This window comes from Lytechinus variegatus, chromosome 12 (genome assembly GCF_018143015.1).
Source record: "Lytechinus variegatus isolate NC3 chromosome 12, Lvar_3.0, whole genome shotgun sequence".
Lineage (NCBI taxonomy): Eukaryota > Metazoa > Echinodermata > Echinoidea > Temnopleuroida > Toxopneustidae > Lytechinus > Lytechinus variegatus.
In genome coordinates this window covers 27,998,087-28,070,175 of record NC_054751.1, presented here as the reverse complement: position 1 = coordinate 28,070,175, position 72,089 = coordinate 27,998,087, and the positions used below count along the sequence as shown (strand labels likewise).

Sequence of the window (72,089 nt, the reverse complement as noted above, 5' to 3'; positions counted from 1 at the left end):
TCATCCTTTTAAATCTTTATATTTCGTCCTTTTTTAGTTTACCTGTAAGTTTATTTCATTTCTTTTCTTTCTTTATTTTTCCTTCATTTTTTTCTTCCTCACTTTATCATTGATAATCGTTCTATTTCTTTCTGCTTTTTCTTTCTTTTATTGATTCTTTTTTTTCCTTCTTTTAATTTTTCTATTTTCTTTTAATTTGTTTTTGCTTGCTTTCTTTCATTATTTTCATTTCTGCTTCATTCTGACCCTTTTCTGTCTTTTTACTTAGATCTTTCTTCCTGCTTTATTCTAATTATTCATACCTGCTTATATACTTTTTGTCTTTACTCTCTTTCTTTATTTTGTGCACGTGTCTCGAAATTTCAATCAGTCATTGCGTATAAAATGCCTATTTCGCGCAATGGGCCAGAAACAGTATACGCGCAGCGCCCTTGATTCTCTTGACATAAGGAACGCTTCTATTGGTTAAACTGACAATATAAAGCGCATTCTGATTGGTAATATCCTAAAAATGGGCGTGTTGAAGATAAGGAGGCAGTCCTTACAGAGATAAGAACGCGTTAAGAAGATTTTCAGAATACCGATTTGCAATGATTTTAGCATCTTCTTATCTCAGTGAGATAAGATAAAAGATAAGAACAAAGATAAGAACGTTTTCAGAATACCATCCCTGGCTTCGTATGAGAGTAACCTTACGTTAGTAAATGATTTTTACTCTCTAGAACGGTAGAAGCCTCCTGCCTCCTGGCTAGTCTAACTTAGTTAGGACTTTGACATAGCTAACCTCGCATACATGCTACCCCCCACACACACACAATCCAACTCTTGCCAATGAATGTTCCGCCGCAAAAACAAAGCTGAAAGTCCGCTGTTGCGACAGAACAGAAGGCTTTAACTCCTGAGCCTCTAGCTGGCCTAGACTAGTAGTACTACTAGAATACGGTAGACAGCCAGCTGTTTGTCGCCATCGCCGCTGTGACGCGATCCGGCCCGGCATGCCCGGAGCGCTGGCCGAGCGGCTAGCGGAAGCATTGACATTAACAGGCGCGGCGCTCCCGAGAAAGGAAAACGAAGCTAAGTCGTGATGTGATTCAGAAGAATCCTCCGAAAATAGGGTCAAATACCAGAATACAGAAGTGTGCCAACTTACAATTTATCCATTTTGCTGCTGGAGTGGTCAACTAAAACTTCAAACAGCGTAATAACTTCACACTTTTCGTACTTCAACTTCAAGAGACACACCGAAGTGACCGAAGCCTGATGTAACTTGTGTTTATCGGTCACCTGACCGATCGCCTAGGTTGCACGTGATGCGGTATCCCAGGACGGACTTACCAGGGGCGTGATTTAATCAGGGAAACTCCCACTTCCCCTATTTAATCACGCCTAATACAAAAGCCTACCAGGATTTACTTTTTTTATTCTGAAATAAAAACGGTTGATTTCCAAGACAAAATAAAAAGAAATAATTTACCACTGGCATACAGGTGGGGGAGGGCTATGGACCACCCTCCCTCAAAAAAAAATTAAAAAGGAAAGTGAAAACGATAGAATATGATATCATAATCTGAAATATTTCAAAACTATTTCTTTTAAATGGATTTTATTGAGAAAAATATTTAAAAATTGCTCACATGCAGCTCGATCACTTCCAGCTTTTTAGAAATTTTGGCCCACGGCATATATATCTGGCCCCCTCAAAATTTTGTGATCATTCCATCACTGACTATAACTACTTGTTCCTGATTTATAAAGCAGAAATATGCACCTATATATATATATATATATAGGCCTATATACATCTTAAAGTTTTCATGTATTGGCTTCTGTGAGGTAAAAAAAATAATGCTGACGATAATGATTTGATTGCCAATAAAGTTTTTATTGTTCACTCCAATTTTTGCTGCTCCTCTGTCTTCTTCAGGAGTTTACAATGTTATATATCAGAATTGTAAGAGCAATAACATTAGTTAGTTCCTCTTTAAGGTTATTCATAGCATATAATGATTTAGAATATATTCCAGAATGTCTCAGTAAAGCTTTGTTAGGCATGCTATTAATGAGAAAGAATAATCTTTGTTATTTCTGGAATGTACTAAGATAGACAATAGACTGCCAGCGCATACATTCGTAATTCCGAAGCTTCGTAATTCCGAAGGTTCGGTTATTCCGAAGGTTCGTATTTCCGAAGGTTCGTAATTCCGAAGGTTCGTAATTCCGAAGGTTCGTCAATCCGAAAACGAAATAAGGTTCGTAATTCCGAAGGTTCGTTAATCCGAAAACGAAATAAGGTTCGTAATTCCGAAGGTTCGTTAATCCGAAAACAAAATAAGGTTCGTAATTCCGAAGGTTCGTTAATCCGAAAACGAAATAAGGTTCGTAATTCCGAAGGTTCGTTAATCCGAAAACGAAATAAGGTTCGTTAACCCGAAAACGAAATAAGGTTCGTTAATCCGAAAACGAAATAAGGTTCGTTAATCCGAAAACGAAATAAGGTTCGTTAATCCGAAAACGAAATAAGGTTCGTTAATCCGAAAACGAAATAAGGTTCGTATTTCCGAAAATGAAAATAATTCATTTTGGTAACAAAAACGATGTTGTCATTACAAGATTACACGATATTATGCAATGATAGTAATAACGATCGATGATGTGTGTTGGGGCCAAAGCATACATGTATTTCATTAAGAATGGCGCCCTGATCAAGCATAGGCTAATTTCGATTTTATCTGAGCAATTGCTGCCTATAAGCAAATGGTTTAATTAAAGATGCAGGGGATCAAGTATGTTGGAAGCGTGCGAGCAACCTCTAGATAATAGGATTTGTATTGGAGGGGATGTCATTTTTAATAACAGCTTCTGCTGGTAATAAAAATAAAAATAATACTAATAATGATACTTGTGAGATGTTGAAAGCGCGAATCGCAAGCTGAAACTAGTAGACATTTCATGTAACAAGACGTGAAGTGAGCATTCGGAGCATTTTTTGTAATCGTGAGAAAGATGTGTATCTTTCTAAAGAATTAATGCGAGGGCGAGTTGTAATTTGTTTATATACTGACCTGGGGCCCGTTGCATGAAACTTTTTACCTGAGAAAACTCAGGTTGTTTTTACAGGAGTTTTTGCCCTGTGCTAAAGTAATTGGCGGAAATCAGACTAACCTTAGTTTTCAGTTTTTACCGGAGTTTTCTCAGGTAAAAAGTTTTATGCAACAGGCTTCAGAAAGTAATCTTTTAAGGACTGCATTTAGTGACTCATGAATAGAATATATATCTCACGAACTAAATAATGAGAGCGCGAACCGCAAGCTTAAAATTTGTGATATTCCAACCTGAAAACTGGACATTTCATACTTCTTTTTTGTAACCAGGAATAGAATGAGTTCCTCAATAAACAATACTTGATGCGAGCGAGAAACGTGAGCCAAATTTTTCCGATTTTCCAACCTGAAAACTGGACATTCTATAGCATTCTTGTAAAAAAAATAATAATAGCTGGGAGAATAGTTTTCAGAACTGAAGTGACTTCCCTGGGTAAATGATATCTTTATCAATATCATCATTCTAGGCCCACATGAAATTTCCAAAAGATTGAGCACGTGATTCGCTCGCAACATCTCACAAGGATGCCCTTTTCACAGTATTGACCAAAAAGGTGAATTTTACATCTTCAGATTTGACTGTTTCCCCCAAACCGCTTGCTCTCTACGCTCGCAGAAATGAAACGTAAATATATAACTTTAGCAGGTTTAGTGATCACTTAAAAAATTGTGCTCAATTTAGTTACTACAAAAACACACAACCTCTTTACACAGATGATAATCTAATGGTGAAAATATCCGTTTGCACCAAATTGCCCCTATTGGCCCCTTTTTTTTTACTTTGCCCCTCCCCCCCAAAAATACGTTCCGCCGCCATTGGCTAAAACACGATCGTCTTCATGGCTAACTGCAAAAAGTTCTTAAAATGTCCCCTTTAGATCAGATCAGAGCTTATATATTTAAAAATTCTGTTCGCGCTTCTTGCTAGCAGTTATTATCTAAATTTAGTTACATAGGCATCTCGCTTTGAAGATCACAAACATATTGCCCATCATATTAACAAAAATATAGCTCGCGCTCGCATTATTTAAAAAGGGTTTATCATGTTATTACATATTTACTTTATTTTATAAGGATAAAGCTAATTATTGACTGTTAGGACTACCCTTTCAAAGAAACAAACCAAAATCAACTTTAAACTGCCGATCAAGGAAAATATGGCTAAAAAAAATCCCCCCCCCCCCCTCTATTTGACGAAAGTTGGATCCGCCGGGAGGGAGGCAGGGGGCATCAAAAATGGAATAAAAAACAGGGGAATTAATATTTTCCAAAATGGGAAAGTTCCTTTTTCAAAAACAAATATGCCGTTTTTCATGTTTTTTCGAAATAAAATACTCTTTTTAAAGTATACAAGTTAAGTTAAGTTTTCAGGCTGGAATATTGAAAAATTTCAGCTTGCGCTTCGCACTCTCATTCGATTGGTGAAATATGCATCCTAAAGAGGTCACTAAATGCTTTCTTTAACACGTTCCTTTTCTGGTCAGTATGTTTAAGCTCGCGTTTTGCGCTCGTGTTAATTCTTTAGTTAGATGCACATCTTTTTAATGACAGCAGAAATCTGCTCGGATTTTTAAAAACTAATTTTCATTTTTTATTGAAATAACCTAAAGTTTAGCTTGTGATTCACGCTCGCAACACCTCGCAATAATGCCATTTTAAGAATAACTGACCACAAAAAACGTTATACAACTTCACCTTTGAATTTGTTTTACCAAGCCGCTCGCTCATTATACTCTCTCCCGAAAAATAAAGCCTAAATATACATTTTGCCATAATAAGAAGTCACTTCAAAAAAGCTATTCTCTACTTAATCACTATCAAACAGACAATGACTTCAAGCAGATGATAATCTTAAGGTGAAAATATCACCACAGTCCCAATTTTGACGTATGAGTTTCATTTTTTGGCTTTACCCCCAACGAAAATTCGTTCGGCCGCCCTTGCCTTCCCATCCTCATATGATAATTGAACGGCAACAGTGTCCCCCGCCCCCCTCCCCTTGCCTCTGCTTTCCCGGTTTTCATTTTTCGGATTAACGAACCTTATTTTGTTTTCGGATTAACGAACCTTATTTTGTTTTCGGATTAACGAACCTTATTTCGTTTTCGGATTAACGAACCTTCGGAAAAACGAACCTTATTTTGTTTTCGGATTAACGAACCTTATTTCGTTTTCGGATTAACGAACCTTCGGAAAAACGAACCTTATTTCGTTTTCGGATCAACGAACCTTCGGAATAACGAACCTTTTTTCGTTTTCGGATTAACGAACCTTCGGAATAACGAACCTTTTTTCGTTTTCGGATTAACGAACCTTCGGAACAACGAACCTTATTTCGTTTTCGGATTAACGAACCTTCGGAACAACGAACCTTATTTCGTTTTCGGATTATCGAACCTTCGGAATAACGAATCGTCGGAATTACGCCACAAATGTTCGGATTAACGAACCCTTTTTCGTTTTCGGATTAACGAACATCGAGGTATAGGCAATTTACGTGTTTCGGAATTACGAACCTTCGGAATAAAGAACCTTCGGAATTACGAAGCTTCGGAAATACGAAGTGTAACCGACTGCCAGTGGCAGTGAAAATGACAATAGGATTAGCTATGTTGTTTACATTGTTAATTTCACTGAGTTTATTCAAGAATGTTCTGATTAGACTGCTCTAAAAATTGGCAGAATGTTCTTTTTGTAGACAATAAGAAGCTTCCAGAATAGTGAAAATTCCACACCAGACTTCAAGTTAGAGCATAGTTTATTGCCAACCGGAATACATTTGTCATCAAGCTGTCTTAATGAATGCTTTCCAACCCATGGATTGCTGAAATTGACTGTTAATCATCATCATCATCAACATCGTCTTCACAGACATTTCAACTCGTTACAGTGACTCTTGTTATTCATCACCTTCATCGCCAACTTAAATTAAAGGAATCTTCGCCAACTACTTAGATTTTATTTGGATTTATATCATAACCTTGGATTGCACATCTAACTCTTCAAGGCAATTAGATCATGTTTCTCTTTTGTTTTGTTGAATTATCTATTTCCTGTCATTAACGAAAAGGAAGTCAAATTAAAAACTAAATTTTCATTGTTATGCAGTATCGCAACAACAATGTGTGGTCAGCGCATCCTCAGACAGATGTTGCTTTGATGACTGGCTGAGGATACGCGCCCTTCACAGAAACAAATATAGTCAGAGTATCGCTTGTTTGTGATGACCAAATTGTTATGTAACAGTAAAGAAAATATTGCGCAATAACATTACTTGTTACTTAACAATAAGAGAATTAAGCGATGAGATGATAAAACGAAGATCAAATTGCTTTAGAGAAAACGATTTCCCCTGAAAACTATCAAGTACAAATAGGTATTTATGAGCAATAAAAGAAATTCCTTTTATCACTCAAAAGTACCTATTCAAAAATTCCTATTTAAGAAATTCCTTTTATTGCTCAAAAATACTTATTCATATTTTTATTGATATTCGTATTTTTACCTATTCGTATTTTCATTCCTTTTATTGTCGAGCGATAAAAGGAATTTCTTTTATTACTAAAAAATACCTATTCGTACTTTATATTTTTCCGGGGAGAATCATTTTCTCTAAACCAATTTGATCTTCGTTCCATCATCTCATCACTTATTTTTCTTATTGTTACATAACGAGTAATGATATTGCGCAATATTTTCTTTACTGTTACGTAACAATTTGATCATCCCAAACAAGTGTTACTATTTGTTGCTGTGAAGGGCGCACATCCTCAGCCAGTTATCATAGCAACATCTGTCTGAGGATGTGCTCTCTGATTAATCTGATACCACACATTGTAAACTCCTGAAGAAGACGGAGAACCGTCAGAAATTTGAGTGAATAATAAGAAATTTATTGTCAATCAAAGCATTATCGTCAGCATTGTTTTGTTATATACATATATGGGTATATTTCATATCAAATGAAAGGGCATTAAGCTCTTTCACATGATTGGGATGCTGCTGGAAAGTTTGAAATGTTTTAGTCAAGTCTTTATTTTCAATTGTCAAAAATATGAATTTTTTTTAATGACACCTAAATATTTTCTGCTCCTGATTACATAGAAATGTGATGAAGGGGCATGGCATACTCATTTGTTTGATATCAAATTTTTCATGAGAGCAAACATATTTTACAAGATACAGTAAATTTTATGATGTTTGGCAAGTGTCAACTTTTCTTTGTATTTCCAGGGTGGTAAGCTTCTGGCCTCAACTGTATAAATACATATTTGGGTCCCTTTTTATTAGTTTTGTGTGAAGCAAGACATAGTTCAGCAGAACTGAAGCTTTCAGTTAAAGGAAGCTCATCCTAGCTTATTGCATGGTACCAAGACCATTTTCCATTGTCTTTTTTTCAGTACATTTTTAAAAAAAATAATCATTCCCTCGGGCAGTGGCGGACCATGACCCCGGAGGAGACAAAGCATTAGGGGGAGCACTGCATTGTTCACAGACAATGCAGTGCCCCCCAATGCTTTGTCTTGTCCGGGTCACGGTCCGTTACTGCCCCCAGGTGTATCATTATTTTAGACAAGATCAGGCATGTTATCATGCAAAATGATATCTCAATAGATTTTAAAACCATTTTTTTTTTCAGTTTAATTTTTTCTTCAAAATTTTTCATTTTGATTATCATCATTGGGAATCATTCTCATTTTATTATTCTGGAAAAGGCATGTACTGATTCATGCTCTATGCAAATCTATAGGTAGGCCGGTAGTCTATTCAAATTTGAAAAGATATCTTTAAATGAATCAGACTTTATATTAAAGAACAATTCTTGCCAAAGAGAAAATAATATTTTGAATATTGAGCTGTTTTTTTCCTTAAAGCAGATACACCAATAGCACCATCTCGAGTCCTCAACTACTCATACCTGGCCAGTTTCCTGACCCATAATGCTAGTGTAGTCTAGATATATAGAACTAATTGAATGATAAAATGCTAATTAACTACTCAATACATTTATACTGCAATAATTATTTTACCAAGTAGCAAGACAATTACTTTTCCTCTAAAAACATTTTAGTTTCTCTATACAAATACAATTATAGGTCAATTTATTCTCTGTAGTATTAGTAGATATATGAAAATATATATTTTAAGACGATGTATCTATAACACAGTGTCAATGAGAGACCACACACAGTTCACTCCCTCTTTAAATCTTGTTGGTGTGGACTTGCCCTCCAAATATACAAACACTTATGATGCCGAATAATGTAGCAGTTTCTTAACACTCGAAATACAATTCAATCCAAATTTATTCAAATTTTCCACTTACATTTTGTAAAGATTTACAGTGATGATACAGATTCTACAACATTATTATAGTGACATTACATGCAATATGTATATAGATCACTACTAGTATTGCACAGTACGTTAATGATAAAGGCTAATAAAAACAAAATGAGAGAATTGAAAGGAATAGCCCACGGTACACATGCGTGATCAAATTATTTCCAAACACTCCCTAAACAAGGTTTTTTGCGGGCTTTATTTACACATTTTGGCCCCTAAACAAGTTGTCGCCAGAATATGACCCCTGGGAAAAGGCTTGGGAAACAACATACCCTAAACACCTATGGCTAGTCTTAAAAAAAAAGCTTTGGAAAAAAAACATACCCTCAATACGTTTGACCCTGCGATTGACCATTGACCAGTTTCAAAACCACCCTTTTTCTTGAAAATCTGTGTTTTTGTTACCCTTAATGAGTGCAGGCGTGGCCCTCATCCAACACTGAAAAACACCCCTTTCATTCCTTTTTTTGGGTCACGCATGTGTACAGCAATATATTTGACTGCCCCCCCCCCCCCCTGGGGGTAATGCCTAGTAAAAAGCAGAGCTAGCAGGATAAATAATCCCTTTATATCATTAAATTACTGAATTTGAACCCTCACAAGTCCACTCCAGCAAAAGTATAATTGAATAAAAGGCGAAAAACTTACAAGCATAACACTTAAAAATTTCATCAAAATCAGATGTAAAATAAGAAAGTTATGACATTCTAAAGTTTTGCTTGACTCAAGTTATGCACATCCTGGTCAGTATGCAAATGAGGGGACTGATGACATCATACACTCACTATTTCTTTACTTTTCTCCTTTTCTTTTTTTATTTTTCTTTTATGTGAAATAAAGCTTTGTTCCTCCCTGAACATGTGAATTTTGTGTTTTTCTCAAGTTTCGTCATCATTGTCAAATCCGTAAAAAAATGAAATCTTGTATAATTTAAACAATAGAAAACAAAAGAAATAGTGAGTGATGGTCATCATCACTGAGTTGTGCATATAACTGTTATGTGAAAAATAAAAAAATCTAATAACTTTCTTATTTTACATCAGATTTTGATGACATTTTCAGTGTTATGTTTGTGTGATTTTTCTCCATTGATTTAAATCAACATTTTTTCTGGGGTGGACCTTTAAAAAAGGACCAATCAAAATATCCATTAAGTGTGTATGTGTCCAGCCCTCAAATACTAAATTAAGAAAATCACTAGATAGAATCTAGCAAATGTTGGTTGATTTTGACTTTTTTAAGAATTACACATAAGGCCATTAACCAATGGATTGATTATTTTGATGAATCCTTTTTTAGAGTGCATATGGATAATTTGAAGGAATTACAAAAATATATGAACAAGCTTATTCATATTACTTTAAACATTTACATGGATCATTGAATTTTGGACACAAGTTGCGGTTTGATGAGAAGCAACAAAATTAAAAATTATCTTACAAAACAATATTTGTAATGAAATTGAAGAGAAAAATCCAGATGAAATTAATTGAGCTCTTATTCCAAGAATATTGCTGTACCGTGTTTAATTCAAAAGTGGAATGCTTATATTTAAGAAGCATATTATTGAATTTGAAAAATATAAATTGCAGAATCTGTGAAAAAAGCACAGGATATAGAAGTGTATGGCACAAGAGGAAAGGGAATGTCAAAAAATTACATGGAAAGATATGGGTGAAAAAGTAAAGTAAATAATGTTAGTCTGAATGAGGAGGGTGCTCATGACAGAAGTGGAAGGAGAGAATGTCATCATGGCACAAGGGTCAGTAGGCCTAACCCTTCCAAAGAGGGAAAGTTACTACTAGTGCATAAATGATGATGACGATTCTAATGGCTGCACATCATATCCTAGCCTGTTTCTTTTTTAATCATTCTGCTTTATATTCAGAGAGCCTAGTTGTCTCTGACTTTCAACAAAACTTGGTGGGCATGATTGCTTTTGAGGAGAACTCATTTTTGTAGGATATTTAGGTTGACTTGTTCATTCAGTATCCCCAAGAAAAAGCTGGTGTGTCGGTAACAGATCAGGTAGTCGATCACGAAGCAAAAGAAGAGAGGAGACAGGTGGTGGTGGCCGGGGAACAGGCAAGATTGGCAGATCGAGCTAGGTGAAGCAGAAAGTTGTGGCTAAGGAGGGGCAAGTTGTGGCTGAGGTAAAACAGAAGTGGCAGCCAAGGAGCATATTGTGGCAAGGAGGGGCAAGTTGGGACCAAGGAATACTAGGTGGCAGCTGAGGTGGAGCAAGTTGTAGCTGAGCCTGGGATCGAGGAGCAAGATGTGCCAAGGAGTTAAGTTGTGGCTGAGGAGCAGATGGTCACCACTTTTGAGTAATAAACCATTCTTGTATGATATTCAGGAGAATCTGATCGACTAGTTCAATAAAAAGTTGGTGTGGCCGAAACAGATCGGGTAATCACACAACAGATAAGAGGAGACATGGTAATTGTGGCTGACGAGAACAATCTGGGCAAAGGAGAAGCAGGTGGACAAAGAAAAGCAAGTTTGGGTGGAGGGGAAGCAGGTTGTGATTAAAGAGAAAATTGTGACTGAAGACAAGCAGGTGGTGATCGAGGAAAAAGAATTCTGACTAAGGAGCAGTTGTGGCTGAGGAGAAGCAGGTTACAAGTGAGGTGGAGCAAGTGGTGACTTTTCTGTTGTTAATGATGTTTATAATACAAGTTGATCTATTTTACTATGTTCTGGATCCCTAGGCAGAACAGAGTGGTAATAATTACCACTCTGAATGGGCAATCCAGCCATTCATAATGTATTTATTTTATTTTGTAATTATATCTGATGTATTTTGTTTGTATTGTGCATGTTTTTATGAATGGAAAATAAATACAACTACAACTTGAAGAGGCTACCCATACATTCTAGACAGACAGTCAAGTAGTCCTTGGGTATATCGATAATGCATCACATAGTACTGCGGCTGGAGAAGAAGAGTACTCCAGTACCCATAGTGTTTCATTCCTCTGCTTCTTTTCAAAGCCACACACTGATAGGACCACATCTCCTTAACAGTCTCCTAGGAGTTCTACTTTGATTCAGAGAAAGGAAAGTAGCTGTGTGTGGTGATATATCTAAAATGTATTAGTTCTAGTGCCAGAGTCAGACCATTCTTGCGGCAGAACATGCAAACAAACTGGCCACCAGACACCTAAATTAAGACTGCTCTAACCTTTAGGGATAGACCTGCACCAGCCATGGCTCAGATTGCGCTGAGGAATATGGCTGAGAAAGCAAGAGTGAAGACACCCAGAAGCTGCCCAAAGCTGAACCAAAAACCTATGTCTACATGGATGACATATGTGAGTCAGTTGCTGATGAACAGGTAGCTGAGAGACTCACAAAAGAGATTGACCAGGTTCTAGTTGCAGGAGGAGTTAAAGTAGAAGGATGGTTGTCCAATCAACCATCAGGAGCAAATACCTAGAAGGATAAAGAGATGAGACTTCTTGAAGCTATAACAGAGGAGAAGGTACTGGGTGCAGTAAGGGAGAATAGTTCTGATATGTTCTCCTACAGAGTAAAGATGAATCTAGATGAGACAGACAAAATGCCAGGTCCAATACCCCTCTAGTGCCAGGGATATTCGAGGAATCCTAAATTGACCGAAACGAAAGCAAAGACTGATTTTAAAACGGTCATAACTCTTTACCCGTACATTGTATAATGAAACCTTCTATACATGAAATGATGCATGGTTCATGGACTTTATGATCATGTTATGACCTTTCAAATTTGCGTTTGGAAAAATTGAGAAAAGATAAAATATTTTACATCGTTTTTGTCAATAAGTAAAACCTAGAAAATTATGATTTCATGAACATTTCAAAGAGTAAATAACCCAAGGAATTGTAGAGATACCAAGAAATTAAGAAAATGAATTGAAAGTTCAATGTTTATCCTTTCAAATGACGTATCTATCGATGTAGCTGAATAAACAAAAATGTGAAAAATATTGCTCTTTTGAATGAAATACTATTTTGCTATTCAAGTTATTTCCTCTGAAATACGAGAGGGTTTATACACACACAATTGAAACCGTCCTTTTCCAAAAAAGAGCATTGTCGTCGATCAAGTGACCAATCACAGCACAGCTGCGATCCCCACGCAAACATACACAATAATATATTAGAGCCATGTATCTTCACAGTGCAGCCAACCGTACCCTTACATTCGTGTAGTCTTCAAAACAAGACCCTGTAATTTTTTAGAATGCGCGGTATTCCGCGACAAAATTATTAGTGCAGAGTAAATTTTATGTCATTTCAATTCTTGCCAATATTGTCGTAATGCAAAACATGCTTTAGAAAAATCGTAATCTGGATACGATTTGTGTTGTGCGATGCACTCAACTATATACTGTTTTGGATAATGTAGGCGATTTCTATCCAGTGTCGGCGACAAACATTTGTGACCCACTCAACTATCGTTCTATAGCATGAATCAGTGTAAAGTTTGGTCATATTTTGTCAGGGTCTATTCGTCGTACATAGGGGCTTTCATACTGTAACAAAGTTATTGCCAGTCACAAGGAGACAAAATATAGAAAACTAAAGATGATATATTGAAATATAGATAAAGAGGGACCGGATATATAGATTCAATACTAATACCCCTTTCATAAACCTATGCGGACAATTCAATAAAAATTGCGTTCATAAACTCCGAAAATAATCAGCATTATTTTTACAAGCGCCCGTCCTGAAAAAGGAGGATAATCGTCATGGAAACCTCACACACCCTCTCCGATGCGGTTGCATTTGAAAAGGGTGACCTTGTGACCGCTCCATGGCAATTACCCGCATTACTTTCGAAATGCGTTCATAAAGTAAAAATGAAAATAATGCAGATAACTCTGTCTCTCTTCCGATTTTACGACCAAATTATGCTGCTATTAGCCGCATAATTGGGTTTATGAAAGGGGTATAACAGGTTTGGGGTGTAAAATCCCACAAAATGATGTGGGCGTTCTTGGCAAAGTACACAGAACTAGAAAAGAAATCGTGAATCAAGAAGAGGAAATGCAGATCAGTTACAAACTAAAAATCAATACAAATTTTCCAAATGACAAAAGCCTATTTGTTCTGTATATCTGATCTACCCCACCCCCCCCCCCCCCCCCCCCCCCCCGCCTAAAAATTGTGAGGTCAGGTGGAGGTGTTTATGTTGATTTTTAGCCCTTTTTGTGATGACCCAGGTTGAATACAAAATTAAATGTATTTATTACAAAACATAATTCTAGCATAATATTCATACGTTATCATTATTACGTAACTGATCTCACATCTCTATCTATCTATCCATCCATCTCTCGTAATCTCTGGACTCTCTCTCCTTTCTTTTTCATCTCGTGTTTTTTTTTCGCTTTTAAGTTTCTCTTCCTGTGGCATCTGTCTACATAATTCATTCCTTTTATAGTTACACATCTCCCCATACTAAGATTTCTTATGTACTGCACGTAGCTCATTTTGTGTTTATACTCCATAATCCTGCATATTGCCAGTGAAGCGGACTTTGCGCCACTATTTCCGGCAAAGGACCTGGGTAAATTGTATATTTTGTTATGAAATAAAGATGATTTGTATAGAGAGGATAGGATATAAAGATCTCTGGAAAAATATTTTTAAATATGATCATATCTGATCTTTGTAGCCTCATCTATGAAATGATATTAATCTGAGCCAACTATGCATCTCGTATATGCCAAGGAATTGACAATAGATGCCGGATATTCTTTTTCTTGTGGAAAATATAATGCAATATAAATATGAAAATATAATGACAATCTTAGACAAGATGCATATTTTGCCTTTGAATAATTGATTATTTTCAAACTTTAGGCTTCACTTCATTCAGCAAGCGAGCATACATAGCAAGGGGTTTGAAAAAAAGGCAACGGTCTTCGTCGACATGCCAGGAAGCCCAATGGGATCACTATTTGTATTTGATATAAAATCGTAGCTGAACAGTGAAAGAACGATAAACATAACAGGTAAAATTCACTCTGTGGACATTTCATGATGGGGTGAAATATTCATTATATCTGTTTCGGCATTAAAAAGAATAACGTTCGACCAATAGCCACCTGTCTGATAGCGACTACATTTTATTGTTCATGCCACCAAGTCATGAACAATAGATGCCCAGACTCCCTTTCATGAGGAATGTCTAATCCGCGCTCCCTCCTGACGTATTATCGAGGAAAGGAATTTAGCACAGGATGTTCATAGAAATCGGGCCACGCGCGCGTCTTTTGATTTGACAATTGAATACTTTCAAAGGTTCCGATACGAACAATAGCTTTTCTCTCCGTTGATATCAAGATTAAAATTCCTCTGTCTCTTTCCCCAACACCTTCCATTGACTTATTGCCATTAAGATACATATGTTTTATTCAAATATTTGTTTCGACTTTAAGACATTCAGCATCAACAATATGCGTCAAAATTCGTGTAATCTAAATGATGATGATGATGATGATAGGGATGATGGTAAAGATGCCATGGATAATGTCGAGAATGATAACAAGAAATCAAGGGGGAAAACGCACACCTCAACCACCACGACCACCAGGACAGACACTGGCATCGTTACTTCCACTTATCAAAAGCATAAAGAAAAACAAATAGTTTAAAATATTAAATCAACTTGTAGCTGAAGCCTATTTTGCATATATAGAAATAAAGGATAAAGATGAAATTTAAGATTGAAGAAATGTATAGGCTATATAATTCTTGACAAATCAAACATACAGAAAATTGAAAGATAAAAGAGGAAAATGAAATAACGAAGCGATGGGGTGTGAAGGTAGAAATTACTAACAATTTGTAGAAATTTAGATCTTTATAATTTGTTGAACCTTTGTTTATTCAAATAATATGTTTGTAATGGATCATCTATCGGAAAAGTAAGATATTGCTTTCGACAATATCAGAAATTATATTTACTACACCTCTTATTTGTGATATCGATAATTACCCCGTCATTCAAACTATCAATCTAGTAAGGATGAAATTTACTTCCCCTTTCCTGAAAAAAAATGAAATAGACATCATTTGCTGTTCAAATTATATATAAGTGACACCACTAAACTTCTTTATAACGTGCATTGTCAATATTTTATTCATGCGGTAGGACTTATGCACAATCAACATACTTGATATGTTAGTACATTTAACATTTTCAATTATCAAATTTGCTTGATATATTATTTTTTTTTCATTTAGTAGTAATCCAGTTTATGCTACCAGATTTGCCATATGAGCTCAGCGTGTAGGGATATATACCCATTATCTTTTTGCTGGCAAAAAAGGCGAAACAAAAGAAAGCGTATCATCGGAAGAAATGATACATTGATTGATATAAATTTTAAATTTCTTGCTAATAAAACAAATGAGGAAGAATAAAAAAACGCATTACTGAAAATACATGACATTAACAGAATTGTGTATATAAAATATCATGAAAAGTGCATTTACTCGCTTGATTCGCTCACTCACATTTATCTTTTGTTTTTTTATCTTCCTTACACCCATCATATTTTTTTATTTTGCCCTTGCCACATTGACAACATATATTTTGTTGATGATCAAAATAATATTTAGGTTTCTTTCATAGTCTTCATAGACTTTGAAATAGTCCCGCCTACTTAAGGTTAAATTTGAGATTTGTAGACAATGATATGGGACTGCCATAGGTCTTTAGAAAATACGTATACATGTATACAAGCAGTCTGCATGTTGTATTCAAGGCATTCGAACCACTGACCACATTTCATTGTAAATTGGAGAGCTAATATGAAAGATGCTTACATCTTTGTGATTGTTAGACCATATCATGTAAAATTTAATCCACTTTTGGAAAATGAATTCTAGTTTATGGTTGCCAAAAGGTATACAGTTTAATGTTATAACTTAGAAATTACACCTAATTAAAGTGCGAGTAGCATTTTTGTAGGACACGCTGTATATCAACAAACATTTTTTGTCGGGGTGGCAACAGTACAACCATGTCGAGCAACACAATACTTTCAAAGTTTAATGCGCTCTTTGTGGGGTGGCATCCGTGAAAAGAGGGGGAAAAGAAGCCGCCACCTTTGAGCATATTGAATTGTTGTTGTGCAAAGCAATACAAAAAATCTTTACAAATGCGATGCATGCAAGATTCATAATACTAGTAATCGTAATGAGGGCGAAATGGCGCGAAAGTTGACTATCGATTTCATAAAGTGTTTAGAATACAGGCGATGTTCTGATTTGATGCACAACTTAGATTAATTGATTTTGATAAAAAAAATCTTACGGTCTCATGACTCTACAAATCGTTATTATCAATCTTCATAAGCACAACTAGCATTTTATGCAAAGATAGATGTAAAGATGGGAAGATAGACGGTATTTTTCGATTGATTAAAGTCATGTTAGTCGGAGGCGTGTGAATAGGTTTAATAATCCACTTCTTCACCTACAAACATTCAAAACTTATAACCGATACCATGTGACTGCAGAAGCAGCCGGATAATTAGTTGGTTTGGGAAATTAGGACAATTAAGGATTCACACGATTGAAGGAATAGTTCTTATGAAACACACAAAACAGTCATTTTTCAACGGTTTTTTACATTTTGTTTTTACGTTTTGAGAATGGCAGGGTGAAATTGTTTTTACAAAATGCACCCACACCAGGTGGGTTAGCAGAATCGTAGTTAGAATGGCAAGGAATTCGAACTACTGACCGTAATTACATTGTAAACTAGAGAGCTAATGTGAAAGATGCTTACATCTTTGTGATTGTTGGACCATATCACGTGAAATTTAATCTATTTTGGTAAATGAATCCTAGTTTACGGATGCAAAAAGGTATACAATTTTAATGTTATAACTTAAACATAACACCCAATTAAAGTGCGAGTTGTATTTTTGTGGGACACGCTGTATATCAAGAAACATTTTTTTTTTGTCGGGTTGGCAACAGTAGAACCGTTCAGCACATTTCATGTATTTTGAATGGTTGTCGAGCAACACAAAAATTTCAAAGTTTAATGCACTCTTCGTGGGGTGGCATCCGTGAAAAGAGCGGAAAAAGGAGCTGCCACCTTTGAACATATTGAATTGTTGTTAAGCAAAACAATAAGAAAAATATTTACAAATGCAATACATGCAAGACTCATAATACTAATAAAAATCGTAATCCTAAATAGAATCATGAGGAAGAAATGGCGGGAAAGTCGACTATTGTTTTGATAAACAGTTTATAATACAGGCGATGTTCTGATTTGATTCACAATTTAGATTAATTGATTCTGATTGAAATTCTTATCTACGAAGTTTTATTATCAACCTTCATAAGCACAACAACGGTATTTTTCGATTGGTTAAAATCATGTAAATCGGAGGCATGGGAAAATAATCAATTTTTTCACCCCAACTCATCAAAACCGATACCCGGTGACTAAAGAAGCAGGCATATAATTATTTGGTTTGGAAATTAGGACAATTAATGATTCACATGATTAAAAGGAATAGATCTTATGAAATCAAAGCAGGTTATTTTCCAACGGTTTCTTCTACGTTTTTGTACGTTTTGAGAACGACAGGTGAAATTATTTTGAAAATGCACCCGCATTAGGATGGTTAACAGAATTGTAGTAAGAATGGCAAGGCATTCGAACTACTGACCATATTTCATTGTAAATTGGAGAGCTAATATGAAAGATGCTTATATCTTTGTGATTGGTGGACCATATCACGTGAAATTATATTTTTAGAAAATAAATTCTAGTTAATAGACTCTTCGTTGGGGTGGCATCGGTAGAAAAAACAAAAGGGAAAAGGGAGCTGCCACATTTAAGCATATTGAATTGTCATTGTGCAAAACAGTAAAAAAAAGAAGCAATCTTTACACTTGCATTGCATGCAAGACTCATGATACTAGTACACGTAATCCTAAATAGAATCATGAGGAGGAAATGGCGCGAAAGTCGATTTTTGATTTGATAACAGTTTATGATATAGGCGATGTTCTGATTTGATGCAAAATTTAGATTGATTTATTTTGATTATAAATCTTACAATCGCATGACTCTACAAATTACTATTATTAATCTTCATAAGCATAACCAGCATTTTATGCAAATTTTTACTATCAACCGTTATAGGCACAACAAGCATTTTATGCAATTTTCATAAGCATAAGAAGCATTTTATGCAAATTTTTATTATCAACCTTCATATGCATAAGAAGCATTTTATGCAAAGATAGATGTACTGATGGGAGGATAAACGGTAGTTTTTGATTGATTAAAGTCATGTTAGTCGGAAGTGTTTGAATCGGTTTAATAATCCACTTCTTCACCAACAAACATTCAAAACGTATAACCGATACCCTGTGACTGAAGAAGCAGCCAGATAATTAGTTGGCTTGGGAAATTAGGACAATTAAGGATTCACACGATTGGAGGAATATTTCTTATGAAACACAAAAAAGGTAATTTTTCAACGGTTTCTTTTACGTTTTTTTACGTTTTGAGAATGGCAGGGTGAAATTGTTTTTAAAATGCACCCACACCGGGGGAGCGTTTCATGAAAGGACTTGTCGGACGTTTTATCCGACAAGTCCCATTTTATCCGACAGTTACCATAGTAACAGTGCCTCACAGCCAATCAGAGTCAGAGAAAGATGTCAGATCTGACAACTTGTCGGACAAAAATGTTGATGAAACACACCCCAGGTGGATAAGGAGAATCGTAGTTAGAATGGCAAGGAATTCAAACTACTGACCGTAATTACATTGTAAACTAGAGAGCTAATGTGAAAGATGCTTACATCTTTGTGATTGTTGGACCATATCACGTGAAATTTAATCTATTTTGGTAAATGAATCCTAGTTTACAGATGCAAAAAGGTATACAATTTTAATGTTACAACTTAAACATTACACCCAATTAAAGTGCGAGTTGTATTTTTGTGGGACACGCTGTATATCAAGAAACATTTTTTTTTGTCGGGTTGGCAACAGTAGAACCGTTCAGCACATTTCATGTATTTTGAATGGTTGTCGAGCAACACAATAATTTCAAAGTTTAATGCACTCTTCGTGGGGTGGCATCCGTGAAAAGAGCGGAAAAAGGAGCTGCCACCTTTGAACATATTGAATTGTTGTTAAGCAAAACAATAAGAAAAATATTTACAAATGCAATGCATGCAAGACTCATAATACTAATAAAAATCGTAATCCTAAATAGAATCATGAGGAAGAAATGGCGGGAAAGTCGACTATCGATTTGATAAATAGTTTATAATACAGGCGATGTTCTGATTTGATGCACAATTTATATTAATTGATTCTGATTGTAATTCTTATCTACGAAGTTTTATTATTAATCTTGGAAAGCACAAGAAGGATTTTATGCAAATGATATAATGGGAAGACAGACGGTATTTTTCGATTGGTTAAAGACATGTAAGTCGGAGGCGTGGGGAAATAATCAATTTATTCACCCCAACTCATCATATAACCGATACCCAGTGACTAAAGAAGCAGGCATATTATTATTATTTGGTTTGGAAATTAGGACAATTAATGATTCACATGATTAAAAGGAATAGATCTTATGAAATCAAAGCAAGTTATTTTCCAACAGTTTCTTTTACGTTTTTGTAAGTTTTGAGAATGGCAGGGTGAAATTATTTTGAAAATGCACCCGCATTAGGAGGGTTAACAGAATCGTAGTTATTCGAAGGCATTCGAACCACTGACCTTATTCCATTGTAAACTAGAGAGTTAATATGAAAGATGCTTATTTCTTTGTAATTGTTGGACCATATCACGCGAAATTTAATCCAGTTTTGGGAAATAAATACTAGTTTACGGGTGCAAAAAAGGTATACAATTTAACGTTATAACTTAAACATTATGCCAAACTAAAAAGAGAGTTGCATTTTTGTGGGACACGATGTATATCAACAAACATTTTTCGTCGGGGTAGCAACAGTAAACACGTTCATAACATTTCATGTATTTGAATGGTTGTCGAGCAACACAATACTTTCAAAATTCATTAATTAATAAATTAATGCACCCTTCGTGGGGTGGTATCGGTAAAAAAAGAAAGGGAAAAGGGAGCTGCAATATTTAATCATAATGGATTGTGCAAAACAAAAAAATCTTCACACATGCAATGCATGCAAAATTCGTAATACTGATAATCGTAATCCTAAATAGAATCCTAAATAGAATCATATATATATATATATATATATACACTCCATAATCCTGCATATTGCCAGTGAAGCGGACTTTGCGCCACTATTTCCGGCAAAGGACCTGGGTAAATTGTATATTTTGTTATGAAATAAAGATGATTTGTATAGAGAGGACATAAAGATCTCTGGAAAAAATATTTTTAAATATGATCATATCTGATCTTTGTAGCCTCATCTATGAAAGGATATTATCTGAGCCAACTATGCATATTGTACATGCCAAGAAATTGACAATAGATGCCGGATATTCTTTTTCTTGTGGAAAATATAATGCGATATAAATATGAAAATATAATGACAATCTGAGACAAGAAAAGGGCCTCATTGCATATTTTGCCTTTGAATAATTGATTATTATCAAACTATAGGCTTCATTCAGCGAGCGAGCCTACATAGTAAGCGGTTTGAAAAAAAAGGCAACGGTCTTCGTCGACATGCCAGGAAGCCCAATGGGATCACTATTTGATATAAAATCGTAGCTGAACAGTGAAAGAACGATAAATATAACAGGTAAAATTCACATGTGGACATTTCATGATGGGGATGAAATATTCATTATATCTGTTTCGGCATTAAAAAGAATAATGTTCAACCAAAGTAGCCACCTGTCTGATAGCGACTACATTTTATTGTTCATGCCACCAAGTCATAAACAATAGATGCCCAGACTCCCTTTCATGAGGAATGTCTAATCCGCGCTCCCTCCTGACCTATTATCGAGGAAAGCAATTTAGCACAGGATGTTTATAGAAATCGGGCCACGCGCGCGTCTTTTGATTTAATACTTTCAAAGGTTCCGATACGAACAATAGCTTTTCTCTCCGTTGAGATCAAGATTAAAATTCCTCTGTCTCTTTCCCCAACACCTTCCATTGACTTATTGCCAGGCCTACTTATTGCCATTAAAATACATAATTTTTATTCAAATATTTGTTTTGACTTTAAGACATTTAGCATCAACAATATGCGTCAAATTTCCCGTAATCTAAATGATGATGATGATGATAGGGATGATGGTAAAGATGCCATGGATAATGTCGAGAATGATAACAAGAAATCAAGGGGGAACAGCACACCTCCACCACCACGACCACCAGCACAAACACTGGCATCGTTACTTCCACTTATCAAAAGCATAAAGAAAAACAAATAGTTTAAAATAAATAAATCAACTTGTAGCTGAAGCCTACTTTGCATATTTAGAAATAAAGGATAAAGATGAAATTTAAGATTGAAGAAATGTATAGGCTATATAATTCTTGACAAATCAAACATAAAGAAAATTGAAAGATAAACGAGGAAAAAGAAATAACGAAGCGATGGGGTGTGAAGGTAGAAATTACTAACAATTTGTAGAAATTTAGATCTTTATAATTTGTTGAACCTTTGTTTATTCAAATAATATGTCTGTAATGGATCATCTATCGGAAAAGTAAGATATTGCTTTCGACAATATCAGAAATTATATTTACTACACCTCTTATTTGTGATATCGATAATTACCCCGTCATTGAAAATATTAATCTGGTAAGGATTAATTTTACTTCCCCTTTCCTGAAAAAAAATGAAATGGACACCATTTGCTGTTCAAATTATATATAAATGACACCACTAAACTTTTTATAACGTGCATTGTCAATATTTTATCATGCGGTAGGACTTATGCACAATAAACATAATCGATATGTTAGTACATTTAACATTTTCAATTATCAAATTTGCTTGATATATTTTTTTTTCATTTAGTAGTAATCCAGTTTATGCTACCAGATTTGCCATATGAGCTCAGCGTGTAGGGATATATACCCATTATCTTTTTGCTGGCAAAAAGGAGAAACAAAAGAAAGCGCATCATCGGAACAAATGATACGTTGATTAATATGAATTATTTCTCGCTAATAAAACAAATGAGGAAGAATGAAAAAAAAAACGCATTGCGGAAAATGCATGACATTCACAGAATTTTGTAAATAAAAGATCACACACATCATACTTTTTATTTCGCCCTTGCCGCATTGACTTTTAAAATTCAATAACTTTGTTATTTGTTATCCGATTTTGATGAATTTTTCGGTATTTTGCTCAGTGAATCCTGCCCTATTTATAAAACTATAAATACTTTCAGCCCGGGCTATCCCTTTAATGATAATAAGAATAAGGTGAAGGAGAAAAATATCGAAAATGATAATAATAATTAAAATAGCAATAATGATAATAATGATAATGATAATAGTCATACTAATAATGATAATAATAACAATAATAAATGAATAAATAAACAATGAGTGTGATGATTGCAGTGCGACGAGAGTTGGAAATGACAGCCTTCTTTACTCATATATTCATAACGAGAACAATTTTGTGAGAATGCAAAAAAACAAAGTATAAAACCTCCCCCCCCCCCAAAAAAAAAAAAATTGATAAAAAATAAAAATCTCCCCCAAACCGTGCACATTTGCAGGCACAAAAAAGCCTTGACACAAGAATACTACCATACCGGCCTGCAAAAGACCCGATCGATAGCTCATGAATATTCATGTAACAATAGCGAATGGGCGAGTAGTGCTGGGTGAGGATCATCGTACCGCTCTGTCATTGGTCAATTCCGAGCTGAATGCCTTCGCACACTCGCCTTTGCTCTGCCCATAGAAGTACGTGTATTGCTACACACAACCGTTATATCACATGTTTCTATAGGGGAAATCTTGATTCAGATCGCGGCAATATCCAAAATCAACTCTTCAAAATAATGATGCAAAAATACAATTTTACTCAAAAAATGTCTATGTAAACCACTATTTTTTATATGATAAAATGAATTGTGAATTCCTTGCCAGTATAACATAAAAAACACAGAATATGGTGTTGATTTTCTGGCTGTAAAATTGGTTAAACAAAAAAAAGTTACTTGGGCACAAATAGCTGCCACCGGCACGAGTGGCCTATGGGCACAAATAGCTGCCAATGGCGCTTAAAGAGTTAATAGCCTCAGCAAGAGACAGATATTGAGCCAGATAGCAAGAGTATTTGACCAGCTAGGACTTTTGTTGCCATTTCTGGTTCGTGCTAAGAAAGTATTAGAAAGGCTCTGGGAAAAAGGCTATGGATGGGACAGAAAAACTACCAGAAGATCGGAAGGAAATGAAAGAGTAGAGTGAGGTTAGAATTGACTGAAACCTCATACCAGCAAGAGTTGATAGCAATCCCATGCTCTGTGTATTTGCAGATGCTTCTCAGGATGGTTTCCAGTCATGTATCTATCTCAGACGGCAGCTTGAAGAGGGGATATATGAAGTGATCGAGGTTTGTGGTTGCCAAGTCAAGTGTACCACCGTTGAAGAAGTTAACTATGCCATGCCTTTAACTTTAAGCAGCTGTATTGGCAACAAGACTTCACTCCACCATGGAGAAAAGCTACAACTAAAGAATGACCAGTTGGTTTTCAAGACAGATTCAAAGAAAGCGATATAAGCCTTTCATCGCAGTGAGAGTGGCAGAAGTACAAAGTCAGTCTGACCCAGCTCGATGGCATTATGTTCCCAGGAGTTGCAACCCCGCTGATGATGTGTCTAGAGGGCTGCCAACAGCAAAATTGGGTAACAGAAGGCTGAAAGGACCAGACTTTTTCTATACTACAGATAATGAATGGCCAACTGGTGATGGCAAAGCTGTACTTTAAGTGGAAAATCAAAAGGTCTTTCTGATTTTCTGCCTATGTACTAAGTTTTGTGCACAAGTTAAAGAATGCACAAAATGCTGACAAGAGTGATGATGGCAGCCAATGTTTGACACCAGAGGAGATACAAGAATGAGAGAATATGCTGATCAGAGGAGCTCAAACCACCCTGAAAGCACGCCTTGACAAGGGGGAATTCAAGACCTCGAGTCCCTATACTATTAAAAGGGAATCAGTTGAGTTGGTGGCAGAACGGACAGATCTCTACTCTCGTATGATATAAGACATCCAGTACTTTTGCCATGTGAAGACAGGATATCATGGCTCATAACTAGTGAGATGCATCAGGAAGGTCACAGCGGAGTAGCATCCACTACTGGCAAAAGTAAGAAAATGCTACTGGATTTTGCAGGGATACAAACTTGCAAAAAACCATCAAGTGGAATGCCTCTGGCCGTCTCACCTGCATCTTGCAGTTCAATATAGCAGCAGTGCTGACTTTGAAAACTACTCTAACTCGCACAAGATGTTCAGTGATACATGGTTACTCTTATGTCCACTTTTTATGAACTAGACCAATAAACTTACAGAGATATGATGGTTATTCAACAAAAAAAAACCAACATGGCCAAAGTTCATTGACCTTACATGACCTTTGACCTTGATCATGTGACCTGAAACTCGCACAGGATGTTCAGTGATACTTGATTACTCTTATGTACAAGTTTCATGAATCAGATCCATAAACTTTCAAAGTTATGATGGTAATTCAACAGATACACCCAATTCGGCCAAAGTTCATTGACCTTTGACCTTGGTCATGTGACCTGAAATGTGCACAGGATATTCGGTGATACTTGATTACTCTAATGTCCAAGTTATTCGGCCAAAGTTCATTGACCCTAAATGACCTTTGACCTTAATCATGAGACCTGAAACTTGCACAAAATGTTCAGTGATGCTTGATTACTATTATGTCCAAGTTTCATGAATCAGATCCATAAACTTTCAAAGTTATGATGGGAATACAACAGATACCCCCAATTCGGCCAGAGTTCATTGACCCTAAATGACCTTTGACCTTGGTCATGTGACATAAAACTCATGCAGGATGTTCAGTGATACTTGATTAACCTTATGTCCAAGTTTCATGAACTAGGTCCATATATTTTCTAAGTTATGATGACATTTCAAAAACTTATCCTCAGGTTAAGATTTTGATGTTGATTCCTCCAACATGGTCTAAGTTCATTGACCCTAAATGACCTTTGACCTTGGTCATGTGACATGAAACTCTTATAGGATGTTCAGTAATACTTGATTAACCTTATGGCCAAGTTTCATGAACTAGGTCCATATACTTTCTAAGTTATGATGTCATTTCAAAAACTTAACCTCAGGTTAAGATTTGATGTTGACGCCACCGCCGCCGCCGTCGGAAAAGCAGCGCCTATAGTCTCACTCTGCTATGCAGGTGAGACAAAAAACCATCAAGTTCAGATGCACAAAGTGAAGAGAGATTGAATATGCAGCTGAGAAACAGCTGATGGCATAGTTACCTCAGAATAGAGTAGCCCCCAGACTCCCAAATTCTACAATACATCTGTTGATTAGTTTGGTCTATACAGAGTGAAGATTACCCGTAATGCACTGCTATTAAATTGTACAGTGTAATTTTCATGTGCCTTAACACAACAGTAGTACATCTGGAGATGGCTACCCACTGCTCCACTATGGCCTTTCTTCTAGTGAATAGACAGTTCTTTGTAATTAGAGGCCAACCTGCCTATCTATTGAGTGACAACGGTACGCAGTTTGTTGGTGCCGACAGAGAGCTGTGCGAGGTAATCAGAGGTTAGGATGCACAGAACCTGGCTGAATTCTGTGCAAATATGAGAACTGTTTGGAAATTCACCACTCCTTCAGCGCCTCACCAGAACGGAGGTGCGGAATCGCTTGTGAAAAGCTGAAAATACTCCTAAAAGAAAGCCATCGCAGGACAGCTTTTGACACCATTTGAGCTATAGGCCTATACGTGTTTAATAGATAAAGCTAACCTCATCAATCAGAGACCAATTGGTAGAATTCCCCACGATCCTGATAATGGAAGTTACATTTTCCCAAACGACATGCTACCGGGTAGAGCATCGCGTGATGTACCTCAAGGTAGAATACGTCCAACAAATCGTCGACTCCTTTTGGAAGCATTGGACATTAGATGTTCTGCATCTGTTGGAGCCTTAAAAAGTGGAATGTGGATTATAATAAGATTTAGTAGCCGAGAAATGCCGCCAAAGAAGTGAGTGCAAAGATGAAACTATCATATGGTAATTGTATTGAATGAAATTGCAGACTAATGCAGCATATCCAATTCCAAAGTGGTATTCTTGGTGAATTCTGTTCTTCCAATCTCAGTAATCCAATCAAGATTTGGCAAAAAATAAAAAATAAACACCAGCAAAGAATAACATGGATTTGTTTTTGAATGGACATTCAACATTTCAATGTGCTGATACATGACAGGAACACAGCAATAGATAATTACACAGCATTTTTTTTAATCAGTAAAATATACCCCATTTGTATTTTCACATATTTTCTTGTGGATAAGACCCTCTAGACAAGCATCATCTCTGTGGAAATGGGGGGGGGAGAGGGGGGTTGAGTTCCTACAACAAAGTTTTCACTTCAACAAACCCGGCCTGCTTAACTGCATACCAGTAAAGGCCACCACACACCTTACAACCGGTCCATGATCCATTTTTGAGATGAATCATATTTTGCTCATTTTCTGAAAATGTAAATGTAAAGTATGATTTTATTTGAGGTTCCAAATTAATTGAAAGAATACTAATATAACAATTTTGGACGATTGCAAGCCTTTATTTAGGAGTAAAGGCCAAATGAGTCTCAAATCGTAGCCGATCATATAATTGCTATGACGTCATTACGACTCGATATGAAATTAACTTCCATTTTTAATAAGGGCAATAGCATAGCCACAGATAATACATAGGTATTAGTACAATGTTTTTGAATATTACACAGTAAGATACATGTATTCCATGTCTCAATATTAGCATCAAATTCTTCTACGTTTTATTCCAAAATCAGGTGTGCAGTGGCCCTTAGTATATAAATTCGATACTTGAAGCTAAACCTGATTAATAGGTCCAATAACTAAAAAACAGACTCGTTTCTCCCCTGAGATTGATCGATTATTGCATGAAAAGGTTGGCAGTCTATCATCTTTCAGTCTGTATACCACGGAGTCTCCGTATGAGATCACTATCGGCACACTTCAATGTGAATTCTGGAGGTCTGAGCGCTGCTCCCATGGAGACGGCTGTGTTCCTGTAAGTTGACTGTGATTGGCGGGATGTTCGGGCGGAGCAGTGAAATTCCTTCACCCCACTACCGTCCAAGATTCTCTGGAGGTTGCGCTCTGTTATACCGCCACCTGCAAAAACAAAGCATTGGTCCAAATTTAAAGGAGAATGAAACCTTTGGAACAAGATAGCTTGTGTGAAAACAGAAAAATCAAAGAAACAGATCTATGAAAGTTTGAGAAAAATCAGACAAATAATGAGAAAGTTATGAGCATTTGAATATTGCGATCACTAATGCTATGGAGATCCTCAAATTGGCAATCTACAAATATGTATGTCACTTGTGAACAACTCTCCCCATTGCATTAGTATATATTTCACTTAAATTGCCTCTTTTATCACATCTATCAGTAGATCATCTCTTCTTTATACAGGATGGCATGTAATACAGATTTTTAAAGAATACATCATGGATAAAGAGTTTGTATCACCACAAGAAAAAGCTGAAAGAGACATTTTGGGGGTATTTTATAGTCCATCAAAGGGAAAGTTGTTCACATGTGACATCACACATCCTTGTCGCATCGGGAATGGGAGGATCCCCATAGTATTAGTGATTGCAATATTCAAATACTCATAACTTTCTCATTGTTTGGCCAATTTTTCTCAAACTTTGTTCTTATTCTTTGATTTTTCTGTTTCAACACAAGCCTACTTATTCCAAAGATTTCGTTCCCCTTTAATAGATATGTTTAAACCAAGGGCCAGGGGGGGGGGGGTGAGGGAGGTGGAGGGGTTGAGATTAAACCATGGACAGTATATAGATTTCATGTTTAATTGAAATTAAGTATTCAACACATATATTGAGAATGATCCAATGATAAAGCATAGTTTAGACAATTGGTGCTAAATTTGTTGATTTATTTTATCATTTCATATCTTTCTTTATACTAGTATTAAAATATATATTTTGTACATCAGGACACTACTTTTCATCTTGGTCCTGTAAAATATTTTCAATACTTATTTTGCTACTTGGTAACCTTATTATTGTGATAAGATTGCATTGAGTCCCGATATAATGTATTATCATTCAAACGGGCCTACATTACAAGACTACACTGAATGTTGCATTATGGGTAGTAAGCCTGGCCAGATATGTGCAGTCGAGGAGGACTCCAAGTGGGGCTTTAAGGGCATCTGGTTTCGCATGCACTCTAACAAATGTTTGCATTTCCATGCATAGGCGCCGGAAGGCGGGGGGGGGGACTAAATTTGAGGAGGGGGGGATGCCCCCCCTAAATTTGTTTTGATGACCTTTTTTTTTTTTGCTTGTCAATTTATTTTCCTATGTCCCCCTAAAATTTTTGGGTTGAGAACCTTTTTTCTTTTTTTGGTTTTTTTGTTGTCCCCTCCCAAAATTTTTGGCTTCCGCCCCCAATGTTTCCATGTAAAATTGGGTTGTGGAGTTATTTCATCACTACCAAAATATGGTATCAAAAACGCTGAAATGCAAAAACAAAGTTTTTTGTGACATCATCACTTTGGTACTCCATAGCAGGAAAAATTGATCGATTAAAGTGGGGATAACGGCTGAGCAGAGATTGAACTCACAACATGATTCCAATGCTCTAATCACTATACAACAGAAAAAATAGCACATTGTTTAAGCAATAAAAATATGTGCTATAAATGTCAATATATCACTATAAACACAAAAAGTGGTTTGTAATAAATTGTTGAAACTTTTGAAACAACTTGTTTAAAAAGTTTAAACAGTACATGTATTTGATAGAGTGATGGGCTTATAAACAACGTGTTTAAAATTCAACTGACCAGGCATGATGACTATTCTTCCTCTTGCCCTAGTCACTAGGTCAGCAATCAAGGGTAGCCCTTCTAAGACTGTTGACTCTTGACCGCTGGTCAGCAAGCGGTCAAAACCAAGGGAGATGATATCCTCCAAAGCGCCATGAGCGTCAGTGCACATGTCAAAAGCTGAACAAAGAAAATAAATGTATAGAGAAACAAGGAAATGATAAAGCATGATGAGAATAAAAAACCAAGAGGGGTACATGTACTTCTCTCAGTTACATCTTACAATGAGTCTTTGATGCATAATTACCAACCCTTACGAACAACAATATGATCCTCATCATCTTAACTCTTACAAATTCCAGTTGTTAAGAAATCATGTGGGGAACAGGCCTTTGCTCATGCAGGGCCTAATCTTTGGAATTCCCTTCCACAGAGTTTGAAAACCCAGACTTCTGCAACCACCTTCAAGGGCAACCTGAAAACATATACATGCTTGTTTAAGAGTGCTTTTTGATAGACATTGACTTATTGTTAAAAAATGTATAATAGCTATTGTTGTTGTTCTGCTCTGAAGCGCTTTGAGCATCTAATCAAGATGGAAAGTGTGCTATACATATCTCATTATTATCATTTAAGGTAGAAGAGGAAATTGAGAGAGATGAGAATAGAAGGAATAAAGATAGGAAAAGGACAAGTGGAGATCAACAAAATAGAATGTGGGGAATAAAAGTGGCAGAAATAGAATGTGTGGAGGGAATGATACAGAGAAGAAGGGTGATAGAGAATAAATTGTGTGTGTATATGTGTGTGTGTGTGTGTGAGAGAGAGATATGGTAAAGAGAGTGAAAGAAAGAATCATAGAGAGAGAGAAGAAAGGAAAGCTCACTTATGTTTACAGAGCATTTTTCAAACAAACAATTCTTAACAAAGGGTCCTATACAAATTTGCATTTCAGTGAAAAGAATGCCTTCAACACGATTCATAATATAGGGATTGAAACTCATCTCAACAAATTTGCTAAAACCTATCCCTTTTACATATAGAAGAAATCTAACATATTTTAAAACTTGAAGTTGCACAAACATGCTGAAGGTGGGGGCGGGGGCTAATAAAGTCTTTTTTTGAGGTTGCTGCCTGCTAACATTACATTGAACAAAAATGAGGGTAAATCAATCACACAATAGTAATTCATTTATCCCCTATCCCCATCCCATCAATTAATGTATGTTAAAGGGATACTCAAGGCTGAAAATAATACAATTTTAACAAATTTTGAAAAAAAAACCCAGACAAACAAAATACTGAAAATCTGATATAAATCAGACAAGGAACAACAAAGTTATGGCATTTTCAAAATTTTTTTTTTTTGCATTACTCCAGTGAAACAGTTCTAGGCATGTCTTCATTAATATTCAATGAGCAAACGGATGTCATATTCCCACTTGTTCTTCTGTATTTTATTTCATGAAATTAGGTTTATTCCATTTTTGTTCCTTCAAGTACCAAAAATATTGGAATAACAACAGATTATATGTATTGGATATTCATTGCTTTAACTTACTTCATTATAAGGGAGACATATCATTCATGCATGTATGAAAAAATGAAACAAGTATGATTTCATTTAATAACAGTAGAAAAAGCAAAGTGGAGATGTGATATCATCAGCCCATCTAATGAATATTCATTACGACATGAAATTAACTGTTTTAAGAATATATTACTAAACTGTAAAATTCAAGAACTTCCCTATTTGTTATTAGATTTTGATGACATTTTCACGATTTTGATATGTGAATTTTACTCTATTTATTTAGATATACATATTTTCAGCCCACATCATCCCAAAATAGAAAATTAATCTTCTTATTAAAAGTAGCCAAGTAAACAATAGAATTACCTCTGTGAAATGTCATTGGGAGTGGTCTGCACAGATCTAAATGAAAAATAAACAAACACAAAGTGTCAATTGTTTCGGTTAAAAAACAAAATCAAAGATAAAAACTCAGTCTAAATAAGCAAATGAATACTCCAATAAATGAATGAAAGAATACTCCTCTAAATGGTAACATACAAAAATCGAAGACAGAAGACATCAATCACACAATGCTAATTATAGGTAAACCGTACACTTCTAGCCCAAAAATGTTTTAAGAGATACAAAATTCTAACATAACTATTTGATTATATGTAACAAGAGCAGGAGTATTAACAATGGTGTTTATGTAAAATAAAATGTAAATCATACTTTCTAACTTTAATTTGTTTAAATGTGACTTTTGCAGAATTAAATATTTCCTACACACACATGTGACTTGCATGCATGTTTACTTTTTTTTAATCATAAGGTGCATAATCAAACAGAGAGTAATGGGTTCTAATACCAGACATGGCGTGTTTTCCTTCAGCAAGAAATTTATCCATACTGTGCTGCACTCGACCCAGGTGAGGTGAATGGTACCCAGCAGGATTAATTCCTTGAATGCTTGAGCACCTAGGCAGCCTAGCTAAAGTCAGGATAATAATAGCAGGGCACACTGGAAGAACAGTTTTTGGAACTGAAGTGGCTACCCTGGGTAAATATACCACTATATCATTATTATTATGATCCTACATAGTGTGTTGTTAAATATCAATTTTGATAATAATTCAAGCATTATCCACAAAATTAGAAATAATTAACCTACCCATCAACTCTCTGCACTTGTCCTTGTCAACATTTCCATCACTAAACAAAAAAAGTAATCAATCAATAGAGAATAAAAACAACCAAAACCACAAATTTCTTAAAGGGGAATGAAACCTTTGGAATAAGTAGGCCTGTGTCGAAACAGAAAAATCAAAGAAACAGATCAACAAAGTTTGAGAAAAATCGGACAAGCAATGAGAAAGTTATGAGCATTTGAATATTGCAATCACTAATATTATGGAGATCCTTCCATTGGCAAGCTATCTTGTTCTAACAAGCTATCTTGTTCTAAAGGTTTTATTCTCCTTTAAAGGTTAGTGATAATGCATACAAAAGAGTAACTTGCAGCAGATAATAAGCTTTCATCATTTTCTTTATTGGCAATAAAAAGTCTGATAGTTGCTATGTTGAGAAATAGAATGCTATATTCAGCAGGGAATTCATCCACAGTGTGCTGCTTTCGACCCAGGTGTGGCAAATGGGTACCGACAGGAAGTAATTCCTCAAAGAGCTGTGTGCACCAAAGTAGGTAGCCTAGCTTAGCCGGGATTTCAAATAAAATAGCAGGGCCCGCTGGGAGAACAGTTTTTGAAACTGAAGTGGCTACCATCGGGAAATATATCATTATTATTATCATTATTTTTATTTAACAACAAAAATATCCTATATTTGAAATCCATTGGTTGATTCTATACAAACTTTCATCAGTTGGAAATAATCATAGACATTAGGCTTATAACTTTCATTCTTGTAGATAAACTTTCATCCATTTCTTTCCCAAGCCATAGGGTATCAAAGTGATTTAAAATGAAACCTGAATTAAATCCCTTAAATATATTTCAAATAGGATAGTCACAGCTTTTTATATAAAAAAATTCACTATGTATAATGAATTTGAAAAATCATATAATTCTTGTTTTAGGGGAAGGGAGAGTTTTAAATGCAAACGTTTTAAACGTAACGATTTTAAACGTAACGATTTTTAAACGTAACGATTCCTGTATGTTATTTTCATTATAGACTTCATTTGAAGATTCCTCTTGGGGGATTTTCAATTCAAATTTTTTTTATAATCAAGTAAAAAAGTATAAATAAATCAACTCTGAACATATCAAATATTGAAATGATTGAATGAAATTCATTATTTACATACAGCAAACATGTACATGTATGAGGGAGAAATTTAGGACATTTAATACAGGAAAATAAACAATGATCAAAGCTAAAACAAAAAAATAAAACGCTCATAATAACGGACATGTGCTTCATTGATGTAATTGTCAGTCCAAACTATAAACACCAAACGGACAACACCAACTTTGAAATCCCAGGTACCTTGTGAGAACTCCAAGCACGAAGCCATCCGCTCCATGCTCTTTCATCAGTTTAATGTCCTGCTTCATCACTTCCATCTCCAACATGCTATAAACAAAATCCCCTCCTCTGGGGCGTATCAGAATGAAGACAGGAAGATCTGGGCATTCCTTCTTGATCACCTGGAGCATTCCTGGGGGTAAGAAGGAGGGATATTGTGTAAGATAAGGGGCAGAGAAGAAATAATGCATGTTCCACGGTTAAATGATGCGCTGAACAGCCTTTGTATAGCACTATTTATCTGTCAAAATATTCAAAGGTGCCAGCTCCCGAATATGTCACATAATATTCAACATATTCATGTTCCACGGTTAAATGATGATGAACAACCTGTGTATATTTTATTTGTAAAACAACCAAAGACACCAGCTCCCCAATACGCCAGACATTATTCACATAGTTGCTACAAAAGATAGGTATATAAGTTAAATTAGCTCAGATTTAAAGGTCTTATTTTTTATTTGTAGAGAAAATAACATTCGAAATCATTTTAGTTTGAATCTATTTAGTCTGAACCCACTTGATCTACTGTCAATTTAGTCTAATTACTGTTTGGTCCACCCATCGCTTGGTCTAATATTCAATTGGTCTAACCCTCATTTAGTCTAGTGCATAGATGTCTAATATCTACTTTGTCTATTCATAATATTTCACTAAATGAAAATTTAGACCATAAACAGTTCAACTAATTCAAATTACATAGAATAACTGGCGTTTAGAAAAGACAATAATGCAAATTTAAAGATGCTGAAATGACTACCGGTAGTAAACAGATTGGTTGTTGACAAGGAATAATAAAGAAACTTGGGCTTTTCAAATAATAATATCCTGGGGCGGTATTCTGAACATTGTCTTTTCTCCATATTTTATCTTATCTCAGAGATATGACAAAATCGGTATTCTGGTGGATGTCATAACTTTCGTCACAAAAATTGTCATAAATTTTATTTAGCGCGCAGCAAAAAAAATGTGGCTTTAAATGCGCGTAATCCTTTATACAAGCAAAAGATATGACAAAAGTTATGACAGGGGGGTAGCAGTCATAAATTTTGTCATATCTTTTAGTACCAAATATCCCAATACCCTGCCGACTGAATGTCAAGCAAACAATTATATTATTTAGATTAGATTGTGGTATTAGTTTCACTCATCTTCCATAACAATTTTCAAAATTATATTTTCATGCTACAGTTAGTTAGGCCCTACATATTTATTCCTCCTTTTTTTCTCTGTTTTCCTTACTTTTATACTTCTCCTCTAAAATTCTTCACAGCTCCCTGTCTCTCTTTGTAATTAAGCGCATCAATATACGCGTAGTTGCGCGATGCCAGCAACTGTTTTGGGGATACGCCCTACCTGCCATGGGGCTTTCCTATTGGCTAGAAGGGCGCATCAATATACGCGTAGTTGCGCGATGCCAGCAACTGTTTTGGGGATACGCCCTACCTGCCATGGGGCTTTCCTATTGGCTAGAAGGGCGCATCAATATACGCGTAGTTGCGCGATGCCAGCAACTGTTTTGGGGATACGCCCTACCTGCCATGGGGCTTTCCTATTGGCTAGAAGGGCTCCAACTGGGAACTAACGATGATTTTGATTGGCTCGCTTCCGAAAAGATGGGTGGGAACTTTGAGAGATATGACAGGGAAAAGACAATGTTCAGAATACCGATTTGTGACAATCATAGCTGTGTCATATCTCGGAGAGAAATGACAAAATTTATGACAAAAGTTATGACAGAGTTACAGAATACCACCCCTGCTTATCACTTGAAAGTATTTAAAGATCAAGTCCACCACAGAAATATGTTGATTTGAATCAATAGAGAAAAATCAGACAAGCATAATGCTGAAAATTTCATCAAAATCTTATGTAAAATAAAATTATGACATTTTAATGTTTCGCTTATTTTTCACAAAAATAGTTATATGTGCAATTTAGTCAAATGCACATGAGAGAATCGATGATTGTCATTTAAAGGTAAGACCACAAGGGGATAATGTTTAGAGTTCGAAATTGCCATCACTCGTCAAAACCTATCATGTAAATTTCAAATTTTACAGTTTGTGACAGAAATGAATAAAGAAGAAAGAGCTAACTGACCAGTCTCCATTCAGAAAACAAACAAGTTTTCCCCCTTTTTGCAGAAATTATGCGATTTTAAAGTGACTTTGAACATCCCCATGAATAGATGAACGTTTTTCCCTGTACTTAATGTTTAATGTTAAGTTTTTGTGGTGAATTGATTTATTACCAGGAGTGTTTGTGAAAATTTTACTTAATTCATATACTCACCAATGCTTGGAGTGGTTCCCCCTTCAAACAAATTTGAACAAAGCTCAACTCTAGATGCCCCTGTAAATAACAAAAATGCGAATGTCAAAGGTCAATTAAGTCCATGAATAAATAAGATGATTAAGATAAATTGAGAATATAAAACATTCATAGTGTAACTTTGAATTTGCTATTCTTGTAAATTGTTTTTTTTTTTTGTACAATTTTTCTAAAAATCTAGTTATTATTTAATTTCAATACGTGTAGTATTTAAATATGTATAATATAAACATATATGTTTCACTTTACTGTCAACTTTCCACAGATACCTTTCTTCTTTCTAAACTATATATTATAATTTGTCTACAAAATGTTTGGTATTATCATTATATATTATCATTAATGTTTTGTATCATAAATATTTGTTATTTTCTAATAAAAAATTATTTGTACCAATATTTATGTAATTTCTGTTGGAAAGAAATCTGAATCTCTTTAGTACTCTCTCTCCCTCTTTCTACTTATGCCAACTTTGCCTTAACCATTTCCCTCTCTGCTCATTGGCTAATTCTATCCTGCCTATGTAGTGGTAGCACTAATGCCAATTCATGTATCCCCTTTAGGGATTCTTCTGTACTTTGAAGTGCACCACTGCACTACACAGTCCAGTGACTCTTGATGACAATGTCACTAGCAGGGACATTCCTACTGTTTTAGTTGGATGAGGGTAATTGCACCTGAAGAAGAGTTTGATTTTGAGACAGAAGACTTCTGCAGGGACTTCCCTTCATGTTAAACATACAGTAGGCTGAGGATGTTGAAGCAAATGGGGATGTAGTGTTCTGACCAAGACTGTTTTGGTTGGTCAATAAAAGAATTCACGAAACCTCAACCCTCGTGTCTGGGTTGTGTGGACATTGACGTGATTCCTTTCACTATTTTCTCATCATAAAAAGCCTCAACTTGGACTTGAGTGTATGGATCGTAATACTGAACACTTTACATAGATTCAATCATATCATATTTTCTTAAAATTCATCAAACTTCCACCATGAATAGTCCACACAAATAGGCATTAATTATTTTAATTAGGTTAATTTTGTATCCTTCAAATTCAAAAGTTCAAATTTGACCCACTTTCAATTAAGAAATAAGTCATTGAACCCCAAAACCACATGTACCGGTAATAGGTTCTGTGATGTCAAATATTTAGTATCTCAATGAAACAAAATTTAGGCTACGGTACCCCTATACCACCATGCAAAAGTGGCCAATTGATGTTACATAATTGCAAATTACTGGTAGATCTAAACCAAGTCAATCTCAGTTATTGTTGTTGATCTCTTTTCTCCTTCTTCCTTTTGTTGATCAACTGCAATCAATAGGTAGATTATTGTGTGACAGGTCAATTTCAGGAAAGAGTTCAATATGCACCCCCCCCCCTCCCAAAATAACAAAAGGTTGTTGAGACCTCCGGTTTGTTCACTTCAGATTTCTCAATTTTAGTGTTTCTTACCTGTACCTTTGGGACTCAAACTCACCTCGCTGCCAAAAAATTTGACCGGAATAAAACCATATATTAGTTGATAATGTATGGAAGTGTAGGGATTAAACTTGTACTTATATTTCTTTCCACTCTTATTCATGAATCATCCCTTTTTCTCTAATAGAACATCCCTCATTTATATTCACCCTTTTCATCTAACTCTGTACAGCTCTCGTAACTGCTGTACACTCCTCACACAAGGCTCTTTTGTATTAAATCACTCCACCATCCCTCATACAGCTTTCTTCACTCCTCTCTCTCCCTCTCTTTCTGATTGGTTATAATTTAAGTTGATGCACTCAAGCTTAAATAATAATTTGCATATAGTTTGAATAGTCAATATATATATTTTGTTGTATATTTGAATATTCAGTTATACTTTGTTATATTAATTTACATTTGTATGAATATTGATGTGCCTTGACTAATTTGCCTGGAATGTTACCAAGAATGCAACAAGGCTCTGAGTAATTGAAAACTGGGAGTTGGCCAGTAAGTTCTAAACCTGATAACATGTCAGCTGGGCTGCCTCTGTTGAAGAATACTAGGATGTGAAATACCCCGTACTACAGTAGTGTGACCTTAATTTGCACGTTACCTAATTTTATGCACTCTCCAATATCTTAAGTAACTAATAAATATATGTTGAAAAACTGATATCACCAAAAGAAAGAGCGACTTCAAATTACTCAATATGGTAATTATCTTGTAGGTAAGGTCTCTATTTGTGAAAATATTGGCAAAACATTTATTTGGCAAACTTTGTTGTATTTTGCATCTGCTCCGAGAATATCTGATGTTCTTGACAAGCATTAAGAAATCGCCAGTTTGCAAGCAGAGGTCTCCAATTACTGATAGTCAAATTTATGGCATTTAACCTCCACCTGATACAATTATGTTACCTTTGTCTGCTTGATTTCTTTTCTAAAGTCTTGCAAAATGATTATGCGCAGATTAAGGTCACACTTTTTAAGAAACTTTTTCAGTGCGCACTAGTCGATCGCCATGGAATTTTGAGATCGCTATACCAGAGAAACCCTTGAATGACCTAGACCAAAATCTTCAGTCTCTGTTTTGTTGGTTGTTCAGCTGAACTCTGTTTGGCTTCACTCACCAAATACAGAGACCGAAGTTCTAGCGCGATCTGTACAGGGGACTCCATGGCCATATGTTCATGTACTTAAGATCGGATTAAACGGGGAAGTGAATTTGCGCGACAGCCGAGGTAAGTCACTGTTTTTGTTTCTTTTAACTTCATTTTTCTCTGTTTTTTGCAATTAATGCCAAGAGGAAATATAAATTTGCATTTTGGTCGCGTTAATTTTCAAAATTTTTATTAATTTAAGACAAAATTTGAAGAGCCGCGACAGGGGGATTTTGCATTGCAAGTCCCCTAATGGTGGCTGCACGATAGCGAGCCGTCTGTGTACGAGGAGAAATTGAAAAAAAATGTTTAAAAAATTCCTCAAAACAGACGGCTGCCAGCTGTCTATGATTATGACCTAGATTTAGATATCTATAGACTTAGCAGAGATGCCAAGTTCAAAGACCAGCTATGCGTGAGATTTTCTGTGAATCTGAGTGAGATCACAGACATTGTGTACAATGTATATGGGGATAGGCTGTGATAGTTGCGTGAGACAGAGATTTGAGGGGATGAACAAGAGTCCCAAAATGCTTGCATGAGGAGTTGAGACTCACGCATAAATCATGCGTGAGACTTGGTGGTAGCTCTGACGGCGCTAATGCAGTTTCGCACCGGCCGGTTACCAGCATACCTCATCACCAATATTTGTTCCCAAATGTCATGACAAGTCTCTCAGTCACATTTCGATGTCAAGATATCTACCACTTTTCAAAATATCGTGATGGGGAATGACTGTATTTCGGCTTCGATCTCAACGTCGTTGATCGACACGGCGTAGACATAGCTCCGCGGATCGCTTGGATTCACTGTGCACCGTAATGTTGATATGAACTGAAGTTAGCAACTAAATCATGCGAACATAGATTCGCATGCTGCATGCTGGCAGTTTGTTAGCCACATTTTCGCATGATTTGGTTGCTAACTTTAGTTCATATCAACATTACGGTGCACGGTGAATCCAAGCGATCCGCGAAGCGATGTCTACGCCGTGTCGATCAACGACGTTGAGATCGAAGCCGAAATACTGCCATTCCCGATCACAATATTTTGAAAAGTGGTGGATATATTGACATCGAAATGTGACTGAGAGACTTGTCATGACATTTGGGAACAAGTATTGGTGATTAGGTGTGCTGGTAATCGGCCGGTGCGAAACTGCATTAGCGCCGCTCTGACTTAGTACTTTATTTATAATTCCGTCGATCAAGCAAATTTGGCTTTAGGATCTTGCCTTCCGTTTGGTATTCATGATTTCGATTAATTTTGTGTGAGCTGTGAGAAATTTTTGATTGAAAATCAACTTCATGATGATTTTTAAAATGTGCGCAAATTATGGTCACAGGTCACCCCATCATACCATTCAGCATGTTCACTCTACGAAGCAAGCCGATGAGTCCCAGGCGCGCGGCCCGCTCTTTCCAATCTCTTCGTCTGTGCATGTGGTAAAATACCTGCTGGAGGGCGGAGGGAAATCAAGCGAGGGGTCAAGAAAAGCAAAGAACAAGTTAACTTAGGTGTAAATTTTCGAAAAATGTTTGTAATTTTACCTCCATTCTCGGCAGCAATAGCTGATTCAACTGAATCAATACAAATTTCCATCCAAGTAATGAGAATTCACAACTCTTTTGAATAATATTCTTGCCTTTAATTCGGGCAATTCCGTAGATTGATACAAAAAGTGGGCGTGGCGTGACGAGTGTTTTCTTTTTTCGTCTTCTCTCTTTTCAGTCACTTGTAAAATATTATTTGTTTAGAACAGGCTAAATTGTATAAAAATTACTCATAGCGCATGTTTTATTGTAATTAAATCTAAGACAAAAATATCAACTATAATTTTCGGACTTTATTACAAAATTTATATATTCTTTAGTTTAATTGAAAAGTCATATGTGCATCAAGAAATACCTTTTGCCTGAAATCTGACCATCGAAATCAAGCGATCCTCACCGACCTTTAAGGCCTTTAGCTCAGCTTTACAGAAATCACTCCAAAATAAGCAAATTTCAGGTGCAGTATTGTTTAAAATCAAACTCAGAGTATCTCTTAGAACTTAAGTATGTAAAGAAATTAGTTATATTATGACAAGAGTGATTTTTTTAAATACAGAAAGAGTTTTTCTCAAGTTCAAGTTCAAAGTAAAAAGGCAGGGCCATGCTACTAATGCAGTTCGTTTGCATGCACGCAGTGGTAGTTGGCTGCCAACATCTCTTAGACTAGTCTTATTGTTCATGAATGAGACTCGATCATTCACATTGATTGTTTTGGTTCTTTCTCACTCTAGAATTTGCATTTCTATTGTCTCATTTTGACCCTATCATCATTGGCCTGCACTCTAAAGACAAAGTCACCACATGCTACACTATTTTATTTTTAATCTAATGACATGTTTATCACTTCATGATCTCATTCTCAACTTGGCAGTCCTGCCTTGGTTTTAGTTTTACCGGTAATTTATCCACTCCTAGTACCAATGAGGTCCAAACATTAACATGCAAAATGGATGTTCCACAGTCATGGTGATGGTTAAAATAATATTTCTTGCTAAGTACCGGTACTAGTACAAGTCATGCAAGTAGGCCTACATCAATAAGGCTTAGAGTGAATAAGAGTCTACCTTGGGTCATTCATCCAATGAACAAGGTGATGATTTTGCAGTCTGACTGTTATTTTTACAATTATTGCATTGGGTTTACTTTAGAAGTTTAGTCTTTAGATATAGTTAATTACAGTTTCATCTTTGGTATTGTATTTAGTTTAGCTTTGTTTATATTCTTGATTCTTTTAATGTTGTCATCTATTTTCATGTGACTTTAAAACCTGCTTCTCCTGTCATTCCTTTCCTATTCAGATGTGTTCATTCATCACATTCCCACATCTGATTCTTTTGTTCCATATTCTTAATAATCTTAATAATCCCAACATGTTATTCATCTCCATCTACTAGTACTATCTCTTATCTTTTTTTTTACGAATTGGACTCTTTTCGTTGGTTCTTCCATTCTTTTTATTTTGATTGGTTGATTTTACTTACCGTAATTAATTTGAATACTGTAATATGATTTTAGTGAGGCAAAGTGGCCCTTCTTATAAATCAATGCACTACCAGACTTGATCAAGTTCAGATCTATTATATTGTGTCTCCTGAGTTAGTTCATCCAGGGATGTGAGAGGGTCCCTGGTTCATCTTTATCTTCATATGCTACTTCCATTTGATGTGTATGTTTGAGCTTTTGTTGTTCCCCTACTTCACTTTAACATTCATTTCCTATAAACTTACATTTTCAAACTTGGCAGTATAAATATAGTCCTCAGCATGATTCAGTTATTTGTGTGTTGTGCCAAAATTTAACTATAGAGTGAATTTCATTCAAGATTCATTTGATTATTATTCAAAAACTGATTCATGGATTACTATGACATTCGGTAGATGTCTATTTTGCAATATTTTTGCCAAGATTTGAAAAAGCACTAACAGTTTTATGAAGTGGTTTATGAGTAAAACTTTGAGGTCTTCATACTGTTAGTAACCCTTTGTGGGGAAATAAGGTGTTGAGTAGGATAGTTTGAGGTGAGGATTGAAGAGCATCTCGTAGAAGTTTGCGCTCTTTGTCAATTTAACATTTGGTCTGTGCGGAACTGGATGGTTGTTGGACAAGAGCCACGTCCAACAGTATCTTGTTGGTAAATTGGTCATTTTGTGCCAGAAGCTTTTTTTAGTTTGGAGAGCCAAGTTAAAGAGAAATGCCAGTAGTTACAGTAAACACTAATTTCATGAGAAAGTCTGTAAAACCAGGCTTAATTGTCAGTATATCATCGAGGATCTAGATCTGGTACAGTTACATAAACTGAAATTTGTGAAATCTTGAAATCTACGCTGAAAAATGTTTACACTGAAGATCACCAATTCACAGATAGGCACACGTGGGACAGTGTATTATAATTGCTGGAATAAAGACCTGATGGAATTGACCGAATCCGCACTTATTTTTGCTTATTTCTCAGCAATTACACAATTTCTTCCAGAATCTTTTGGCACATATTTTTTATTCATACAAATAGACACTTGGGTGATCATTATATTAGATTCTGCAAAAAGTCATTTTGAGATCGTTACCAGAACTGGAATTTATCTTTAACTTCTGGTCAGATAGGTTGATGCGAGACATTGTGCCCTTAAGGTGGGTTAGAGCATGTCGGTCATTGATAGAGGCCAGCCTGTGCCACAATTATTAGAGAAATCGTATAGTGGATGTACCTTCACAAAGATTTTGGTCAGTAGAAGGGGACATTGTGTTGAACAAATTACCTATAAATATGCAATTCTATAGGTGATTTGTAGGCGTTGTAAGATATCTCAAACTATTTTTTTGCTTTTCTCCATGAACACCCATGTAAACTTCATCATATTTTCCAGTTCAGAAACACCATAGAAGATGGTTCATATACTGGAACCTGCAGGTCTGGGTTAACACTCTAGCTGTATAGTGGGCTCATATCTGGGGGGATGATGTAAAAAGTCATTAAAACATACTGTACTTCAAAAGTTTAAAATCTCAAATGAAAAATCTAAATGTACAAAAAAAATGCTACACCTGATCAGCTACCAGCATTGCAGTTGAAGCATATCCACTATTCCTGATCAACTCATAAACATTGTATTCTGTTATTTTCCCCCAGGTAGCATGGCTACAAAGAAGCGTAACTCTGAGGGTGATGCCTACTCAAACAATAAAAGACAAAAACAGAATGATTCTGTTGGTAGTTCATCTGGAATGTTCTCTGGTCTGAAAGTCTTCATCCTCCAAGCAGGGCTTGGGAAGGCAAGGACAGATATCTTCAAGAAGCAATTGCTGAAGCATGGAGCTGCAGTAAAGCCTGCAGTCGATGATCAGACAACTCATGTTATTGTCGATGAGGAGATGACATTCCCAAGGTTTTGTCGGATCATGAAGTTCGAGGAGTCTCAGGTACCGGATCAACTGAAGATCGTCAAAGCCCAGTGGCTGAGTTCTTGCCTATCAGAATCAATATTGATTGATCTTGAGGAGTTCATCCTAGCTCCTGTGAGGTCAGAAAAATTCAAGTTGTTCACACCGAAAGAAGAGACACCGATTAAGAGTGATGATACTGGAAGTTCTGATGGCAAGGTAGAGCTGCTGCAAGGATCTGAAATGGCAGGGACATCATCAAAGGGAATTCCTGGTTCTGGATCAACCAACATCATCACAAGTCCCTCCAAGTGGCCTGTAGCGAAGGGTTATGATAGTGATGATAGTAACTATGTACCCAGCGATGATGAAGATGGTGGAAGGGAGAGTGGGGAGGAAGAGGAGAGGAGGATGTTGCCTTCTGATGCAGACTCATCCTCTAATGCTTCTACACCTAACACCTCACCATCCAAACTACCAGTAAGTGTTTATCTTGTACCGATTTGTACAGAATAAGTTTTATGCTACATAAACAAACGGATTCATATAGACCATAGTGCAAAGTTAAATGCAGCCTTGATGATACTCAAACAAAATCTTTTTGACAGCTATGCACCTATGGTTTTGTGTTATAATGGGGCTTGGGTTTTGTATCTTGTTTTATTTCTCATACGTACTAGAGATGGACGTCGTATTTGAACTTTTTTAGCATTGATTTTGCTATAAATCATTCATGATAATAAAATAATTACTCCTCTTCCTCCTCTTTCTCCTCCTCCTTTTCCTCCACCTCTTTCTCCTCCTCCTCCCTTCTCTTTCTTCTCTTACTCCACTCCTGCTCCACCCCCTGCTCCTCCTTCCCTCATCTCTGTCACTACAGCTATCATTCAACCGTTTTCCACTACTAAGTGATCTAGCAGGGTACTACTTTTTTCACAACTATAACTATTACTTCAAACTTATTTTTGCTCACATATTTATTTTCCTTTTGCCATTTTCAGAGGGGAAACTGGGTTTGTTCAAGACCATCAACAGCTTACAAGGCAACCCATAATGAACATATTACTGACAAATTGGAGGTAAAGTATGTCAGTCTTAAGTAGTTTCCTGCTGTTATAGATACAAAGCTCAAAATAAGTACATTATTTAACTATTCAAATTGTTTTTAAAGCGTGAACCAAACGAAATAATGAAATATATATATTTGTTTGCCTGCTCATGCAGTTAGAATGCCTTTTTCCTATTAAAGGATATCAAGTGGACTATATATTTGATATTTTGATTATGCCTTCACCAACCAAAGTTGAGGGAGGCAAAAAATACTTTGAGGTTGCCTTTCCTTTTCTACTCTTTTCATATTCATGATGTCTAAAGGACTGTATGATGGATCAACATCAAACTATGGTCATGTACATGATATAAGTGAAGATGATCAGGGCCCAGTAACACAAAGATTAGCGTTTAATCGCTAAATGAAATTGCCTATCAAGATCATCATCTCACAGCCATTTGCTCAGTAGACTGACATAGAACCAATCAGAATTCTTCTTTCATGTAAGCGATTAATCGCTAACCTTTGTGTTACGGGGCCCTGATTAGTTTTAGGGTATCAAGTTGATGATGATGATGATGCATAGCATTTGTATAGTGCCATATATCTGTCAATGACATTCAAAGGCTCATTTTTGGAGGAGCTAGCCAATCTTGGTTGCCTAGAAGTACGCGCACACAAAACTGTGACCCGCAGGTCTCTACTCCCAGTTCTCTGGTCAAAAAGGTCAGTTCATAACTGTCAGTATCTTTTTCTTGCAATTACTGAAGGACCATGATCAAACTTTGTTCTTGTTGGAGGGACCATGATTTCATCAGATTTTGAGGTCATACGGTTAAAGGTCCAAGGTCACAATGGTCGCTGTATGTGAAAATATCTCATCCTCACAATGACTGAATAACTGATCGAGGGTTTAACTCTAAACTTGTTTCATGTATGCATGCAAAAGTGAGGATGATCAGATTTAAATTTAGGGTCAAAAGGTCAGAGTGGCCAGTGGTCACTCCCCACAGTTTGAAGGGCTTATCTGGTCTCAAGAGTGTTTAAACAGTGAATAATTAATTTATTAATGACTATGTATGCTTTTTGCTCACAGGTTTTAATGAAGGCCTATGAGAACACGAAAGACAGATGGAGAGCGCTTGGGTACAAAAAGGCTATATCAGCTCTCAAGAATTATGGCAAAGATGTCACTACATGGGAAGTAAGTTTATACTGCTCGTTGCCATTTCTTCAATTTGCAAAATTATCTTGGCATAAGCATTAGGACAAATAAGATTGTTGATATTTGTTTGAGAAGTGTTACAAGGAAATTTGGTTACTAAATTGTAATTATGATGATGAAAGCTTTGATGAAGAGATGCCCACCAGTACTGAAGGATGGTCATGATGTTAGCTGAGTAAGAAAATCCTTAAACTGTTGGAGATTGGCTTATTATGGTATAACACACATTTTACAACACCTGGTTTTGTCTCCAAGGGGTTAAGACAATGCTGTGTGATGATTTTCGATAGCTGACTTTATTGGAACAATGATTTCAGGTTTTTGGTATTATTTAATGAAAGAATGCAATATTATCAGCAAGCAACAAGAAATCAAAGGTAAAATGTAATAATGGTCCTTATCCCAAGCTTCTAATTCATTCACATTCATTTTGTTGTCCACATGGAAATTTGTTTCCATATATCACATGCATCGATACAATTATACAAAATTGCAGTAGAAAGCGACAAATACAAGGGAAGTTCTTCAGGATAATGTAAATGCTTTTCCAATAAAGATGTAAAAGTAAAGACGAGAAGTGAAGAAGATCATTTGAAAGAAAAGAAATATAAGGTGACAAGATTATTGTATTTGCGGATGGAGAGGGGAATAAAGGAATTTAGGAAACGTTGTATGTCTCTCATCATAGGGTTTGTCTGCTTGATCCAGAATAAGGACTGGCATCATCAATAATAATAATTAACATTTATATAGAGAAAAAAAGAAAAGAGAAAAAAGAAGTAGCAAAATACAGTGAGATAGAACAGGAAATGGAATTAAGACGACTGCTTAATAAGGTAAGATTTGAGGAGTGTTTTGAAAGAGTTCTATGTAGGCTGATGACACCCAATCCAGTCTTTGGGCTGGCCGGGTGCCCAGGCTTACCAGCAGTCATAATAAGGATATTAAGATTTTGAAGCAGAATGGCCCTCCTGATGCCAACTCGAGACAGATACTATTAGATCACTACCTGGGGGCCGTTTCATAAAGCTGTTTGACAGTTAAAGAGGGACTCAAAGAATGATTGATTATCCTTGTGGTACATGGTATTCACCATTGAATGTTCATTGGTGATTATTTAGCATGTAAGAAAGGTTCACCAGCCATTCTCAAAGTAGCTCTTAACTTACGAACAGCGTCAGTCCTTCACGTTTATAATTTCGTGGAGCTCAATAAATCGCTCTCCTTATTTTTTTGAGGAGCTCAATAGAGCTCCACATATTCGACTACATGGGACTGCAATATTAACCGAGATTAAATTAAAATCAGAGTCGGGAAAGAGATGAATATTCTTCAATTTTCTGATAGATTTCAACTAAATCAAAGTAATTTCAAGGAATTATGGAAAAAAGAAGGCCATTTCATGGATTTAAAGATCAGAAATGTGAAATTTTAGCAAATTTTTTTTATTTTTTAAATTTTTTTTTGAGGAGCGCAATTTTTTGCTCTCCTTATTTTTTTTAAGGAGCGCGGTAGGAACGCCGGCGCGATCGCACCTCAAAAATGAAGGTCTGCAGCGTTATGAAACACACCTACCTGGACAGGTAGTACTGGTACCAATACCAATATCGCAAGTCCTGAAGAGAGCCTTTGAGCAGACCTGACCTCATGATGCTTTTATGAAGCTTTATGAAATACACCCTATCAAGGCTTGAACAAGTAAAAATGAATAATAAACCAACAGTACCCATACCAAACTAACCAGTGAGTGTTTGAAATTCCACATGATTGCCAATTGTGTTGGTGCTTCAATCACCAGTGGTGATATATTACAAGTCTGAATGATGTTACTGATCACCACTAGTAATTGATAGCTATTGGTGATAGAGTCTGGGAGCTATAAGTAGGAATCTTTTCAGCTTGAGGTAAAATTTCAGCATTTTTCCCATGACAAAAGAAAATTCTGTTTCTTTCCAGGAAGCCAGTGCCATCCCTGGTATTGGAACCAAGATGGCAGACAAGATCCTGGAGATCATAGAAAGTGGACACCTTAGGAAGATAGACCATGTCTGCAAAGGAGAAGATATGGAGGCCATAGATCTATTCAATAATGTATGGGGAGCTGGACCAACAGTAGCCAGGGAATGGGTACAACAGGTAAAGTAAGAGGTCATAGATCTATTCAATAATGTATGGGGAGCTGGAACAATGGTCACAAGGAAATGGGGCCAACAGAAAAAACGAGATCATAGATCTATGGAATAATGTATAGGGAGCTGGACCAACAGTAGCCAGGGGATGGGTCCAACAGGTAAAGCAAGAGCCCATAGATCTATTCAATAATGTATGGGGAGCTGGAACAATGGTCACAAGGGAATGGGGCCAACAGAAAAAACCAAGAGGTCATAGATCTATGGAATAATGTATGGGGAGCTGGACCAACAGTAGCCAGGGGATGGGTCCAACAGGTAAAGCAATAGCCCATAGATGTGTTCAATAATGTATGGGGAGCTGGAACAATGGTCACAAGGGAATGGGGCCAACAGAAAAACAAGAGATCATAGATCTATGGAATTATGTATGGGGAGCTGGACCAACAGTAGCCAGGGGATGTAAAGCAATAGCTCATAGATGTGTTAAATAATGTATGGGGAGCTGGAACAATGGTCACAAGGGAATGGGGCCAACAGAAAAAAAGAAGAGGTCATAGATCTATGGAATAATGTATGGGGAGCTGGACCAACAGTAGCCAGGGGATGGGTCAAACAGGTAAAGCAATAGCTCATAGATGTGTTCAATAATGTATGGGGAGCTGGAACAATGGTCACATGGGAATGGGGCCAACAGAAAAAACCAAGAGGTCATAGATCTATGGAATTATGTATGGGGAGCTGGACCAACAGTAGCCAGGGGATGTAAAGCAATAGCTCATAGATGTGTTAAATAATGTATGGGGAGCTGGAACAATGGTCACAAGGGAATGGGGCCAACAGAAAAAAAGAAGAGGTCATAGATCTATGGAATAATGTATGGGGAGCTGGACCAACAGTAGCCAGGGGATGGGTCAAACAGGTAAAGCAATAGCTCATAGATGTGTTCAATAATGTATGGGGAGCTGGAACAATGGTCACATGGGAATGGGGCCAACAGAAAAAACCAAGAGGTCATAGATCTATGGAATTATGTATGGGGAGCTGGACCAACAGTAGCCAGGGGATGTAAAGCAATAGCTCATAGATGTGTTAAATAATGTATGGGGAGCTGGAACAATGGTCACAAGGGAATGGGGCCAACAGAAAAAAACAAGAGATCATAGATCTATGGAATAATGTATGGGGAGCTGGACCAACAGTAGCCAGGGGATGGGTCAAACAGGTAAAGCAATAGCCCATAGATGTGTTCAATAATGTATGGGGAGCTGGAACAATGGTCACAAGGGAATGGGGCCAACAGAAAAAACCAAGAGGTCATAGATCTATGGAATAATGTATGGGGAGCTGGACCAACAGTAGCCAGGGGATGTAAAGCAATAGCTCATAGATGTGTTAAATAATGTATGGGGAGCTGGAACAATGGTCACAAGGGAATGGGGCCAACAGAAAAAAACAAGAGGTCATAGATCTATGGAATAATGTATGGGGAGCTGGACCAACAGTAGCCAGGGGATGGGTCAAACAGGTAAAGCAATAGCCCATAGATGTGTTCAATAATGTATGGGGAGCTGGAACAATGGTCACAAGGGAATGGGGCCAACAGAAAAAACAAGAGATCATAGATCTATGGAATAATGTATGGGGAGCTGGACCAACAGTAGCCAGGGGATGGGTCAAACAGGTAAAGCAATAGCCCATAGATGTGTTCAATAATGTATGGGGAGCTGGAACAATGGTCACATGGGAATGGGGCCAACAGAAAAAACCAAGAGGTCATAGATCTATGGAATTACGTATGGGGAGCTGGACCAACAGTAGCCAGGGGATGTAAAGCAATAGCTCATAGATCTGTTCAATAATGTATGGGGAGCTGGAACAATGGTCACAAGGGAATGGGGCCAACAGAAAAAAACAAGAGGTCATAGATCTATGGAATAATGTATGGGGAGCTGGACCAACAGTAGCCAGGGGATGGGTCCAACAGGTAAAGCAATAGCCCATAGATCTGTTCAGTAATGTATGGGGAGCTGGAACAACGGTCGCTAGGGAACAGATCCAGCAGGTAAAGCAAGAGGTCATAAGGTGTATTAAATAATGCATGGGGAGCTAGACCAACAGTACAACATGTAAAACAAGAGAAAGCCTAGATCTATGTACTGGTATTCAGTAATGTATGGGGAGCTAGCCCAACGGTCGCTAGGGATTGGGTCCAACAGATAAAACAAGAGCAGGCCTAGATCTATTCAGATCTCAATAGAATATGGGAGCTGGAAAACCGTAGCTGCTGAAATTATCTCTGTTACGTTTGTTTGAGGTTTATCCCTGATTTTTTTCATACGGCGACTGGATTAATCGAGAATTGTAGATTCGAAAGTCAGTAAGCCAGTTCGTAGTTCCTTTCTACGCATGATCAAAAGATTCTACGCATGATCAGAAAAAGGTCATTTGTTCTAAAGTGACATGGTGATATAAAATCTAATGAGATAAGCACCAACTTTGATGTCTTGATTATTCATATATTCTTTTCAATTGTCGTTTTCATTTACATCCACAAAAAACAACCATGCTTCCACGAACGACTGGTATTTCACAGTTTGTCAAATACATTGTGCAACATGCTAAGACATGCATTCAAAGTAGGAATGCAACAAATACCTTCATTAAGTTTTCATTGGTGTGCTATTCTAGTCACCTGGTCTATTCAATTTCTTCATCCTGCTATGTAAGGCAAGCTTACGTAATATCTTGCTTTGAAATCTGCATATCATGATGAAAGAAATGAAAGGTCATTTGACCAAAATTGCCCATGAAGTAACTACGAACTGGGCTATTGTAAAGGGGGTTACTTATTGGTCAAAAGCAGCCAAGTGCGATAGGTCATGAATTATGCCCATAATACTCGTATTGTTCCTTCGCTTGATTTCCATTTTTGCAGTTAATTTGAATCAAATTAGAGAGCAATCTGATTTACCAAATAAAGAACAAATTAGGGGAAAAGTCATTTGATATCGAAATGGAATCAATTTTTCCTCGTGTATTTTTGGTAGAGTGCCCTCTAGTGTTTTCTTTCCATTAATAGCCAGTCGGTCCATGGTCCAAGTTAGTACATCATAAGTAGAAATCAATGATATGTAATATGTTTTAACCAATCTAGCAAACACCTCAGGATACATCTTGCACATATTTTATTCTCACAGTTCTATTAATTTTATGGGCAGTAAACTCTTTAAAAAAATTGAATTAGAATTTGTCCAGAGCAATACTTGATCCACTGAATTAGGCATCCATTTTCCTTTGATACAAATATTTCTTCAGATTTCTTGTTTTTTTTTTAAATAGATAAAAAAACAGACAAAAAATATTTTGTGAATAAGTTTCCATTCCCAATTGTTCCATCAACACAGGGTATACAGACAAAGTTCATCAGAATACCAATATATTTACTTATTTTTTGTTGCTGTTTTCCTTCTTTTACAGTACATCTAAAAACTTATTCCATGGAGGGATCTTTTTGATAGATTGATGTCAGAGAGCTTTTAAAGAAATTTATGTATTTCATTTTTAGCTGGGGATTCAGCCCCCCCCACTTTTTTCCAAAACCGTGTACAAAATGTAAAATTACCATATGATCGTGATTTGGTGCAAGGTCAGGCCCCCCCCCTACTTTAAAACCGTGGCCCCTGTTTAGTCCCATTCAATATTACCAATATCAAATAGTGTCGATGTCATTCATGCTTTTTTTTCCTTTAAATTTCTACACTAGTGTATGTATGGACATCAGTAAGATGTGGCCATGAGAACGTAGAATGATGAAACTCAGCGATTTGTTTTTTACACTGACAGAGAATAACAGTTTTTCTGTTCGTTTGTATTTTAAATCATATGTGGTGTCTATTGTTGATTTTGATATATATTAGAAAGTATATTACTTGTTGAAGAATGTTTAATAATTTTTTTTTGTTTTTGCTTAATCTTTTATTTGTATCAGGGATTCCGGACGCTTGAGGATTTGAGAGAAAAGGCCAAGCTGAGCAAGCAGCAACAGATTGGTCTGAAACACTATCATGAATTCTTGGAAAGAATGCCAAGAGAAGAAGCAGGAGAGATTGAAAGGACTGTAAGTATGGAACGATTCGATTCGGGTTACGTGAGGACGGTTAAAAAATTTGAAGTAAATGGTAATGATGATGAAGATGATATTGTTATTAGTCTTGAGGATAATGATGTTGCTGCTGCTTTTTTTTTCTGTTGAAGATTATTAATGGTGGAGTTGTTGATGATGATGATGATGGTGATGATGAAGGTGGTGGTGATGTTGGTGATGGTGATGATGGTTGTGGTGGTAACAAAGAAGAAGACGATAGTTCTGATGGTGATGTTGATGGTGATGTGATGATGATGATAATGATGATGTGATGATGTGATGATGAAGATGATGATGTGATGATGATGATGATGATGATGATGGTGATGATGATGATGATGATGATGATGATGATGATGATGATGATGATGGTGATGATGATCATGATCATGATTATGAAGAAGATGATGATGATGGTGATGATGATGATGGTATCGGTGTTGAAGATGATATTGCTGCTGCTTCTGCTGCTGGTGATAATTGATGATTATGGTGGTTACAGAAGTGGTGGTGATGCTGCTGCTGCTAATGATGATGATGAGATTGATGATTTTGAATTGTAATAGTTGTGTTGTTAGCCATGACATTGATGATGATGTCGGTGCCGATATTAATGATACAGGCAATGAGGCAAGGAGGAATCACCATCAAAGTCAGTTAGCATGATTATCAGCATGTATAAACATCATCTACATGTATGACAATGATATGCTTCATATTTATGTAACGATTAGATAATAATATGCAGTGCTCGGAAACATTATATTAAAGATAAATACCAGTTATGGTAACAATCTCAAAATTAGTTTGAACAGAATCAAATAAAATTACCACCAAAGTGTTTGTATAAATAAAATATGTGCCAAATAGCTGTGGAAGAAAATACGTAATTACTGAGAAATATTTAAAATAACCACGGATTCAATCAAATGTCTGGTATTTTTCGAAGCAAAATTAATACAATTTCACACATTTGCTTTACTGTGTTAATGATCATCAGAATTATCAATTTTTTAGCTGATTTCATGATTTTACAAAGATAAGTTTACATTAATGTAACAGATCTAGATGTATGAGAATGTTTTGACAATTAACCTTAAATTAAAAAACTTTCTCATGAAATAATTGTTTGCTGCAACTACTGTATTTAATCTTTAAAACGCTATATAAATGTTGCATATTATTATTATTAGTTGTTGTAATGATATTCTTGATACAGAAATGAATGCCTTTAATTGATTTTTATTACATGTAGTCACTATAATGAACCCAGTGAAAGTACAATGTTTTTTAGTAGGCCACATCCTACTTTCTTTGAAGAACATTTTTGACATTTGTCATTTCCGTTTTAAAGTAAATCAGGAAGGTACATGTAATCGGGAAATGATGATAGTGTCACATAACACGGGTTTGTGAATCAACAGTGTGTATTCCATAGTTTTCAAGAAAAATGTAATAGTTGAAATATCCAGATTATCATGACACGATCTATAGTTATTAAAAAAATAATGATAGTAACCTATGTTATGATTTATAACTTATAGTTCAATTTTTGGGAAAAGAAACATGAATATTTACATGTTTGATTTTTGCTCGTATAAGAAGAATTAGTGGGAATTATCTCAGCATACTCTGCGAAGTTTATGTTGTTGTGTTGTTATATCATATTTGTATCACATTGGCTATCACTACCATAGGCAGATCCACACCTCCCCCCCCCCCCCCTCCATTGGCGGAGCAAAAACAGGAAAAGGGGGGAAGAAAGAAAAGAAAAAGAAGGGAAAGTAGAGGAGAAAAGAAGAGGAAAAGTAAGAGGAGGAAGACGAGTGAATAAAATTAAGTTATGGGAAAAATTTTAAAATAATATCTTTCATGTCACTAAGTCTGTATAAAATTTTTGATTGCTCTTTACGCTCACTCCGCATGTTCGATGATATACATATCTTGCTCAATATAGGCTGAATTGGAGCTTAAAATATCAAGTTTTGAAGTCAATATTACAAAATATATTTCTGCTTGGGACATGGAGCTTTCATTGTATTGTTTGATTCACAATTTGATTTAATAAAAAGACTGCTCTGTAAAATGTCTGTTTTATGGTATGAATAACAACATATTCAGCTCACACTTGCATGATTTGATTTGTCAAGTACCTGTTTTCTTCTTGGGCTTGAATTCCATAAAGTTAATAAAATATCCTTTTTCAGGTGTGAATGTCAAAACATATCTCACGTTTTTATTGGTGACAAATGATTTATGTATATTGATTCTAACAAACTACTCTATTCAGAATTACAAACGTGCTTAAAATTTCTAGTTTTCAGGCCTTGATATTAACAATTTTTGCGCTCTCATTAGAAGGCTTAGTAGATTAATAAATAAGAGAACATTTTCATGAATTCATAATAATCAAATTGTCCCTTTTTTTAAATTGACAGGTTTCATCTTGCGCTTAGGAAGAACATTGCTCAGAATGTTCAATTTTCAGGATAAGATACATGAAATTTAAAAAAGAATTAGCTTGCGCTTCACGCTCGCACTATTTTGTTAGGGCTCATGAGATTATTATATATTGATATATGTTGTTTTATACAACATATGTTGTTTTATACAAAAAATCTGAGAAGTGATTGTTAGGACTTCCCCTTTAAATATACCAACAAAAATCATCTTTGAGTGGCCGATCAGACAAAATATGGGTGAAAAAAATTTGAGGGCCACCTCTTTATATATTGGCGAAAGCTGGATCCGTCCCTGACTGCAGTGCTTGTGTTATACTATCAGTTATCAACTTGAGATAAAAATGCTTTTCTTAAACCATGTATCATTTATGTTCATGTTGTCACACAGAAAATGAAAGCAGTTTTCATCACTTAATGGTGCACAGTAGCTGAGATGAAAATACCTCTTTCAAAAAGATTTTCTTTTCAGATGCTATTTCTTACAAGTGCTCTTCATGGTTTTCCATGATGCAATAATCAGTTCTTCGAATTGATTTGTATTTAAAAGGGTTGTCTTGTTTCAGTTTTTTTTTTTCTCAATGAAAATTATATTTTAAGTGCTTCCTCTTGCTCTTGGGATGAATGAAGTGTTATTGATGTGTCAGTTGCACTTCACAAAAGCCTGACTTTAATAAATCAAAATTAAAATTTTAAATAAAAACTGAAATGACAAGCTCTAATAATAGTGATTTATGATAGGTTTCTAGAGTGCTTTAATGTTTCTAAAGGCCCGGTCCCACTGCAATTACGGATGCAATGCAGATGTAAAATGTAAAAAATCTTGCCATCCGTTGGAAAACGCTATGCATCCGTTGTGCACTCATTGCATACGTTTTACACACGCTCTATCCATCGAGCATCCGTCCACTGTGATTTCATCCATGCAAAAAGTTTTGAGCTGCACAAAACTTATAGAACGGATGAGCTTTCCGCCAGTACGATGTAAATCTGCAACATATAAGAGCAACAAAGGTTCCATGTCCGTTATCCGTATCCTCTCTGCATCTTCGTAACTCGCATCCATTGCAGTTGAATAACGGAAAGAGGGAAGAAAGATAAGGAACAGCATGGAAATAGAAAGGATGCAAAGTCATCCATTTTCATCCACATGGTTTCTGATGAGCAATCGTTTAACATCCGCGCTACATGTGCATACTACCCCTCAGCTCACATCTGTTCTCTTTCATTATATTTTTGCAATTTTTTGCCAATTTTGTCCATTTCTGGATTTGTTGGAAATGGATCGAGCCACCCGCAAAAGTTTGCACATCCGCTGTGTCCTTTATATGTTTTGTATCCGTTGGCCAGTGAGACCAGGCCTTAAGTGCTTTACAAAATGTATTGAAGAGTATAACATGAGAACATAACATAATTCATGATATTTCAATAACAAATGAAAAACATAAAGTAATTAGATTTTTTTATTTGATTTTATTTCTGCACTCAGGATAAATATGCAACATAACGTCTAGGTGATACAATTAAGTTTTACAAAACAATTAAGCAAAAGTCATAGTAAATCAATGAAAAATAAATATTAACAAGAAGCAATATTCAATGAAAAAAAAAGAACATAGCAGTTTAAATTAATGCAGGAGACCATCATCATGAGCGGTTAAGCTTGAAAATGATGGTGGCCTCGTAAAATGGTACATAAATAAATGGTAATAAAGTGTCATATACATTGACAAACGTACTAGCTGCTTACCTAAGTTGGAAAATCCAAATTTTACAAATGTATGTAATTATTGAATGCAAAAAGCAGGAATAAAACAATTAGACATATTGTAGAGATTTAATATTTTTTCTTAAAAGTGATTCATATTCTGTGTGATTCAAATTGCATTCCTGAATGGATTTATAGACTTATTTTACCTTATTAATATCTTATAATAAAGGAAAACTACAATTTACAAGAAGGGAGTTAATGTGTAGTAATGATTTATGCAACCTTTATTTTTGTATTTGATATTTACCATGGGTAGTCTCTCCCATGAACAAAAGAGCCCTGCACAATAAAAAATATCTTTAAAATACAATATGGAAGAGGGGAATCATAGAAAAATTACAATAAATAAATACTCTAAATTGCTAAATAGAATAACATTACATAAAAATTAGATTTGAATGCAAAACCAAAGAATGACAGGATTTTTTTTCCCTTTATGATACATAGAAGAAAAAAATGATTCAAATGACAGAAAGGAGACAACCAAGAATCAATTTGCTTTGTTGATATATAGGTACGAGAGACTGCTGAATCCTTGTTTCCGGGTATGCTAGCCGTGGTTTGTGGGTCCTACCGGAGAGGAAAACAGACTTGTGGTGATGTAGATGTCCTCATAACGCATCCTGATGGAAAATCTCACAAGGGGGCGCTGTCCAAGATCCTAGATGTCTTACGGCAGACGGGTGAGTCAATGTTGTATGTTTCTCTGAGGTTCTTGGTTCTATCAAGTAGGAATCACTTATCATGGAGTTAACCACCGACATGCATTAGACTGAACTTGTGAAAAGAGCTTGGGATCTAGAAGTGGAAAGATATGGTGAAGAAGGAAAGATGTGTGATTGGTCCAGGGACGTGAGAGGGAGAATTAGGAGGATGGTCAATACAGAAAGGAGGGAGTGTCATCTTTGCATGAGAGTCAGTAACCCCTCATAAGAGGGAAAATACTGTTTGAAATATGTGATGATGATTGTGACTGATGATGATGATGATGTTGATGATTGTGACTGTGATGATGATGATGGTGATGATGATGATGATGATGATGATGGTGATGATGATGATGATGGTGATAATGGTGATGTTGATGATTGTGACTGTGATGATGATGATAATAATGATGGTGATGATGATGATGATAATGATGATGGTGGTGATAATGATGATGATTGTGACTGTGATGACAATGGTGATGGTGATTGTGACTGTGATGATGGTGATGGTGATGGTGAGAATGATTATGATGATGATGATAACTGTGATGATGATGATGATGATAATTACTGTGACATTGATGCAGATGATAATGATGATAGCCTTGTGAAGATTGCATATCCTTTCACTTTTATTCCTCTGTCCCTGATGCACAATGTCCTTTGTAAGTTTACAAAGAGAAGCGCAGTGAATTTTCAAGAAAACAATGAAGAATGCATGAATATACATCATAGCTAGAAAATAGTAAGCTTTCGAATGTCTGCGACTGCAACGTAATCCTAGTTCACCGGAAGTGGTGGCTCCGCTCGTTTAGTATCACGTTCGTACATTGATGAAAACAGTTTCGATTTAAGTCGACATACCCGTACCAGGCCACAGCATATACCAGCGTGATAGCGAGCGGGCCGTGGGCCGATGCTCGGCCGGAGAATCAGGCGTAGTATCACGCTTTGAACCAGTGAGGCGACTGTGGGGACAACATTTGCACTTGTGCACAAAAAGCTGAAAAAAACACGGTTGTTTGGAAATAGAACATCAATTATCTATCGGATATGTAGTGTCTGAAAACAGGACACACTAAATGTAATGGAAAAGCTGGTAACAAGCAGTAATTTGCAGTTTACCAGCCCTGTTGAATCAACGAAACTCGAATGTCGATGCGGCTTCATTCATTTTTGCTAAGCTTGGATGACTTCATGTACGAACTATGACACCGAACGTCAAAACCCTCAAATACGAGTCACAGATTTGGGAAGTGAACGAGAAGGCTCGTCACAGATTACTTCGCGCATGCGCAGCGCTCCCATAATTCTTAAGTCTCGTACATCCACATGGCTCGTCACAGAAAACGAAAGGTCTCTTAATATCTTGAACAGATGTGCATAATACATGTTGATATTGCTGGCCGTCCATAGTTGTGACTGATCGGATCATTCGCAACTCTTTGTAAGACGGGGCCCTGTTGTTGTTATGTTTGTCAGGTCTCCTGTTTTTTTATCAAGTAGTCCTAAGTCAGTAAACTGGTCATTGGCCTTTTTTATATGAAAATGGTTGGTTACTATTTTCTTCTTTGTTGTTAAGGGACCAGAAAGAGGGCAAGAAATGAAGAGAGGAGAAGACAAATGGATGGGGAAATTAAGAGTTATGGTGGTTAATGAGAAAGAGAGATGGAAATCAGAGAAAGAATGAGAGAGGTAGGGGGGGACGAGAGAGATAGAAAGAGAATGAGATGAGCAGAAGAGGAAATAAAAGGTAAAGGGACATTCAATGTTTGACAACGAGGGGGTTAGAAAAAGGGAGAGAGAGAGAGAGAGAGCACATATTTTAGATTTAAGAAAAATAGAAACAAGTAATTAATAGAGTATTAGACATGTTAAGAGTGAAAATAAGGTTATTAAATGTTTCCTTTTTATCAAGAAATAATTGTAATTATCAGAGTTTACTATCTTGCCTTTGCTATGCAGGTGATACAAAAATGACAATATATACCTATACAGGTAATTTAAAAGATAGAAGAGTCACTGTTGCTGACAACAGCACGGCGGCATTGGCAGCAACTTGGGAAGTTGCCGGGATTCAGTTTTCACGATATCTTCAACGATTCTTTGAAGATTGAATTTTCCAACCTGAAGGGAAGTTTGTCTTTAAGCTGTGGACAAAAACCACAACCTTTCCAGGCTCTCTTTGCTGCAGCAGCTCGAACTTCGTGGAGACATCACTGGGGTTAAAGGGGAATCCAACCCAAATAAAAAATTGTTTTTATAAGAAAAAGAAAAATCAGACAAGTTGATAGGTGAAGGTTTGAACAATATTGGACAAACAACAAGAAAGTTATGAATTTTTAAAAGTTGTAAATATTGGTGATCACTTTACCCATGGAGACTTCAAATTGGCCGCATATGTGATGTCATAGTGATGTAAGGCAAGGACTACTCTTCCACGGACTCCAATACATATTATGGCTAAAATGTCATTTTCCCAAAAGTTTTATTTCAAATTATATTTTTCTTTCATGAGGACATAAAACAATATACTACCTGGGTTATATTTAGATTACTGCCCCGGGGGAATGGGTACTTAGGAGAAAACCACAAATCCCTGATAATAAAGTACATGGCCTATGGGGAAAGTTGTCCTTGCCCCTTGTCATAATTTAATTACCCAGTTGCCAATTTGGAATCTACATAGTATTAGTGATTTCAATTTTAAAGCAGCTATAACTTTTTTACTGCTTGGCCGATTTCTTTCAAACTTTCACCATTCTGTTTAATTTATTTTTCTCCTTCCCAACACAACTGTTTAAGGCCAAGGCTGGATTCCCCTTTAAAGGCTCTATAGAATATATCATGCGGCAAGGGGTTATGTCTGATTAGCCATTCACGAATCATCTCTTTTCTGGCGTGGTAATGAAGTACGTCAGAAAGATGCAGACAGGTATTTCATGTTACGCGTTCAGGATAACTATGGGTCACATGGTTGGTTAGTTTTTGCTGGAGGTAGAAAGCCTCAGTAGTTGGTGCATCAAAACGGAAATGTCATGGACTACCACAAAATGTATCATTTATATCCAGGTATTCCACGCTGCCCTGGGCAGAAGTTTGATACCTCCTACATGTATTACAAGGGACCACAATGAGTTAATTAACATAACTTCTGTTTAGTTTAATTGTGCTTTAATTTGAGTAGTTGAGAAAAACTCGATTCCATGGGTTTTTTTATGGCTAACCAGGCAATCTTTTAAAGCATGTAAAATATTAATGACTTTCAAAGCAGGTATATGACGCAATTAAACAGTCCCAAGATCGAGAGAGCCTCCTTGCCTGTTTTGTTATCTTCTTGTAATTTTTAAAACAAAACTTGACGGCAGCTATTGATTCCTGTGTTCTGTCATTATTCCTCATTACGAAAATGTCCCGTTTGATTCTCGACCTCACTTCGGACTGCAAACTGCGGTTTTATACCCCGATTCGCGTTTGGAAACTTTTCCAACCCCGATAAACCCATCTTGGCCAGGTAATCCCCTTGTCTCGATTTCACCACCACGGGCCAGCTAAATGAGCGTTGAGCCAAGGACGAAATGATAAACAACGCTGTGCTATTACGTAAGACTTGTCTGCCTGTAGAAGGATCTTCGGAATGAAATTATTGTATTCGATATTAATCACGTTTTCAAAGGCATATTACATTCAGACATCCAATACTAGTCCATTTTCAATTTCGAACGAAGAAAATCGACCTTGAAATAAGAAAAGTAAGCGAATAAAAATTACGGTATGCTTAGCATGCAAGGACCGCGATGCATGCATAGTTTCTGTCCGTCCAGCAAGAAAATTGGTTCACTCGCGCAATGATACAGTCTTAACGTTCGAAAAATAGAAGTAATGGCATACCAACATACAAAGTATAATAATCATGCTGCTGATATGCACAAAAATATGAAATCATTATTTTTTTTTACCCCAAAGTCTTAATCATAATTTAAATACAAACTATGCCTGTAACTATTTTTTAATCGCAAACGTATTATTGCACCATACGTGGTTCTCCGGTAAACTGCCCATGTGCGCTGCATCCATTCCACCGTTTGTTTTGGGTCGTTTATACTTTTAGTTTCCACCATTAAATGTCTAACTTAGATATGTTGTGCTAATTTTTTTGTAAGTCAAAATGTTCATCGTTGGAGAGCGAGTTCAGGCGATTGATGAGTTGGGAAGATGGAGTGTTGGAAAGATCGATCACGTGTCTTAGTTTACAAAACCGCGTGCCCGTTGAACCCCGATCCCTTCAGTGCCCATTTTTAATATGTTCCCCTTCCTCAAGTACATCTTGTTGAATAATCACTTTAAAAAAAGTTGTTTTTTTGCCCCCCCCCCCCCTTAGCCCCCTTTTCATAGTGAAAGTTCCTTTGCAGTGTCCTTTTTTATCTTTGATCAAGCGACCCATTTGAACATGCCCATATTTGATTGTGATAAATGTCTGTTTTATTTTCTAGTTCAAAATTTATCATTCTGCTAATATGAGGTGATTAAAATTAGCGCCCTGTCCTTTTTGTCGGGAGAAAGAGAGAGAAATAGAGATGGGGTGGAATTTCCACCCCATCTCTATTTCTCTCTATATATCTTTAACAAGGGCGCCGGAAGCGAGGGGGGCAGGGGGCACTTGCCCCCCCCCCCAAATAAATTTTTTGGGGGGCAAAACGAGATTTTGCCCCCCCCCCCATGTGCCCCCCTGAAAGTAGAAAAATGATAAATTTTTAAATAATTAAAGGACAAAAGTATACGATGAAGGCACTTTTATGCCCAAAAATTGTCATTTCTATTGTCAAAAATGAACAATTTTGCCCCTGACGGAGCAATGATATTATCATAGTAAGCCTGGCGTCTTTTGACGAACAGTTCCTCTGTGAAACATACCTTTGAAAAGCCCCTTTTCCATCTTATTACAGTGTGATAATGTTTAACCTTTTAATGAATACATTTCAGACTAAAACCGAATGGCAAGCTAATTTTCTTTAATATCTAAACCTACAAATTATGAAAAAGATGGATATCTTCTTAGATAAATGATTTGATTTTATATATTTCGATCCAAAAAAGTGAAAAAAAATCAAGCACGTTTTGAAATAAAAAGATGGCTGTGTATTTATGCAAAGCGCAAGCGATTTTATTATTTTTATAACATGTCCTGAAAGTTTTCTTTTTTCCCAATTATTCACCTCCCTTCCATCATTCAACTTTCTTCCCGGTCCTATCTTTCTTCTTATTTTTCGCCTCACCTTCCGCCGCTTCGCCCCTTGATCTACCTATGATGACCCCTCCCACGGCAGGAATTTTGTGTAAAAATGGAGTATAAGTCTCGTTAATAGAGTGTTTAAAAACAAATTTGGGGGATAAAGCATAGTTAAAGTTCATTGTGAAGGATTAATCATAACTCATGAAAACTATTCTTTATACTGAGTACGCAAACAATGAAAATATTCTCAGTATATTCCAAGTAAATTTGGAATAAAGGGAAAGTGAATTGGATTAACAAAGGTATGATTTTACTGGGTATGGAACATTCTCGTCTAACCGTCTATGCACTAAATTCAGAGGCGATTTTCTTTTTTCATCATTTTTATTAGTTATGAAATTGACAATGGCCATCGATGTCATCAATGTCATCACTCTTTGGCTGGTATAAAGGGCTAGATGAGAGTTGGAGAATAGTTGGGCCGGTATGCCTTTTCTTTTCCTAACCAAGTTCTTAACAAAAACTATCTGTTTATATATATTTCGAAATTCGAGGATATAATTTCGATTTGAAATTATGTATTTTTTCCATAATAAAAGAGCACAAATAGTAGGGGGACATTTGATATTATGTACCCCTTTCCAAAATGGTAGGGGGACGCGTCCCCCCTGTCCCCCTGGGATTTCCGCCCATGGTGATGGGGGAGCTTTTGCATTTTCTAGAATAAAATTGAAAGATTTCGTGCACACTTTGGGTGAATTTTGCCCTCTCGATCGGTGGCCCCCGGATGCATACGGTCATGCATGTTTGTCATCTTAAAGTCTTTAAAAGGCCTATTGTTTTGTTGTGAATCTCCCAATTTTTCCTTTTCCTTTTTACGAGACACCATTGGAAATTTTACGGCTACCATGAAGTCGTTCGGAATTTATGCTAATTTGTTCTGTAGAAAACGTGTTCGCAGAAGCCATGTTATGTTCAAGCTGAAGGGATGTTTGAAAGATGAAAGTCATCTTATGATGAAATTTAGTTGCCGAGAAATGCCGCCCAAGAAGTGAGTGTAAAGATAAATTATCATTTAATAATTATGTATAAACCAGAAATGTATATTTTGGTTGGATATAGAAGAAAACTGGAATTTACTTGACCTATGTGTGCGTAGTACGATACGGTAATTCGCTGTGCATAAACAATGAAGCGATACGTGACCGATATTGGTACTCGTACACGTAGGTCGAGTTGAAATTATAACATGTATCAATTTGGTATAAAACAGACATGACATGGAGATAAATGTCGCTCATTTTATGATAAAAGATATTGAATTTCATAAGGTCAATTTAGAAATGGTTCAGAGTTCTGTGTGATAGAACGATTATTTATTTTACAAACATAGAGTGGTTAGAAGACTACATTCTCAGATAAACAAACATGAAACAATGAATGAGTCGTTTCATATAAAAAGATACCGATAGTTTTCATATTGACTGAAGGTTTCGATTAATTTGTGGAAACAGATAGAAAAGGAAGTTTGAATTTTACGTTGATATGAACGATGAAGTGTCATATTGATATTCTGAGGCTTATAATTTATCAATGAAAGCCTACTTGTTTAGGGATAGGTTTTTGATAATAGGCCATTAACTTTTTATTAGCTTTGATACAAAGGATAAAAGCCAAGCATTTGTGAGTTATTTATCAAACAGATAGAAGCAATAGTTTGTGTATTGTTTTGCATAAAATCTATAACAAGCATAGAAATGATGCGTTGCAGATACGTCTACTTTTTATATACATTTACATTAGTCACATTTAGATTATCCTTCAAGGAAGTGTGAAGGTTAGCTCAAGGTCAAATGTTTCTTTTGGAGGTTAAATGCTATTTGAGCTTAAGGAAATAGGCTCATGTAATTAGAAATTGCCAAGCCATATTTTTTAGCTTTAAATGATCAAATGGAATGCGTGTAACGCAGGTTTTATTTGATTAGTCTTATTCAAGACTGATGTGTCTTTGGATGCAAGACTTAAATTTAAAGTGACACACAAAAAGTCAGTCATATTAAAATGACAGGCAAGTTACGCATAATTAACGAGATGAAGCACTTGTGATTCTCGTATTTTAGAATAATATGTGTGACCTTCAATAAGGATGAAGTTCTTTAATTTATGCAAAAAGCATACCTATAAAAGTTAGTGTTTTGTTATACACCAAACGTTTGCTTTTCCACATTTGAAAAGTACATGCAAATTATGACATGGCTAAGACTAGAGGCCTCATATCTATTCGTATTGAGGTGAAAGCCTTTGACTTACAATTTATTGTTCATTTTCTATATAAATGACAAAATGACTCGAGATATTTGATATGTAAAATCAAAGTCAACATTTATTTGTGCAAATATTGAACAAATACTTATGATGCATTCATTTCTGTTTTTTCTATACAGATTGAATAAAATTGCAGACTAATGCAGCCTATGCAATTCCAAAGCGGTTTTTCTTGGTCGATTGTTCTTCAGATCTCAGTGATCCAACAATTCAATTTCGCTGTTAGACGGGATACTGGGTGTGTTGAGGAACCATGACGGAACTGGAAAAGAGCCTCAAGTTGAAGAGAAGAGGTGCCAAGGCCAGGTTTACACGATTGGGAAATGCCTTGGATTTCCTGGTAAATGAAGAACGCTCTGTTGATGATATATCCAAGACAGAGTCGGACTATGAGGAGGCCTACAAGGATCTTCAGGTGAAACACGAAGCTCTTACTGATGCCATTGAAGATGACTTTGAAGAGGAAGAGAAGTATATGGATGAATGCCAGAAAGTGTTCCTCAGGTTACAGGTCAAAGTAAAGGATTACTTGGAAAACTTAGCTGCGGCTAGTGATGGACAACCTGTAGGAATGCAAGATGTACGAGATGCTTCTCCTATGACAGATAGTAGTCAAGCACATGGAACAAGAGTAGGAACTGAGCCATCGTGTTTCAAGATGGAAAGACCTAAGCTACCCAAGTTCACTGGCGACTTAAGGGAGTATCATTCTTTTAAGGCTGACTTTCAGCATGTGGTTCACCGACAGTATGGAGGAAGAGATGCTCTAATGATCCTTAAGTCCTGTCTTTCTGGAAAGCCACTGCAGAACATACAAGGACTGGGGCAAGATTATGATGCTGCTTGGAAGCAACTGGATTTGCTGTACGGCGATCCACGAATGATTGCTGATGTTATCGTGAATGACCTCTCAAAGATCAAAGGCCTAAAGAGTGGAGAAGATGAAAGGTTTGTGAACTTTGTGAACCTTGTACGACGAAGCTACAATTCACTCAACGAGATTGGCAGAGGTAGTGATATGAATAATAGCCATATGTTAGCCTTGATCGAGAGGAAGATGTGTGTAGAGGATCGACGGCTATGGTTCCGTTCTCAACAAGGGAACACGTCGCCTACATTGGAGGTCCTTCTTCAATTCCTGGAAGTGGAGATGAAGGCAAGACTGCGGTCTTCAGCACCTGTCAGAAGTGATGCAAGGTCTAGTGGTGCCGTTAATCAAATATCAACAACAGTAGCATCACCCAAAAGGACGGAAAACAGATGCTGGGTGTGCAAATCCGATGGGCATTGGACAGATCAGTGCACAAGATTTACATCCAAGTCCCTAGATGAGAGAATGCAAATGGTCAAAGACAACTATGCTTGTTTTAGTTGCCTTAAAAAAGCAAGTAAGGATCATCGTATTTCAACTTGCAAGAGAAAGAAACGGTGCACTGAAACAGTTGACGGAGTACAATGCTCAAACTTCCATCATCCATTACTCCACTCTGGCAAGAAACCCGAAAGAAAAGAAGGAAATGTTACCAAACAAGTAGGGATAACAGCAGTTGATGATGATGAGGCCCTTCTTCCAGTTCTGACTGTAGATGTGATTGGCAACAGGAAAGCTGCAAGTACAAATCAAGGAAATCTATTATTAGATTCTGGATCACAGACCAGTCTGATCAGGGAAGCATTTGCTGAGAAGCTGATGCTAAAAGGTGTGCCAATTACTCTTACTATGATAAAAGTAGGAGGAACGGAAGAGGTGTTTCATACTAAGAGGTATCTGGTTCCTCTGAGAGAGTGTGGGAAGAGTTCGAGACCTATTGTTATCAGCGCCATGAGTATCCCCTGTATATCTGAGAACATCGCTGCGGTGGATAACGAGGCTCTTGCAAGGAGGTTCCACCTAAAGAATGATGAGCTGAAAAGAGGTAGTGGTTCAGTGGACGTCTTAGTGGGTATTGACAATGCTAAACTTCATGGAGGAGAGGTTCGAGAAGATGGCTACCTCGCAGCTCGTCGATCTCCTCTCGGCTGGGTGGTGTTCGGCGTAAAACCTACGGATAAACCTAAGGACAGTAAAGTCTTTCATATCAAGATGATATCAAATCCTGTAGATCTGACAGACTTTTGGAGTTCGGAGACGATGGGCGTGATACCGACGTCCTGTCATTGTATGCCGAGCGGTCTCAGTAGACAAGAGGAGATTGAGGAACAGACGATCAGAAGTTCTTGCAAGAAAGTAGGAAATCAGTGGCAAGTCTCCTACCCATGGAAGAAAGATCCCAACCTTCTACCAGATAATCGGTCACAAGCGGAAAAGATCTTGGTAACAACAGAGAAGAGACTAGCTCGAAATGAGGTATATGCAGCAGCATATAATGAACAGATGAACGAAATGGAAAATTTAGGGTTTTCCAGAAAGCTTGCTGACAGTGAGATAGACAGCTACCAAGGGCCAGTACATTACATATCTCACCACGCAGTACTGCGGCCAGAGAAGAAAAGTACACCAGTACGCATAGTGTTCAACTCTTCTGCTTCTTTTCAAGGCCACACACTGAATGAGTACTGGATGAAAGGGCCGGATCTCCTTAACAGTCTTCTTGGAGTTCTACTTCGATTCAGAGAGAGGAAAGTAGCTGTGTGTGGTGATATATCTAAAATGTATCACAGAGTTCTGGTGCCAGAGTCCGACCAGCATGTTCATAGATTCTTGTGGCGGAACATGCAAACTACCCGGTCACCAGACACCTACATCAAGACTGTTCTGACGTTTGGCGATAAACCTGCCCCAGCCATGGCTCAGATTGCGCTGAGAAAGACGGCCGAGGAAGCAGAGAGTAGACATCCAGAAGCGGCCCAAGTACTAAAAACCTGTGTCTATATGGATGACATATGTGAGTCAGTCACTGATAATCCGGAAGCCGAGAGACTCACAAAAGAGATTGACCAGGTCCTAGCTGAAGGAGGATTCAAGGTAAAAGGATGGTTGTCCAATCAACCATTAACAGGAAACACCCAGGAGGATAAAGAGATGAGACTCCTTGAAACTATGACAGAGGAAAAGGTTCTGGGTGCAGTATGGGAGAATAGCTCTGATATGTTCTCCTACAAAGTAAAGATGGACCGAGATGAGACAGACGAAGATGTTAGCCTCAACAAGAGACAAATATTGAGCCAGATAGCACGAGTCTTTGACCCGTTAGGATTTGTGTCACCATTTCTGGTTCGTGCCAAGATAGGGATGCAGAAGCTCTGGGAAAAAGGCTATGAATGGGACGAAAAACTGCCAGAAGAAGATCAGAAGTGGTGGATAGCCTTTTTCAAGGAAATGAAAGAGTTGAGTGAGGTTAGGATAGCTAGAAGCCTCACACCAGCAACAGCTGTTAACAATCCCATACTGTGTGTATTCGCAGATGCCTCTCAAGACGCTTTCGGGTCATGCATCTATCTCCGATGGCAGCTTGAAGGAGGGACGTATGAAGTGAGGTTTGTGGTAGCCAAGTCGAGAGTAGCACCGTTGAAGAAGTTAACCATGCCACGCCTCGAACTTCAAGCTGCTGTATTGGCAACAAGACTGTACACCACCGTGAAGAAAGAGCTGCGACTAGAGATTGAACAGGTGGTTTTCATGACAGATAGCCAGATTGTTCTGTCATGGGTTAGGAGCCAAAGAAAGCGATACAAGCCTTTCATCGCAGTGAGAGTGGCGGAAGTACAAAGTCAGTCTGACCCAGCTCAATGGCGTTATGTTCCCGGAAGTTGCAACCCAGCTGATGATGTGTCTAGAGGGCTGCCAACAGCAAAACTGGGCAACAGATGGCTGAAAGGGCCAGACTTCTTGTACACCCCAGAATGTGAATGGCCAACTGGTGATGGTGAAGCTGTACTGGATGACGAAGCTGTACTTGAAGTGGAAAATCGAAAGGTCTTTCTGGTTTCCATGGCAACAAACCAGGAAGTTATCAACTGTGAAAACTTCTCTAGTTGGAGACGTCTTGTCAGAGTAGCTGCCTACGTATTGAGATTTGTGCACAAGTTAAAGGATGCACTAAATGCTGACAAGAAAGATGATGATAGCCAATGTTTGACACCAGAGGAGATACAAGAAGGAGAGAATATGCTGATCAGAGGAGCTCAAACCACCCTGAAAGCACGCCTTGACAAGGGGGAATTCAAGACTTTGAGCCCCTACACTGATGAGAAGGGAATCATCCGAGTTGGTGGTAGAACGGACAGATCACTACTATCATTTGATATGAGACATCCAGTGCTTTTGCCACGTGAAGACAGAATATCGTGGCTCATAACTCGTGAGATGCATCAGGAAGGTCACAGTGGAGTAGCAGCCACTACTGGGAAAGTAAGAAAACGCTACTGGATTTTGCAGGGACATAAGCTTGCAAAAATGATCAAGTTCAGATGCACGAAGTGTAGACAGATGAAACATGCAGTTGAGAAACAGCTAATGGCAGAATTACCTCAGCAAAGAGTAGCCCCTCAGACTCCCCCATTCTACAATACATCTGTTGATTATTTTGGTCCATACAGAGTGAAGATTACCCGTAACACAACTGCCAAATACTATGGGGTAATTTTCACGTGCCTCAACACAAGAGCAGTACATCTGGAGATGGCTACGGACTGCTCAACCATGGCCTTTCTTCTAGTGATCAGGCGGTTCTTTGCAATTAGAGGCCAACCTGCCTATCTATTGAGTGACAACGGTACGCAATTTGTCGGTGCCGACAGAGAGCTGCGTGAGGTAATCAGAGGTTGGGATGCTCAGAAACTAGCTGAATTCTGTGCAAGTAAGAGAACTGAATGGAAATTCACCACTCCTTCGGCGCCTCACCAGAACGGATGTGCGGAATCGCTCGTGAAAAGCTGTAAATACGCCTTGAAGAAAGCCATCGGAGAACAGCTTTTAACACCATTTGAGCTATATACATGTTTGTTAGATATAGCCAACCTCATCAATCAGCGGCCAATTGGTAGAATTCCCAACGATCCTGATGATGGGAGTTACATTTGCCCAAACGACATGCTGCTTGGTAGAGCGTCGCGTGATGTACCTCAAGGCCCCTTTAGAGATTCGCAGAATCCTCGACATCGGGTAGAATTTGTTCAACAAATCGTCGACTCCTTTTGGAAGCGTTGGACACGAGATGTTCTACCTCTATTAGTGCCTCGAAGAAAGTGGAATGCGGATCGTCGGAATGTTCGTGTTGATGACATCGTTATGCTTGCGGACGCAAACGAGGTTCGAGGAAAGTGGTTGCTAGGTCGGGTCGTTGAAGTGTATCCCGGTCTAGATGACAGAGTTCGCAATGTCAAAGTGAGAACTGCATCGGGTGAATATCGTCGTCCAATCACCAAAATCGCAGTTATATGCCCTGCTGAAGGTTATACAGATGAGTGACGTGTTGCCACCAAGTTATACACAAGTGTTAATAGTGTATTTTTTAGTGTCAAGAAGAAATATTTTGTCATATAAGTGAATATCAATGAAAATATGTTTGCAATGATATTTATGCATTTTCTAAGCATGAAGCACAGCATAGTTTATTATACAAAGTGAAAGAGGATATTCACTTCCATATTTTTCTTCATAATCAATTTTATACACAATAGGTATTAACATTCGCATATACACAATAGGTATTAACATTCACATATACACAATAGGTATTAACATTCGCAATCAGATTTCTTCGTGGTGGACCTCGCTCGCGACCAGTTTTCTTTTCGCCGGCAACACGTCATCTGAACACTAGCGAACTTTTTTTTCGTCAAGACAAGCTCTACGTTGATACAACTTACATTTATACAGACTGAACATTGACATTATTATACAAGAAGTTCAACATTGACATTATTGACAACATTGACATTATTATACAAGAACATTCGCAAAGACTGAACTCAGTTATATTGAAACAGTATTTCAATGATGCAATTAATGTTTTTGAAAGGATGATAATTTTGGATATCGTTTTATGTCATCTTTTTCAACAGGTATCAAATCCATTTATTGCTAATACTGTATGTATTTTCTGAAAAGTAAAAAAAAAAAAAAAAAATTGTTGAATATTGAATATTTGCTGAGGCGTAGCCTCATGGGCGGGGAGGATGTTTTGTTGTGAATCTCCCAATTTTTCCTTTTCCTTTTTACGAGACACCATTGGAAATTTTACGGCTACCATGAAGTCGTTCGGAATTTATGCTAATTTGTTCTGTAGAAAACGTGTTCGCAGAAGCCATGTTATGTTCAAGCTGAAGGGATGTTTGAAAGATGAAAGTCATCTTATGATGAAATTTAGTTGCCGAGAAATGCCGCCCAAGAAGTGAGTGTAAAGATAAATTATCATTTAATAATTATGTATAAACCAGAAATGTATATTTTGGTTGGATATAGAAGAAAACTGGAATTTACTTGACCTATGTGTGCGTAGTACGATACGGTAATTCGCTGTGCATAAACAATGAAGCGATACGTGACCGATATTGGTACTCGTACACGTAGGTCGAGTTGAAATTATAACATGTATCAATTTGGTATAAAACAGACATGACATGGAGATAAATGTCGCTCATTTTATGATAAAAGATATTGAATTTCATAAGGTCAATTTAGAAATGGTTCAGAATTCTGTGTGATAGAACGATTATTTATTTTACAAACATAGAGTGGTTAGAAGACTACATTCTCAGATAAACAAACATGAAACAATGAATGAGTCGTTTCATATAAAAAGATACCGATAGTTTTCATATTGACTGAAGGTTTCGATTAATTTGTGGAAACAGATAGAAAAGGAAGTTTGAATTTTACGTTGATATGAACGATGAAGTGTCATATTGATATTCTGAGGCTTATAATTTATCAATGAAAGCCTACTTGTTTAGGGATAGGTTTTTGATAATAGGCCATTAACTTTTTATTAGCTTTGATACAAAGGATAAAAGCCAAGCATTTGTGAGTTATTTATCAAACAGATAGAAGCAATAGTTTGTGTATTGTTTTGCATAAAATCTATAACAAGCATAGAAATGATGCGTTGCAGATACGTCTACTTTTTATATACATTTACATTAGTCACATTTAGATTATCCTTCAAGGAAGTGTGAAGGTTAGCTCAAGGTCAAATGTTTCTTTTGGAGGTTAAATGCTATTTGAGCTTAAGGAAATAGGCTCATGTAATTAGAAATTGCCAAGCCATATTTTTTAGCTTTAAATGATCAAATGGAATGCGTGTAACGCAGGTTTTATTTGATTAGTCTTATTCAAGACTGATGTGTCTTTGGATGCAAGACTTAAATTTAAAGTGACACACAAAAAGTCAGTCATATTAAAATGACAGGCAAGTTACGCATAATTAACGAGATGAAGCACTTGTGATTCTCGTATTTTAGAATAATATGTGTGACCTTCAATAAGGATGAAGTTCTTTAATTTATGCAAAAAGCATACCTATAAAAGTTAGTGTTTTGTTATACACCAAACGTTTGCTTTTCCACATTTGAAAAGTACATGCAAATTATGAC

General features: G+C 36.7%; 4 protein-coding genes and 1 long non-coding RNA gene across 5 annotated transcripts in view; 3 read left to right on the top strand and 2 right to left on the bottom strand.

Annotated features, from left to right (window-relative positions):
• LOC121425138 (putative aminopeptidase W07G4.4) overlaps positions 1-1,259 on the bottom strand; it is a 23,943-nt gene extending 22,684 nt beyond the window's left edge. Inside the window, exon 1 of the mRNA XM_041621131.1 lies at positions 1,151-1,259. Coding sequence (XP_041477065.1) covers positions 1,151-1,161 — 11 coding nt within the window. The 5' untranslated portion in view covers positions 1,162-1,259. The remainder of the gene's footprint in view (positions 1-1,150) is intronic.
• Positions 1,260-13,594: 12,335 nt separating this feature from the next.
• On the top strand, positions 13,595-22,539 carry LOC121425625. The gene is made up of 2 exons (XR_005971512.1): positions 13,595-14,740; positions 21,516-22,539. It is a non-coding gene; the product is annotated as an uncharacterized LOC121425625 (long non-coding RNA).
• A 3,302-nt stretch (positions 22,540-25,841) lies between these two features.
• LOC121425501 (copper homeostasis protein cutC homolog) lies at positions 25,842-40,272 on the bottom strand. Its single transcript, XM_041621573.1, has 7 exons — positions 40,123-40,272; positions 35,904-35,963; positions 33,570-33,741; positions 32,233-32,273; positions 31,446-31,481; positions 29,564-29,725; positions 25,842-27,858 (listed from the first exon to the last, which is right to left on the bottom strand). Exons 1-7 carry the CDS (start codon positions 40,172-40,174, stop codon positions 27,644-27,646), a joined length of 738 nt encoding a protein of 245 aa, XP_041477507.1. The 5' UTR covers positions 40,175-40,272; the 3' UTR covers positions 25,842-27,643.
• A 112-nt stretch (positions 40,273-40,384) lies between these two features.
• LOC121425500 (DNA polymerase lambda-like) lies at positions 40,385-57,269 on the top strand. The gene is made up of 7 exons (XM_041621572.1): positions 40,385-40,582; positions 43,253-43,983; positions 44,505-44,582; positions 45,651-45,758; positions 47,736-47,915; positions 51,900-52,028; positions 56,800-57,269. The coding sequence occupies exons 2-7, from the start codon at positions 43,258-43,260 to the stop codon at positions 57,037-57,039; spliced, it is 1,461 nt and encodes a 486-aa protein (XP_041477506.1). The 5' UTR covers positions 40,385-40,582; positions 43,253-43,257; the 3' UTR covers positions 57,040-57,269.
• A 7,759-nt stretch (positions 57,270-65,028) lies between these two features.
• Positions 65,029-69,963, top strand: LOC121425358. The gene has a single exon (XM_041621385.1). The coding sequence runs from the start codon at positions 65,029-65,031 to the stop codon at positions 69,961-69,963; it is 4,935 nt and encodes a 1,644-aa protein (XP_041477319.1).
• Positions 69,964-72,089: the final 2,126 nt, after the last annotated feature.

Bases quoted from the DNA above. Each gene is read 5' to 3' on its own strand.
- LOC121425358 (XM_041621385.1), top strand. From the start codon at position 65,029: ATGGATGAATGCCAGAAAGTGTTCCTCAGGTTACAGGTCAAAGTAAAG.
- LOC121425501 (XM_041621573.1), bottom strand. From the start codon at position 40,174: ATGGAAATTTGTATTGATTCAGTTGAATCAGCTATTGCTGCCGAGAAT. The intron at 32,274-33,569 runs GTACCTGGGATT...TTTTTTGTTTAG, and splicing joins GTGCTTGGAGTTCTCACAAG to TGATGGAAATGTTGACAAGG. The intron at 31,482-32,232 runs GTAGGTTAATTA...TTTTTCATTTAG, and splicing joins CAAGTGCAGAGAGTTGATGG to ATCTGTGCAGACCACTCCCA.
- LOC121425500 (XM_041621572.1), top strand. From the start codon at position 43,258: ATGGCTACAAAGAAGCGTAACTCTGAGGGTGATGCCTACTCAAACAAT. The intron at 43,984-44,504 runs GTAAGTGTTTAT...TGCCATTTTCAG, and splicing joins CCTCACCATCCAAACTACCA to AGGGGAAACTGGGTTTGTTC. The intron at 47,916-51,899 runs GTAAAGTAAGAG...TATTTGTATCAG, and splicing joins CCAGGGAATGGGTACAACAG to GGATTCCGGACGCTTGAGGA.